Source organism: Trichosurus vulpecula, chromosome 4 (genome assembly GCF_011100635.1).
Source record: "Trichosurus vulpecula isolate mTriVul1 chromosome 4, mTriVul1.pri, whole genome shotgun sequence".
NCBI lineage: Eukaryota > Metazoa > Chordata > Mammalia > Diprotodontia > Phalangeridae > Trichosurus > Trichosurus vulpecula.
In genome coordinates, this window is record NC_050576.1 from 190,576,369 (window position 1) to 190,648,133 (window position 71,765).

The 71,765-nt window shown below is 46.1% G+C and overlaps 1 protein-coding gene across 5 annotated transcripts; it reads right to left on the bottom strand.

The window, feature by feature from the left end:
- Positions 1 to 20,445: 20,445 nt before the first annotated feature.
- MPP2 (membrane palmitoylated protein 2) lies at positions 20,446 to 59,038 on the bottom strand. Of its 5 annotated transcripts, XM_036756517.1 has the most exons (14): positions 58,934 to 58,949; positions 58,526 to 58,598; positions 55,386 to 55,449; positions 46,456 to 46,574; positions 39,493 to 39,645; positions 38,719 to 38,868; positions 36,501 to 36,728; positions 34,660 to 34,791; positions 34,288 to 34,393; positions 34,130 to 34,198; positions 33,675 to 33,836; positions 29,664 to 29,866; positions 28,373 to 28,501; positions 20,446 to 22,588 (listed from the first exon to the last, which is right to left on the bottom strand). In XM_036756517.1, the coding sequence occupies exons 3-14, from the start codon at positions 55,414 to 55,416 to the stop codon at positions 22,412 to 22,414; spliced, it is 1,659 nt and encodes a 552-aa protein (XP_036612412.1). In that variant the 5' UTR covers positions 55,417 to 55,449; positions 58,526 to 58,598; positions 58,934 to 58,949; the 3' UTR covers positions 20,446 to 22,411. The 5 variants fall into 5 exon arrangements, with proteins under 5 accessions (XP_036612412.1, XP_036612408.1, XP_036612409.1 ...); XM_036756513.1 differs by lacking the exon at positions 58,526 to 58,598 and having other exon boundaries at positions 58,934 to 59,038; XM_036756514.1 differs by lacking the exons at positions 58,526 to 58,598; positions 58,934 to 58,949 and adding an exon at positions 56,771 to 56,952 and having other exon boundaries at positions 46,474 to 46,574.
- Positions 59,039 to 71,765: the final 12,727 nt, after the last annotated feature.

Here is a 71,765-nt window from a genome sequence, read left to right on the forward strand (position 1 = left end):
TTAAACAGCGTTCTCACCTAGTCAAGGTACCAGAGCTTAATGAGGTAGTTTTGAGCCAAGTTTACATTAGACAAAGGGGCACCTAGGTGGTACAGTGGATAGAATGCTGGGTCCGGAGTCATGAAAGACCTGAGTTCAAATTTGACTTCAGACACGTACTAGCTGTGTGACCCTGGGCAAGTCATTTGACCCTGTTTGCCTCAGTTTCCTCATCTGTAAAAATGATCTGGAGAAGGAAATGGCAAACCACTATCTCTTCCCACAAAACACCAAATGGGGTCATAAAAAGTCAGACATGACTGAAATGACTTACCAACAAACAAGACATTAGACAAAACAAAAAACAGTCCCTGCCCTCAAAGAGTTTACGTTCTATTGAAGGAGGAGGAATATGTTATGTAAACAGGTGAGCATATGTGTGATAATTTGAGGAAAATAGAAAGAGTGCTAATGAGGTGAGCCCTAAAAGGAAGGGAAATAATCATAGCTAGAATTTATATACTATTATGTGCCAGGCACTATACTTACTAAGAGCTTTATGATTATGATCTAATCTGACCTCCCACCAACCCTGGGAGGTGGGTGCTATGATCATCCCCATTTTCCAGTCACTTAAACAAACAGAGGTTTAAGTGACTTGCCCAGGGTCACACAGTTAGTTAGTATCTGAGGCCAGATTTGAACCAGCTTTTGACCCTGGGTAAGTCACCTAAACCTCTGTTTGCCTCAGTTTCCTCATCTGTAAAATGGGGATAATAAGAGACAAATGAAACAATGTTTATAAAGTCTTTACATAGTACCTGGCACATAGAAAGTACTTAAGAAATACTTGTTTCCTTCCTGAACTGGGGTAGAAGTCATTGGAGTAGAGAAAGGGGGATAGATGTGAGCGATGTTGTAGAGTTAGAATTGACCAGAGCGGATGGGAAGGTAGGAGGATACTAGGCAGCGGGGAGGGTTTGAGGGAGAAAGAAGAGTTAAAGTTCTAAACATGGATGACTACATCTACATCTCATCTGTAAAATGGTAGGACTGGATTTCTAGCTCTAAATTCATGGTCTTTCTCCTCTGGCTTCCTTTCTAAAATCTAACCTCCCTCCCTGGTCTCAGTCTTGGAAATTATTAGGAAAAGAGTCAGCTTAATTGATAGCCTAGACCTGGCTTAATTGATACCCTAAAGAATGGGGAGGTTGCTCCTCTCTTGAAAGGCCTGTGCCTTTCTTTTCTCTGCAAGAGATATCAGGGCCTTCCAAGTTTCCATAGTTATCGATTGACTGCATCCATTGAAGTTATTCGTCAGTAAAAAGGTATTTAGTGAAAAATTCCCTTGGGTTGGTCCCCACCAGAACTGACTCCCAGGCTTTGGAGCTGACTGATGTTGGGGTTTGATGCCGGGCTGGAAAGAGGGTCACCCAGGGTCACACATTTGTATGTACATGCTGTGTGAATCGCTGTTTCTTACTTTGATTCATTCCTACATTAGGACGACTGTGTAGACACGTCTGCATTTAAAAAAAAAAAAAAACCTTCACAGATGCGTAGTGGTAACAGGAGTAAGAGTTTTCCCCAGGAAGGATGGAGGCTATGCGTTCTTCATCTGAGAGATAGGACAAAGCCACACCTCTCAGAAAGGGGGTGGGGCCAAGAGGTGAGTGACAGCCCACTCCCAGATTGCCAAAGACTGTGGGAGCTTGGTGGGTCCCCCCAGAGAATCATCAGCTATTGGGTGGTGTGAACAATAGGTGGGCCTGAGCGCTTGTGCTCTGGTTGTAACTGCTAAAAAAAATTCCATGTCTGCTACTTACTACAGCGGGTCACCGTGACCACACCTGCAATCTGCCTCCTAGCAACCATCAAGCAGCAAGATGTATTGACATGAATAACAGTAGCTGCCATTTGTAGAGCATGTCAAGCTCTATGGAGCACAACCACAGATTACGGCCATTTGATCCTCCCAACAGCTTTGTGGGAAGCACCACGAGTTTAGTTGTATTGTTTATTTATTTATTTCCTATACAGGCAAGAAAGCTGAGGCCCAGGGACTTGGAGAGAGGCCTAGCAAGTGTCAAAGGCAGGATGTGAATGTGGATCTCTCCTGACTTTGAGTCCAGGGCTCTTTCTATTAAAGCGTCTCCAAGCAACATATAGCAGGACTTAGCACAGCGCCTGACCTACAGTAAATGTTTAATAAATGCTTGTTGACTTTATCTGTAGGTATACTCTATGGAATAATGATAATAGCGAACATTTATATAGCACTTTGTAAATATTAATTTATCTTCACAGCATCCCTGGGAGGTAAGTGTTGCTGTTATCTCCATTTACAGATGGGGAAACTGAGGCCAATAGCGGCTAAGTGACACTTAGGCTAGTCAGTGTCTCAGGCTGAACTCACATCCTCCTAGCTCTAGGCCCAGTGCACTATCCACTGAACCACCTAGTCACCCCAAATACAAAGTGACTTCAGGATGAGCTGAGATTACTAGCAACTTGGGGAATCTGAAAAGGCATCTTGCCAGAGGTAGCACCTAAGCTGAGGACTGAAGGGATGTAGGGGCTCCCAAAAGCAAAGGGGCAGGGGAAGATCATTCTAGGGATGGCTGATAATCTGAGCAAAGGTATAGGCTTTGGAGATAGAATGTTGTGTGGGGGTAACATCATTCCACTTTGGTTGGAATATAGAGTAGGGGAGGAGGAGTAACGTCTATCTGGCCTGGAAAGATGAGCGGGCTTCAGACAGTAAAGAGCTCTGAACGCTAAATGGAAGAATTCTTATTTTGTCCTAAAGGCAATAGGGAGTTACTAGAGTTTCCTGGGCATGGAAGTGACATGCTTAGACACATACTTTAGGACTGTGTGTGGAGAATGGCGTGGAAAGGGAAGAAGCTAGATGCTGAGAACCAGTCAGGAGGCCTTTGCAATAGTTCTGATGAGAAGACTTGAACTAACTTGGTGGCTGTATAAGTGGAAAGAAAGGGACAATCGCAAGAGGTGTAAGGTGAGAATGAGGGCAGCTAGGGGGTGCGGTGGATGGAGTACCAGGCCTGGAGTCAGGAAAACTCATCTTCCCGAGTTCAAATCTGGCCTCAGACGCTTTCTAGTTGTATGACCCTGGGCAAGTCACTTTAACCCTGTTGGCCTCAGTTTCCTCATCTGTAAAATGAGTTGGATGGAGAAGGAAATGGCGAACCACTAGCTGTGTGACCCTGGGCAAGCCACTTAACCCTGTTGGCCTCAGTTTTTCCCTCTGTAAAATGAAGAAATGGCAAACCACTCCAGTATCTTTGCCAAGAAAACCCCAAATGGGGTCACAAAGAGTCAGACACGACTGAACAACAAAGTAGAGTTAGCAGAACTTGGCAATTGATTAGACGTGGAAGAAAGGGTTGTGAATAAAAGTAAAAGAGAAATCCAGGATGACTCCTAAGCCTGGCTACCTAAAAGGATTATGATACCTTCAACAGAAACAGAGAAATTAGAAGGAGGGACCCAAATCCCAGGATTGCTACTTAACCACCTTTGTTAAAATGGCTGCCTCACTTTACCTGCCTGTTTCCTCATTTGCAAAAGGAGAGAGTTGATCTCTGAGGTCCCCTGTAACCCTGACACCCTAAGATCTTGAAAGCCGAGAGCTTTTTTTTTTATGCCAGCTCTACTACTGGCTGTATGATCCGGGGCGCATCACTCAGTCTCATTTTCCTCCCCTGTAACAGAATGGGTTTGGACTTAATGATCTCTTAAGATTCCTTCCTGCTCTGACGTTGCGAATGATCTGATCCAAAAGTGGTATACTTATATTTACCCTTTAGGGGGCCAATGGAGAATTAAAGTTAGACCTTTGAGTAACTTCTAAACTGCCACTGACCATCAGCCACTGACCCCCACCTCTAGGCCCCAGGCCTCCTGGCCTTTCTCATCCCTGCTGCAGGGGTCTGCTTGTCTCCATCCCTAAGGAAGGGAAGAAATAAGTACTTATTGAAATGCTTAGTAAATGCTGTGTGCCTGGCACAGTACTAAGTGCTTTGTAGATACCATCTTATTTGATCTTCACCACAACCCTGGAAGGGAGATGCTATTATTACCCCGTTAACAGTTGAGGAAGCTGAAGCAAACAGAGGTTAAGTGACTTGCCCAGTCACATAGCTAGTAAGTGTCTGGATTTGAATTTAGGTCTTCCTGACTCCAGGTTCAGTACTCCATACACTAGGCTACCTGGCTGCCACCCGAAATATCTTAACTGTTTCAGCTGCTGCTGCTATATCTGGATAGCCTGATGGGATGGCATCTGTTCACTTTTTTCCTTCTAATCCTGGCCACTATGGCCTTAAGATGGTACTGGTGCATTTCTAGGATTTATTTGTAAGGGAAAAGAAAGATATACAGAATTAGAAAAAAATATACCAGGTTGAAATAATTAAATGTGTTTATAAAAAAAAAAAATCTACCCAGTCCCAGACTAACGGCACCTAAGCTTCCAACCTAATCTTCAACCAAAGTTCCAAAGGCCTGTCTTGGCCCATCCTTTCTCTTTAGGCTGGCTGTCTTGTCCCCTCAAAACCCCAGGTTAAAATTCTGGTTCTTCATTATGGATTTGCTCATCTGTGTCCTATGGATTAAGTTTATCAGTTCATTTTCCAATCCCAAACTCACTCTTCACCAACCTTGAATTCCCCAGTGACATTTTGTCAGATCTCTATGACCCCTGACTGCTAAGGTCTTGGCCTCTGCAACAGGCACACCTAAAGAACAGGGGAAGATTCAGAAGGCTGTTGGATCATAGATTTAGAGCTAGAAAGGACTTTAGAAATTATCCAGTCTAAGTCTTGTTCCCCCTCCCCCTTTTTTTTTTTTACAAATGGGCCCAAAGAGATTTCAAATAGCTCAAGATCATATAACATAATGTCACAGCCAGGATTTGAACTCAATTCCAGATTCAGTCCTCTTTCCTCTATGCTACCTTGTGAAGGACACAGTTAGTCAATAAACCCTTATTAAATGCCTACCACATACCAGGCACAGTGCTAAGTGCTGGGAATACAAAAGAGACAAAAGATAGTCCTTGCCCTCATGGAGCTTACAATCTAATGGGTGAAGCTGCTGGTTTGCTGGTAAAAGTTTAACAACTGGCTCTCCCAAATAAAGAAAACACCAAAAAGAAAACTCACAGGACACACTTTTAGGTTTAATCTACATTATTAATACTTTCTCCATTGCTCTCTGTTAGACAGATAATGCACAGGGGCCACTGGAGGTTTCAGACTCCAGCCTCTAACAGGTTCACTCTTTATCTGGTCAGACAAGAAATACAGCTTCAGAGGGGTTAATAATAGGCTTTATTCTAGTCTAGTTTTCTTTAACACAGTATTGCTGATGATGGAAGCACTACAAACTCCTACAGTATTCCCTAATCACCCTTCTCACAGGGGCCGGGGAGATAGGCACACCTTGTGCATTCAACCCTAAAGGGCTCCCCTAAATCCCCTCAAGCCTCAATAGGGGCTAGTTGAGGCAAACACAGATTTCCCCCCCTCCCAACCTTGATGGGGGCCGATCAAGGCACACAGTATCCCAGCTTATGCATTCAACTATAAAGGCTCCCCAACTCACTGACCAATGCCCACCTGTTTTTATAGGGCATCAGACAAAGAAGGCATATTGCCAGCAATAGCCTCACAAGTTTACATCACCTCATTCCTAATATCTCACTGCACAGTCACGGTGGATGTTTACAGTTTCAGCACACATGTTTATATTATTTATCCTTATATAATGCTGCGCAAGCGTGGCAGAGATGTTTTGAACCATAAGCCTGGGAACTCATATCTAATACCTGGGAAACAGAGATTGTTATGGCCACGGATCCTGGGAAACTGAGGTTGTTATGTCCATAGATCCTGGGAAACTGAACTCTAAGAAATAATAACAAAAATCTACTTTAGACACACTAAAATCCACCTTACTTACACTAACATTCTCCATCTAGACCAAGGGATTAGAAAACTCAGGAGTTTTGCCTCTTCTTAACCTTGCGGACCACACAAAAACTGGTGGTGGGCCACAGTTAATAATAAATCTTCATTTAATTTTTAATTATAGGACTTTAATTTATTAAAATTCATTACATTTAATTGGTGTTATTATTTATTAAATTAAATGAATCATGCTGATGAGTATTTGCTCATTTCTGAAGTGTAAACATCCACACTGAAAACTTAACAATCAGGCTCTCCCATCCAATCAGATAGGAGCTGCTTCAGAATCCTTTAGCTGACCTATGACCCAATAACATGATTGCCAAGACTCTTTGGTATCTGCTGAGCCTTAAGACTTCCAGCAGCTAATAGTTTAATCCCCTACATAAGATTTCTCCCAGGGATATGCACGATGCTGAGGGAAATTAACTCAGTCACTCAGGGAAAGCCACTCATTCTGTTCTGTCACAGAAAAGTCTCACCTGGTTCCCTGGACCTCCCACCAATAAACACAGTCAGCAAAGCAGTCTAAGGACCTGTTTAGGCCTTGTTGGGGGGTGGGGACAGCCCAGGGGGTGCTTAGTTCTCAAAGAGGACCTTGTCTTGATTTCATATGGTACTTACTGGCAGCCTCAAAGTGTAGAAGTCTGGTGCCCCCCCCCACTTTTTTTGAGGCAAATGGGGTTGAATGACTTGCCCAAGGTCACACATCTAGTCTGAGGCCAAATTTGAAGACTCCAGAACTAGTGCTCAATCCACTGTACCACCCAGCTGCCCCTGGCTGGTGCCCTCTTTAAGCTATTGGCAGCAGCTCCTGCTTCTCTTCCCCCAGAGAAGTCGAATAACATCCTTGATTATGTCAACAATGGTAACCACAAGCTATTTAACATCCTCTTACCCAACTAAGGGAAAAAGGAAATACAAACAAGTAGTATGGTCTGTATTTGTTGTTGGGATAGTGTGGCACAGTGGATAGAATGCTGAGCTTGTGTATTGCTAAGCAAAATGGCCTTTGTTTTCTTTGAGTAATCCTTACTAGGTGCTAAGCCCAGGCCCAAACCCCCATTAGGTGTGGAACCTATGTGGGTATGGATTGGTGACTGGGGTGGGGCCCAAGGTGGGGATGGCTAAGGGGAGGTGCTAACTCCAGAGCCATGCCTATTAGGTGTTAACCTAATCTATGTGGATGTGAACCTCCCAGGGTCCTAAGGGGAGGGGCCAACTCAAGAACCAATCACCAGAGCCTAAGCTCTGGTCATGCAGACGACACTTGATGACAATCCAAAATTCTATAAGAGGAGAGAAGACAGCTTGAAGATTGATTTTTTGTTGGAGCCAGAGACAGCTACAGCTGAAGCTGAAGATAAAGCTGAAGCAGGAGCTGCAACCCGACCCGCATGTGGACCGAGAAGTGCTGAGCAAGGACTTGAGGCCAGTGGGTAATCTCACCAGAGAGGGGAAGCATGAATATGATTTGGTTTAATGCCATCATGTTTTTCTGTGGCCTCCTGGCTACTCTTGTGAGGCGGACTTATTGGGCCTAGAAGCTCTTGACCAAGATATCAAAATGGGGACGCTGGTTCGTGGGTCTGCTACTTTGGAGCTTGAATAAATGCTTTGATTCTTCTGCCTTCTAAAAAAAAAATACAATATAATCTCAAAACATTCACCCTTTTCAGCACAGTCCTCCGGGGCCAGGCTTATCAGCTTAAGCCCTGGGAAGAAGGGATTATCTCCTGCTCTGGGCCCCTGGGAAACCATGCCCAGCACTTCCATCAGGACTTTGTTGCTCCTGAGGCTGCACAGAACCATAGCCACCCCAAGTACAAAGAGTAGTCCAAAAACAGGGAAACATTCAACCAACCCAGCACCCCAAAACGCCATACTTTCCTGTTAAAGGCAGATCCTGACCATGACTATGCCATTTGTTTTAACAATCTGGCTAGCAGCTTCTGTGGCGGTGTAAGATCCACCCGCAGTCAGCACCCGGAAAGCTGCCAACAGCACAGATTCTTTCGATCTGCTTAACTAAGGAAAGCAAGGTGAAGGGGTTGACAAGTTTACTTCAATCTAGCATACAGACAGCATTCACTTAGTTCAGGGGGAAAAGCCAGCACCCTGAACTTCAGAACAAAATACAAACAAATTACAAACATCAACAGACTGACCTTGTCTGATTCAAATCCCAATACATAGTTACCAGAGTTCAACAAAGTCTCAGCATCCGGGTTTACAAGCTGGAGGGCTCTCGAGATGGTGTTGATGAGAAGACTCAGGCAGCTGTAGCTAAGGAGCCCTCCATCTTGTAAATTTGTTTGTATTTTGTTCTGAAGTTCAGGATGCTGGTTTTTTCCCCTGAACTAAGTGAATGCTATCTGTATGCTGGATTAAAGTAAACTTGTCAACCCCTTCACCTTGCTTTCCTTAGTTAAGCAGATCAAAAGAACCTGTGCTGTTAGCAGCTTTCTGGGTGCTGGCTGTGGGTGGATCTTACACTCCCACAGAAGCTGCTAGCCGGGATTGTTAAAACAGCTTGGAGTCTAAAAAATAGATTCAAATCATCTGATACTTAGTAGCTGTGTGACCCTGTGTAAGTTACTTAGTTTCCATGTGGTTCTATGTTTCATTGTAACCTACCAGTGGACTTGGAGAGTTCCCCATGTAGATGAAATCCTTTGATTGGCCAATTCTTCTCAGAGCTTCCATTTGAAGGAGGAGGCACAGGTCAGCTGAGCCTTCATTCTTTTCCAAATTGCATTCCTGATTTTCCTGGATTTTCTCTCCAATCTCTTGGGTTTTCTCTTTTTCTCTTCATCTCTTCCACATCATGCCCCTGCACTCTTCAGCTTCCTTTTATTATAAGCTCCATGAGGGCAGGAAGTATCATTCTGCTTGTATTTGTATTCCTGCCCACCCACCCCCAACTTAGCACAGTGCCAGGACCATAAATAAACACTTAATCACTGCTATTTAACTGGATTTAGTTATTTGTCCTCAACACCTCAAAAATTATGAATAACTCATCACAATAGGCCACATTCCATCCCAGTGCTTATAATGGACAACCCCCAAACTCTCAGGGAATTTGAGAAATTAACAGTGAATAAGATTAATGGCCCAAATGGCACTATCACTATGGACAATAAGAATAGATCAAGTTAGGCATAAATTATAGAATTTAGAGCTAGAAGGGAACCATAAAGATCATTTTTGTCCAGGGATTCCTAACCTTTTTTTTTTTTGGCATGGACCCCTTGGCAGTCTGATGAAGCCTATGGACCTCTCCTCAGAATAATGTTTTTATATGCAGAAAATAAAATACATAGGATTACACAGGAAACCAATTATATTGAAACAGTCACTAGAATATTTTTTAAACAAACAAGCTCACAGACCCCAGGTTAAGAATATCTGATTTAGCCCAACTGCCTCATTTTTAGATAAGGAAGCTGAAGCCCAGAGGGTAAATGATTTGCCTGAAGTCACAGAGCTAGTTAAGTGGCAGAGCTGGTAATGCAACTACCAATTATCTGACTCCAAATGTAGTATTCTTTCACTTTGTTTTATCTGTCTGTTTTTCACTGCCTGGGTGAAGACCAGTGTCTATGCACTAGATGAAAACATTTGGTTCCACATTGGGTCCAATGGGCTTCATTTATCCTTGAAGATCTGGTCTGTAGGGGGCTTTCTTGGGAGCACGGAATAGCAAACATAATTGTCCCAAATGAGCCCCTCAAGCTTGGCAAATTGCTGGTGAGGCTGGGAACAAAAAGGTTCATTTCATTTTACAATGTGCAGTGGTTGGAGCATCCCTAGGACCATTTCATCTCAGAATCCTATTCAAATATTGCAAAATGTGTTACGCAAAGGTCAATATTAAATACAAATGAAAACCCTAAGGTTTCACCTCATACCCATCAAACTGGCACAGACAGAAGATGGATAATATTGATCATGTTGGAAGTGCTGTGGGAAAATGGGTAGAGTAATTCATGGTAGAGCTGTGAACTGGTTCAACCATTCTGGGAAACTATTTGGAATCAAAATAGGAAGATGACTCAATCGCTCATTCATCTCGCTGGGTAAGTCAGAGACAGAAAGAAAGGTCCCCGTACCAAAAATTTCATAGCAGTGCTTTTTATGTTAGCAATACAACTGGAAACAAAGTGAGTGACCATCATTTGAGGAATGGCTTAACAAAGTGTGGCATATGAATGTAATGGAATATTATTTTGCTATAAGAAACCATGACTATGCAGAATTCCAAGGAAACATAGCAAGAATTGTATGGACTGAGTGAGGAAAACAATATACACAAATGATTATATTCACGTTAACAAAAAGAACATTATATCCAAGAGAAACATCATATACTTGTAACAAACAATAGTGGCCACTGAGAAGAGATAATGATAACAGCTATCTTTCATGTTGCACTCCAAAGTATGAAAAGTGCTTGAAATACACTTTTTTTTTTACAAATTCACATATTTGATCTGCTATTACTCTTTTTAAATTAATTAATTAATTTTTAGTTTTCACCATTCACTTCCACAAGATTTTGAATTCCAAATTTTTCACCATCTCTCCCCTCCCCACCCCGATATTACCCTTTTGACCTTATGAGATAGGCATTTTATTATGACTATTTTACAAATAAGGAAACTGAGGCTGAGAAACTAAGTGACCTGTCCAGGATCACACAGCTAGTAATTATTTGAAGCAGGATTTGAACCCAGGCTACCCTGACTCTGAGTCCAGAAATTCTATCCACTGTACTACCTAGATGCCCTAGTAAATGTTCCATCCTTTAAGGTGGGGGGGGGCAGGTGCGAGGGGCTGGGTATAGAATGTTCATGGTCAAATATTGTCACTTTCTCAATTGTTTTTGCTTCTCTGTCTGTTTTTCATGGTTATGAATGTAACCAGGGGCTCGAGGCATATTTGCATAAGACCCCCACCCCTTTGGTGAATATTGATGCCCGGGTGCAGAGCACTAAGGAATCTATCTCCACCAAGGAGGAGGGTCTTATACAAATGAGCTTTGAGCCCCTGGTTACATAAGGGATGGATCACTGGATAGGTGGGGGTGGGAGTAAGGGCCCAGGAGGTGGAGGGGTAGAGGAAAACATCTGGAAATGACTCTTAATAGCTGAAAAGTTCCTGGGAGAGAGACAACAGAATCAGAATACTTTGCCCAAAATCAGAACCTGGTTCAATAAGATGGGAAGTTTTTGACTGAAGACCACCTGCGTAAAATGGTACAGGAGAAAGAGGCCTGGGCTAGGAGTTAGAAGACATAGGTTTGGATCCCAGTTCTCATACATCTTGGCCAGTGAGGTTGGAGAAAAGCCATTTAACCTCCCTAGGCTTCGTTTGTTGTCATTGTTCTGTCATTTCAATGGCCTACGGCTCTTTGTGTCCCTGTTTGGTGTTTTCTTGGCAAAGACACTGGAGCTCATTTGACAGATGTGGAAACTGAGGCAAATAGGATTATGTGACTTGTCAAAGATTGTGACTAGCAGTTTGCCATTTCCTTCTCTAGCTCATTTTACAGATAAGGAAACTTAGATAAAACAGGGTTAAGTGACTTGCTCAGGGTCATAAAACTAGTAAGTGTCTGAGGCCAGATTTGAACTCATGAAGATGAATCTTCCTAACTCCAAGCCTGGAACTCTATCCACTGTGCCACCTAGGTGCCCCCAAAAAGGTTAAGAACCCCTTTCAAAGGTTCCTGTTGACTCCATCCTTTTTGTTCTCTATGGCAAAGGCCAAATTAGGCTATTTATAATGTCCTTGGTGACATTACTTTATGGTATGTTTATATTATCTAGAACTGTCTGATTCTTGTATAATTGTTTTTTTTTTCCTTTAAAGATAAAGTGTCCAATACCCTAAGGAGTGACTTGGGTTGAAACACTGCTTTATTCCGTGATTATTTTCAAAGACAAAGAAGGATCTGTGATGTTGTCAATCAGTCAACAAGCATTTCTGAAGGCTTACTAAGTGCCAGGCACTGGGCTAAGCACTGGGGATGCAAATAAAAGCAGAGTCTCTGTCCTCTGGGAGCTTATATATATGCTTAAAAAGAAGCTGAAGAGGGTGGGGGAGAGGAGGATGAGACGGAGGTAGTCAACATGGAGGCCTTGGAGGGTGAGTTCTGAGTGCAGCCTGAAGAGGAATGAGACGTGGCTGGCGGGGGCACACTCCCTAAATGGAAGTTGTAATTTCATCCACATGAGGAAGTACAGTTTGCAATTAGTCTGCAGGCTCTTAGATAAATCTTGGGGAGTTAGTAGCCTGAGGCATGAAGAAATTAAGTGACTTGTCTGGAGTCACATAGCTGTTCCAAGCCCAGCGTTCCTTCTATTCACCATAACATGCTGCCTCTGTGTGATGTTAACAGCTCAGATTTATTTAAAGCTCTAAGGTTTAGGAAGCCCTTTACTTGCATTATTTCATTTGATCTTTACAAGATGAGGGAGGTAGGTGCTTTTATTATCATTCCTATTTCACAGATGGGGAGTCAGACTCAGAGAGATTAAGGTAACTTTCCCAGGGTCACAGTGCTTGAAGTAGAACTCAAACCCAAATCTTTATGATTTCAAGTCCAGTACTCTATGTCCTGGGTGGCTAAGTGTTGAAGTGGATAGAGTGCTGGGTCTGAAGTTAGGAACACTCACCTTCCTTAGTTCAAATCCGACTTCAGTCACTTACTAGCTGTGTGACCTTGGGCAAGTCACTGGACCCTGTCTACCTCAGTATCCTCATCTATAAGATGACCTGGAGAAGGAAATGGCAAACCTCTCCAGTATCTTTGCCAAGAAAATCCCAAATGGGGTTACAAAGAGTCAGACATAACTAAAATAACTGAAAACAACCTTTTTTATGTCAGACTCCTCTGGTTGTCTGGTGAAGCTTATGGACCTCTTCTCAGATTAATGCTTTTAAATGTGTAAAATCAAATATATAGGATTACAAAGTAAGTCAATCATGTTGAAATAAAAATGTAATTTTTTTTCTCATTTAAGTTCACAGAGCACTCCCACTGAAATCTAGGCACAGATCCCCAGGATCTACAGACCCCAAGTTAAGAGGCCTGGAGTTAAAGGATCATTAAAAGAAGCTGTGTACACCCAGAGGCTCACAGACCAGGCAAATAGAGGCCATTGATTCATACGCTTAGAGCTGGAAAGGCCATCTACTCCAATTCCCTCATTTTACAAATGAGGAAACTGAGTTCCAGAGAGGTGCTGTGAACTTGAATGGACTTACCCAAGGTCACTTAAATAGTAACTAGCAGAGATGACTGTCTAGTTCTAGCTCATCAGCCTGTTCACTCACCTAGTACCACCTGGCACCTCTAACCCTGGACCTCACTCCTGACCAGTCCCTTCTAGGACCTTCGGGTGAACCCTGCTTTTGCTGCTCCTTCTCTTTCAGAGCCTTGAATCTGGCCCTTCCAACATCCCCAGGCATCTGCCTAGTTCTTCATTATGGCTTGTCTCCAGGGTGATCCAGACTCGGAACTTTTCAAGAACTTTTCATCCATAGCTTTCCCACAGTTCCATCAACTCCCTAGACTGGGGAAGGACTCATCAGTATGTACCCCTAGCCTAGCCGGGGTGCCTCTCTAGAGTCTACGTCTCTCCTCTGAAACTCAGCATTCTTCAGGACTCATTGCCAAGACTTGTGGTCTATCACATGAATGTGGTGAAGGGTCTATAAGGCCCCATAAGAATGCTTTCCCCCAGGCCCCACATGTACAAAATATTTATAGCACCTCTTTTTGTGGTGGCCAAGAACTGGAAATTGGGGGGATGCCCATCAATTGGAGAATGGCTGAACAAGTTGTTATGTGAATGTAACAGAATACTATTGTTCCATAAGAAACGATGAGCAGGCAGACTTCAGAAAAACCTGGAAAGACTTATACATGAACTGATGCTGAGTGAAGTGAGCAGGACCAGGAGAACATTGAATACAGTAACAGCAATATTGTGCAATGACTGACTTTGATAGACTTATCTCTCGTTAGCAATGCAGGGATCTAAGACAACTCCAAAAGACTCACGATGGAAAATGCTATCCACATTCAGATATAAAGAACTATGGAGTCTAGGGGCAGCTAGGTGGTGCAGTGAGTAGAGCATTGGCCCTGGAGTCAGGAGGACCTGAGTTCAAATCTGGCCTCAGACACTTGATACCTTCACTAGCTGTGTGACCTTGGGCAAGTCACTTAACCCCAATTGCCCTGCCTTCCCCCCTCAAAAAAGAAAAAAGAAAAAAAGAACTATGGAGTCTAAATGCAAATCAAAGCATACTATTTGCTCTATTTTTTTGTTTATTTCACCCATTGGTTCTAATTCTTCTTTACAACATGACTAATGTGAAAATATGTTTAATATGAATGTATATGCATAGCCTATATCAGATTGCATGCTGTCTTGGGGAGCGGGGAGGGGAGGAAGGCGGAGAAATTTTGAACTCAAAATCTAATGGAAGTGAATGTTGAAAATTAAAAAGTAAAAAAAAAAAAAAAAAGAATGCTTTCACCCAAACTAATGGACAGATCCAAATCTACCCTTGCCTCACTGGAAAAGAGGCACAGGCCCACCCTGGTGACTGAGGGGCCCAACATCAGAAAAGGCAAGGATAGAGAAAAGTGAATGTTAGATCTCTGAGTTGTAAGCACAAGACCAGGACTGAGGCACACTTAGAGACATTGGTAAGTTACATGATCACATACTTTATCACACAGAGAATCATGCAAACTCATAGTTATATGCATTTGGACACATCATAGGATTCTAGATTTAAAGCTGGCTGGCACCTTAGATGCCATCTAGCCCAATGTGTTCATTTTGCAGACCAAAAAACTGAGACCTGGAAAGGCAAAATAACCTGCTCGCAGCCATAGTCACACAAACCAAACACACATACTTACATATGCAACCACACTCAGCCATACCCAGAGAAAAGTCCTCCAGGGTCCTGTAGTATTATGCAGACAGCCATAGCCAGTTTTTAGGCAGGAATCTGTAGGGGGTCGGTGGCGGAGGCGTGGGGGTGGGGGGTGCTGGGAGCAGGGAGGGAGTCAGGAATGAAAGTGTGGATGTGGGCTCCTCTCCAGACTAGGATGGGGAAGCAGAGAATGGAAATGTACTCATTGGGTCAGCGCTTTAATGTTTTAGAATTCTTGATTATTAACAATTCTAGCCTTTAGAATGAAATTTTAAATGAATTTAGAATGTTTCTGATTTTTTTTTTACTTTCCTATTCCAATTCAGTGTTTTTGTTGCTTAAAAATAACATAGCAGCATACTCATCTAAAGAGACACTGCTCACAAACCATCTGAAGGTTTGTCTAAGTCTTGTCTAAAGTTATCAGGCAAACGGTATTACGGGAAAAGTTCTAGATTTGCAGTCGGAGAACCAGTGGTCCAATCCCTGCTTTGCCACTTGAGGCAATCATCCTCATCTGTAAAATGGATGGTTGGAGTAGACGGTCTCCAAGGACCCTTTCAGCTCTGGCTCCTAGGATCTTAAGTGCACTGGGAAAGTAATAATGCCCTCCCAACCCATCCCCAACCTAGGGAAGATGAGAGTAGGAACAAAGATTATGCATGACCTGAGGCGAAAGGAGGCTAGGGTTGGGAACCAGTCAGAGCTGACTCACCTGTGACTTCAGGTAAGCAGCCAGCTTTCACCACCTCTAACCTGAGAAGAATTCTCTCACCTTCCACCCAAAGGGGGAGCAAGGGTGTGACGAGGTGACTGTTTAAGAGAGGGCACGATACTAAAATGGCCCATTTTGTGTCTTAGCTGCAGCAAGCCTTATGATGAACGCTGGAAGAGATCTTAGGGAACTTCTAGCTTAATTCTTTCATGTTACAGGGAGGGAAGACGAGGCACAGGGAGGGCTAGGATCACAGACTTGAGGAGACCGAAGGATAGTCACCTTCCCCACACCTCCACCCCCACCTTTTTGTTGTTCAATCATTTCAGTCATGTCCAACACTTTGTAACCCCATTTGAGGTTTTCTTGGAAGAGATACCAGAGTGGTTTGCCATTTCCTTCTCTATCTCATTTTATAGATGAGGAAACTGGGAGCAAAGGGTTAAGTGACTTGCCCAGGGTCACACAGCTAGGAAGTGTCTGAGGCTGGATTTGAACTCAGGAAGATAAGTCTTCCTGATTCCAGGCCTGGCACCCCCACCCCCTACAACACACACACACACACACACACACACACACACACACACACACACACGCACACAAAATCAGGGTCATAGGCTTATGGAATCATAGATCTAGGGCTACAAGGGACCTTAGAAGGCCATTGAATCCATCCCTCATTTTACAGATGAAGAAACTGAGTCACAGAGTTTTTTTGTGTTGTTTTTTTTTTTTAATGACTTGCTCATGACAAGAGAGCCAGTAAGTATCTGAGACAGGATCCAAGCTCAGCTCTCTAGCCACCATGCCACCCAGCTCCTTAAGTGACTTGTCTAACGTCACACAAGTTGGTGGTATGAGGGAAAATACTAAAGTGTTGTGGGAAGTGCTGTCCTTGGCTTTAGGAGCCTTGCATTTGAATCCCTACTAGCTTTGTGTCCACCGCCAAGTGTACCAGTTTCACCAAGCCTCACTTTACCCATCTCACAGAGGTGTTATGTGAATTATAGATAGAGAGTACTCCCTTCCCTGGACATCATCTAAGGCCATTATGCAGATGAGGAAACTGAGGTCCAGAGAAATGAAGAGATTTAGAGGCAGCTAGATGGTAAAGTGGATAGAATACACCTCGACTCACCCGTAAAATGGGGATAATAGTAACATCCACCTCCAGGGCAGCTTGGTGGCACACTGGACAGAGAGCCAGGCCTGGAGTCAGGAGGACTTGAGCATCAGACACTCGTTAGCTGTGTGACCCTGGGCAAGTCACTTAACCTCTGACAGCCTCAGTTTCCTCACCTGTAAAATGGGGATAATAACACCTGTCTCCAGGGTTGTAAGAAGGATTATGAGATAATATTTATAAAGTGCTTAGCACTGTGTCTGGCACATAGTAGGCATTCAATAAATGTTTGTTCCCTTCACTTCCCCATTTGCCCAAAGTCACATAGCTAGGAAGTAGCAGAACTGGGATTTTAATCTAACTTACCTGACTCCAGACTCTTTCCTCTACACCAAGATGCCACTCAAATTGCTTTAGGTGAGGGGTTGGACTGAATGGTTTCCAAGGTCCCTTCCAATACTAGACCTATTATCCTAAAATGTATACAAATATGAGTGGTTATCCCTGGATTCATCAGAGCACAGACTGCCTTCTCTAAAATTTTTATCTCCCTAATGCCTAACTCAGTGCTCTGCACACAGTAGGAGCTTAATACATGTGTGTGTTCCATTGTTTCAGTCATGTATGCCTCTTCGTGACCCAATTTGGGATTTCCTTGGCAAAGAAACTGGAGTGGTTTGACATTTCCTTCTCCAGCTTGTTTTACAGATGAGGAAACTGAGGCAGACAGGGTTAAGTGACCCTGTTTGGAGTTTCCTTGGCAAAGATACTAGAGTGATTTGCCATTTCCTTCTCCAGCTCATTTTACAGATGAGTAAACTCAGGCCAACAGAGTGAAGTGACTTACCCAGGGTCACATAGCTAGGAAGCATCTGAAGCTGGATTTGAACTCAGGTCTTCCTGACTCCAGCTGTGGTGTTCTATCCACTGAACCACCTAACTGCCCTTAACATATATTTGTTCAGCTCAATTCAATCAGCATTTATTAAGTCCCTTCTATGGGCCAAACACTGTGGTAGGCGCTGGGGATATAAAACAGTGCCTGCCCTCAAAGAGTTTGCCCTCTAGGGGTGAAACAACATGTTAACCAGAAAAGTAAATATTAAATATATTTGGAGGGAGAGGAGAGAGGGAGAATTAACAGGTGGAGGAATCAGGAAAGGCCTCTGGCATGAGCCTTGAGGGGAGCATTCCAAGCAAAGCAGGGACTAGCCCCCTGATCTTATCCTTCCCATGACACCCAGAATATTTTACCCCTAGTTTCTCCCAGCCCCTTTCTATCCCTGCAGTTGCTGAGAGAATTCTGAGTCTTCTGGGCTAAAAAAACAAGGAAAGTGACTCAGCTAAACCTACTCCCTAGCCAAATAGACACTAGCTGCATGACCCTGAACAAGTCACAACTTCTGTTTGCTTTAATTCACTGGAGAAGAAAATGACAAGCCTTTCCAGTATTTTTGCCAAGAAAACTGCCTGGACAGTATTGGCGTGCTATCATCCATGGGGTCACGAAGGGTAGGGCATAACTGAACAAGAGTTGCCGAGAGAAATCTGAATTGATGGGGCTAAAACAAGAAGAGTGAACGTGCTAACCAGATAGGAACTGGTTCTGGATTATCTGATCTCAACTGTCATCTTGGAGCATGTTTCCTTCTCTCCACCATTCTGGAAGGGGCTTCCCTTTGTCTTACCTGGTCTTGGACAAATCACAAAGAGGCCTCTGTCTGAAAATATAATCAAAGGAACAAAAGTAGAATGAAAGAGAGAAGGATAGATAGAGACTGGGAGACAGACAGAGACAGAAAGGTAGAGAGATAGAGAGATTGGGATCGGAGAGATGTTGGCTAGAGTTGAGGAATAAGGTAGAGGCTAGGAATGAGAATCTGGGAGTGGGGTGTGACTTCATCATTCTGAAAGTTCTTCAAATATCCTAGACATAACACACACACACACACACACACACACACAATCTACCCAACCTCCTCTTCCCCTTTTCCCAAGAAATGCTTGGTCCCCAGGAAAGGAATGGAGATAATAGGCATCCAGGCTGGTTGAATATTGATATGAGGGGGAAGGTGGTGAAGAGAAACTGGGGAACAGTGCCAGGGCACTCACTCCCTTTGGGCATCATGGTGGGAAGGGGAAAATGAATAGTGTCAAGTAAGCATGAAACCCTAATGTGTTGCATCAAGGCGCAAGGCACCACTTCGACCGCAGGGTGCTCTTTCCTTGAGTGAGTTATGTCCCTCTACATCATGAACAACTTCTTAGGAAGAGTATGAAATCTTCCCAGGATGCTTGTAAAGGAACCAGGCCCTCTGTTGTTGTTGAGTCATTTCAGTCAAGTCCAACTCTTATCTGGAGTTTTCTTGGCAAAGATACTGGAGTGGTTTGTCATTTCCTTCTCCAGCTCACTTTACAGATGAGGAAACTGAGGCAAACAGGGTCAAATGACTTGCCCAGGGTCACACAGCTAGTAAATGCCTGAGGTTGGATTTGAAGTCAAGAAGACTCCAGTCCCTGCACTCTATCCACTGTGCCACCTAGCTGCCCAGTCTCTCTAAACGGGCCCTATAAGAGGCAGCACTTGAAATAACTCACTATTCTCAGACTAATCTGTTTTCCATTATACCGGCGTCTAAAGATTATTTGCGTGTCTCCAGAGGGGTGTATGAGTGGTGACTGTGGGTATTATGTATGTCTGTGTGTGACTAAGGGCATTTGGGGGCTCGAGTGCCATCCATCATCAAAGCTCCCATTTATATAGTGCTATATTATACAGAGACTAAAGAAGGTGCCTTTTCCCATAGAGGGCCCAACAACTTCCCAGGGTCTCCCCAGGAAGAGGGTCTATCTTGTCAGGAACAGCATTCTCTTCTTAAAGGGGAATTCTATTTTTACCAGCTTGCCCACTGGACTACTCCCAAATTTCCCCAAACAGAATGGCAGATAATCCCACTGTTGGCACCAAGGCAGAAATAAAAACTGAAGATCCCCCAACTTCCAGATTGTCTAGACTACCCACGTCCCAGCTCTTCCCCTCCCACCAGCCCTTCCCTCCCCACCACCAAGTAGAGGGGTGTGGGAACGGGTAAAGATTCTGGCACTTGTACAGGTTACTCCTGTGGCATCTCTAAGAATGGGTCCTCAGGCTGGAAAGGATTTAGCCTCATGGGGGTTGGGGGACTGCTAGATTCCCTAGGCCCTTCTCCCCTCTCATGCTTAGAAAAGCATCTTGACTCTCAGTCCCGTGTAGATTGCTTGAGGGGTAAAAGGCAAGTATTGTAATAAGATCACAGAAAGCAGAGCTCAAAGGGACCTCGAAGTCCCCAGCTTGGAATTTCTGCTAGAGGCTGTTTGGGCCCCTCCTGGGGGGTGGGGGAGGGGTAAATTATCTCTTACAACTAGGACTAGTTCAACATTCGATAGGGAATCTCTTCTTCCCCTTCCCACTGGCTCCGCAGGCTAGACCAGAAGACAGCTGGGAATGATGGGAGAAAATTAGAGGGCAAAAAAAAAAAAAAAAAAGGAAAAATATAGACATAGTGTAAGCAGGTCTTTGCAAATGAGATGCGGAGAGGAAAACAGCTAGGAAAGCTGCCGGGGGCCCTCTACATTTCATTTGGTTATGTTATACACACAATATTTACATACTAATGAATTGATTTCTTCCATTTGTAATAAATAAGTCAGTTTATTCTCTCTTTACTCAATTCTCTTATATGTTTCTCCTCCCCCTCTCAGGAATATGCTGATGAACCACTGGCCCTCCCAGGGTCCTAAGCAAGTAGGGGCACTGAGAAGGGATGAGGGAGCACTAGTTTCCTGGGCCTCCTGGAAAGGGACATCCCGCCCTCCCCAATGCAGTGGGGGAGGGAGGGCACAGTGGTTCAGGGGCCAGCTTGGGTTGACATTGCAGCAAAAAAGATGAGGTTAAACACACAGAAGGACTAGGTAGGCCCTCGAGTTAGGGTAAGGATGTAGATTGGGATGAGGACTGAGGCCCCAAACACAGGGACACCTAGGAGAGGCTAGTTTGTTTTTTTTCTTCCCTTCGAGGTTTCCTATTGATTCCTGTGGGATGAAAGGGCTATCCTATGGGAAGGCAGGGGAATAGATGAAATGACCCTGGAAATTCTAAGACAGCATTCTCTTCTTAAAGGGGAATTCTATTTTACAAAGGTGACCTCTGTACTACTCGAAACTCCTAAATTAGGGGGTCATGGTATGCCCTCACATACTTGGAGAATGAGGCATGGAAATGGGGGTTGGGAGATAAAAATCTGACAATTTCTAAGACTCTGGGATGTGGGATTTCTCCCCAGTTTAAGGAGAGGAACCTTCACAATACGAAGGAGAAATAGGGACCATCCACTCCAATCCCACTACAGACTCTGAAAGTTCTCCTCTAAAGCAAAATAACCTAACCCTCCCTGAAAGAGAGGCCCACATATGTCTCACACACATATGATCAGTGTGACATAGACAAAAGAAGCTCCTTTTTTCATGCTTCACTCCCACCTGGCCTTCTCCATCCTACTCTGTCCAAGTCACCCAGGCCTCCTATCACCACCCTCCTAGTAGGACTCCCAAAGCCAGGCCCTGTCAGCTGGAAAAGGCAGGTGCCATCTTGATGAGATGGAAAGGAATATTGGGCCAAGATCATGAAGCTGACTGTCCCCTCTCGATTTTCCAAGTTCACGGAGATATTCGGCAGAAATGATATAGGAGGTCTAGCTTTCCCTTCTCAAGGCCAAGGTCTTCCTGCCCATCCCAATACCTCCCAGGTGAGGCTGGGGAAAAACAGTGCTGAGGGGTCTGGAAGATACTGTAGGGGAGTCTTCGGCAGTGAATTGCTGTATACTTGGGGAAGGGCAGGGGAGATAGGGAGAGAGGTTAAGCCCTGGGAATCTTTCCCAACACAGATTCCATTCTGTTCTCCAGGATTATCCAGAAAGAGGAAAGTGCCCATTTCCCACCATGAGTGTCCTGGCTTCATGTGCTTCATTCTTACCCAGGCTTTGGGGGTAGCACCAGGCAGAACTAGCTCCTAGGCAGGTCTGGACCAAATGGCCAGCTCATTTAGATGGTGACATAATAATTCTCCCATCTGTGGATCCCAGGATTAAGTGACTAGTCAGTAGGAAGGGCACTCGGGTAGGGGTAGATCTATGCTAGCCCTGAGGAGAAAAGGTGACTAAATAAAGTGGCGACAGGGGACCTTGGTGCTCACCCAAGTGTCAGCTTTTCTCATTTATGGACTGATGGGCACCTTGGGGGTTCCTCCCCTTCCCCCACCCTCCTAAGCACAGTTTGGTCCCATAGAGAAGGGTAGAGAGGGAACCAGGTAGGCTGATAGCTAACAGGCATGGGAAAGGTGGGCAGCACCTGGGCACCAAGGTGCCCCATGAACATACCTCACCCTAACAGTGTCTTCTGCAGAACTGATGCTAGCTTTCGTTGCCCACCTGGCATTTTATCCCAAGGAGTGGACACAGCTTCCCAAGGGAGCTGGGCTAAGGAACATGGGAATCTCTGCAGAAGATGCCCAAGGACACCTCCTGGCAGAGGATGAGGTCTGAGTGACTAAGGATTGTGGAATGGGGATGTGAATCCCTGTGCCAGAGGTGGGAGGCAGGGTTAGTATACCCAGCTGACAGGCACCCACTGGGGTTCTGTCCGAAGCTTCTCCATCGCAGTCTGAAGCTCCCGGAAGGTCCTCTCAAGGTTGTCATTCACCAGAGTGAGGTCAAAGTAGTGCCCGTACCCTCTCTGGATCCGGCTGCTCTCTTCAACCGTCCGCTTCAAGTCCGCCTCCTGCCCAGGCCCAGGGAATCCACTGAGTCAGGTGCTCCCTTCCCATTCACTCCCTCCCCTGAATGAGAACCTCCCTCCCCCGCACCCATCTTTGATGACCCATGAGAGATAGGTTTGATGATCCTGTCCCCTCTGGACCTTCCCTCTATGGTGCCAATCAAAGCGATCACTGACTCCCTGTGCTGAGGGGAGATGATCTCCAGGGCAGCAGCAGTCCTACCTAGGCCCACCAAGAAATCACCGTAAGCATCACAACTCATATAGCCCCAAGCACTTTCCATATGTGATCTCATTAGAGCCTCACAACACCCTCGTGGGGTAGGTGCCATCATCAGCCCTATTTTACAGATGAGCCAACTGAGGAGTCAGGCAAGTTAAGGGTTTTGGTCAAGATCACACAGCTAGCATGTGTGTGAGGTAGAATTCAAACCCAGGTCTCCCCGCTCCAAACCCAGAGCTCTTTCTGCCACATCAACCTATGCCAAGCAAACCCCAACTCATACCTTAACAGACTGACTCACTTTATCATGCCATCTAATTCCACAATTACTGTCCCAGGTATCACAGCAACCCCAAGAGCACCCACTTAGAACTGCCTAGGAAGTGTCCTCCCCAACCTGATAATGTTCCCAGTGGACACAAGACTTTGCAGCCAGCAGCAAAAGAGAATCTGAAGATTGGGGACAAAGCAGAAACTGACCAGCTAGACTGGGAGACTGGGCTGGGGTAGAATCAAGGGTGTAGGGGAGCTCCTTAGCTAGAGAAGGCTCCTCTCCCTAATCCTGTCTCCCTTCCCTCTCTCTCTCAATCACATCCGCCCTTGCCCTTCCTTTCCTCCCCTGCTCGCCCACAAATTGAACTTGGAGCTTTTTACTCACTCCTTTATTATTTCTCCTGGGTCAGCCTAGGAATGGAGAGAGCCAGGCCTTGGGAGAGGACCAGAGGGACCCCTGCAAGGCCTGTGATGAGGGCAAACAGGAAGACCTCCCTCTGAAGTCCCCCTTCCCATATTCTGAGCACTCCAGCCCTGTAGCACTGTCTATCTCCTGTACCTCTCCCCTCACCAGACCCCACGAAGCCCCCCATTACTCTTATGGACAACATCCAGTATCTGGGGAAGCCCAGCCTTGGATCCCAAAAGGGTCATGGAGGAACCTGAGAGATCAGCTAATCTAGCCCCCTCTTCTCTCTCTACACTCTCTCTGTTGATGACATCATCAGTTCCATGGTTTAAATTTCATCTCTTTGTAGAAGGTTCTCGAGAGAAAGGGAGCAAGAGCAAGCGAGAGAGAGAGAGAGAGAGAGAGAGAGAGAGAGAGAGAGAGAGAGAGTTTCCCTGGATAGATTGTAGATAGATAGATAGATAGATAGATAGAAAGACAGATAGATGATAGATAGATGTTAGATAGATGGATAGACAGATGTACGAATGGGTGGGTGGACAGATAGATAGATAGATAAAGATAGATGATAGACAGATAGATAAATGATAGGTAGAAAGATACATAGACTCATTCATTCGACAGACACAAACAGGCAGACAGACAGATAGATAGATAGATTCCCTGGAGAGATTGTAGATAGATAGATTCATTCATTCAATAGACAGACAGATTCATTCATTCCATAGAGACAGACAGACAGACAGACAGACAGACAGACAGATAGATAGATAGATAGATAGATAGATAGATTCTCTGGAGAGATTGTAGATAGATAGATAGATAGAGTCATTCATTCGACAGACAGACAGACATAGATAGATAGATAGATAGATAGATAGATGATAGATGTTAGATAGATGGACAGATTATGAATGGGTGGGTGGACAGATAGACAAACAGATAGATAGATAGATAGATAGATAGATGATAGGTAGAAAGATGTTAGATAGATAGATAGATAGATTCATTCATTCGACAGACAGATAGATAGATAGATAGATAGATAGACAGATAGGTGATAGATGTTAGATAGATGGACAGATTACGAATGGGTGGGTGGACAGATAGACAAACAGATAGATAAATAGATAGATACATAGATAGATGATAGGTAGAAAGATAGATGTTAGATAGATAGATAGATAGATGGATCCCCAGTCTTTCACTAGAGCTCCAGTCCCACATCTGCTCCTCCCTAGTGGCCATTTCAAAGTGGGTGTCACTTTAGCATCTCAAATCCAACATGTCCAGAACAGAGCTCATTATCTCTTTTCCCCTCCCCACCTGATCCACCCCTTGCCATTATCCTCAGACCTTCTCTCTACCTCACCCCACACACTGTCTCTTGTACTTCCCACATCTCTTGCCTCCATCTTCTCTCTCTGCTCACACGGCCCCCCTCCAAGTCCAGGCCCTCACTACCTCTCACATGAATTAGTGTAACGGCCTCCTAATTGTTCTCCCTGTCTCAAGTCTCCCCCTTCCAATCTGTCCTTCACTCAGCTACCAGAAGTACAGGTCTGACCATTTTCCTACTTGATAAGGTCCAGTGGCTCCCTATTTTTCCAAACAGAAACTCTCTGCGTGGCATTTAAGGCCCTTCACAACTGGGCTCCAATCCATTTTTTCCAAGCTGATTACACATTAGTCCTTTTCACACACTCTATGATCCTGCCAAACTGGCCTCCTTTCTATTTGTTGTTGTTCAGTCATTTTCAGTCATGTCTGACTCTTCATGGTTCCATTTGGGGTTTTCTTGGCAAAGATACTAGAGTGCTTTACCATTTCCTTCTCCAACTCATTTTACAGATGTGGAAACTGAAGCAAACGGGGCTAAGTGACTTGCCCAGCGTCACACAGCTAATAAGTGTCTGAGGGCAGATTTGAACTCATCAATCTTCCTGACTCCAGGCCCAGCGCTCTATCCATTCTGCCACCTAGCATTTCTAGAAGTCCCCAAAACAGGCTGACAGGGGCCAACACAGCTCTTTAGCTTAAAGGGCTTCTTTCTGCTCAGCAAGGTTTTCACTAATCTCTTTTTGACTCTCCGCTGCATTCTCTACAGGGCAGGTCCCAAACTTTTCCACTAACTATACATTTCCAGTCCCACTTAAATTCTTTGCCTCCTACACTCTCAGAAGACATCCTTGGTTCCTGATACTTTACAGAGATCCAGGGGTGGGGAACCTGCAGCCTTGAGGCTACATATGGCCTTCTAGATCCCTAAGTGCAGCCTTTTGACTGAATCCAAATTTGTTCTGTAAAATCTGGATTCAGTCAAGAGGCCTTAAGGATCTAGAAGGCCACATGTAGCCTGAAGGCCGCAGGTTCCCCACTCATCTTCTCTCCTCTCTGCTTCTCAGTATTTCTGTACCTTCACCCATTTCCTTCTCCTCTTCTCTCCCAGGGGAAGAAATGTCCCTTCTTGCCAATGCTAACCCTGCCACCTGTGCCCTCCAGCTTTGTTCTGCCCATCTCCTACTAGATCTAGATTCATTTATTAACTCCATCTCTTGCATCTTCAATCTCTCCCCGCCCCATACTGGTTTCTTCCCCTGGGCCTCCAAACATGCTCAGTTCTCCCTATCCGAAGAAAAAAAAAATCATTCTCATCCCTTGGATATATCTCAAAAGGCCCTTTCATTTTTTTTACCCCTATTTCACTGCTAAACTTATCAAGAAAATATCTCTACTCATTCCTTTCACTTCTTTCCCCACTTACAAACTCATTGCCCAGCCCCTCACTACCGATGTCTGTCCTCGCCAGTCTACCACACCAACAAACAAATCCAACAACCTTTTCTCCTTAACCTCTCTGCATTCGGAACTGATTTTGACCCTTCTTCTGCTGACTCTGGGTAAGGCACTTAACCTCGTCTGCTTCAGTTTCCTTAACTATAAAAGGGGAATAACGGCAACTACCTTCCAAGGTCGTTATGAGGATCCAATGAGAGTATTTGTGAAGGGCTTAGCACAGTGCCTGGAACATAGCAGATGCTTAACAAATGCTCGTGTCTGCCTTCCTTCGCCAATTCCTTCCTTCCCTTCTTCCTTCTTTCCCTCCCTCCTTTCCTTCCTTTTCTTCCCTCCCTCCTTCCTCTTTTCCTCCCTCCCTTTCATCCTTTCTTCCCTCCTTCCTCTTTTCCTTTCTTCTCTCTCTCTTTCCTTTCTTTCCTTTCTTCCTTTCCTTCCTTCCTTCCCTTCCTTCCCTCCCTCCTTCCTTTCCTTCCTTCTTTTCTTCCCTTCCTCCTTCCTCTTTCCCTCCCTCCTCCTTTCCTTTCTTTCTTCTCTCTCTCTTTCCTTTCCTTCCTTTCTTCCTTCCTTTCCTTCCTCCTTCCCTTTCTTCCTTCCTGTTCCTCTCCACTGTCTTTTGTCAGCTCTGCCCAGTTAGCCTACCAACACCAAAAATTTAACATATACAAAATGGAGTCCATCATCCATCCCACTTAACCCATTCCTCCCCCTGAATTCCCTAATGCTGGCAATGATACCACTGTCCTCCAAGTTATTCAGGCTTAGAATATGTGAGTAGCCTTTGGCCCCTTCTCTTTTGTCCTTCACGTTAAACCCATCACGAAGTCTTGTTAATTTTATCTCCTCAATATCAAATATGTCTCCCCCACCTCACTCCCAAAGTCATTACTCTAGTCCAGGCCTTCATCACACATCACCTTGACCCCTCTAATTGCCTCCTAATTGGGCTCCAACCCATCCTCCACCAGATGCCAAAGCAATCTTCCTAAGGCTCTGTTCTATCCTGTTACTCCCCTACATGAGAATTTTCAGTAACTGCCCATGCCTCTCTAATAAAGCTTAGACTCCTCAGCCTCACACTCAAGTCTGTGATCTAACCTCAACCTACCTTGGATTAGTATGCCTCTCCCTTCTATCTCCATCTGTCAAAAGCTTGACCATCCGTCAAGGACTCATTCAAATGCTACCTCCCCAGTGAAGACATTGCTGGTCTTCTACCAGGGGTGGGAAACCTGCAGCCTTGAGGCCTTCTAGGCCCTTGGAGGCAGCCTTTTGACTGAGTCCAAGTTTTACAGAACAAATCCTTTTATTAAGGGGATTTGTTCTGTGAAGTTTGGATTCAGTCAAATGGCCACATTTGAGGACCTAGAGGGCCACATGTGGCCTCGAAGCCACAGGTTCCCCACCCCTGCCCTAGATCATGAGGGGATCTCCCTCTTCTAGATTCTTACAATATTTTGCTCCTATTATCTCTTATCACAATGTCTTGTGTTATATTTGTTTATACATACATACGTGTGTACACACACACACACACACACACACACACACACACACACACGGTGTTCCTAAAGTCTGGACACATAGGCAATTGATGGCAATGTGGAGTTACTACATCAAGTTCATGAGAATCTTGCAAAGCGCATCAACCTTTGCATCACAAATGATGGAAATCATTGAAGATGTTATTTGTTAATATTCCAATTAAATAAAAATTTCCTTCATTTCATTTCTTGAAAATTTTGCCTCTGCGTCCAGACTTTAGGAACACCCCATATTATGTAATATGCTAGGAGGCAGGAATTGAGTTTAATTCACCGATTTATGCCCTCACTGGGCCATCAATGGAGCTGCTGTTTAATGAACATTTGATGGATGATTGAAAAGATGAACACCTGCCCATACTTCCTTGGGTACCTCTGACCTGCTGCCCAGCCTCCCCACTAGTCAATGTATCCCTATTTCCCACTGTGCCCCCAAGCACTTCCTGCACCCCTCCCAGGGCTATCTCATCCATCCCATCCTAGAACTTGTTTCTTCCCCACCCTGTACCCATCTTTCTGCTTCCCTTCTAGGCCCCCCTCACCGTGAGTTGCTTGGTGGCCACCCCACTCTCCAGGGCAGCCCGGTTCATGGCTCTCAGGGTCTCAAAGTCAGGGGCTTCGATGAAAACCACATATGGGACAAACTCAGCAGTTCTTAGCACCTTCACTGCCTGAGATGAGGGTGGGAAGTGTTCAGCATTATCTCCTTAATCTTTATTCCCTCTCCCCAAAATCATATCTCTTACCCCGGGGGGATCCCTGTAGCACCCTCCCACTTCAGGGTTCAGATGAAATATCAATTGGGAGATAGAATCTTCAGCTCCCTTAGTAAAGAAACAACAGGCAAGGGGTTCAAACCCAACGTTTCTAGGCATGGGCAGAGGGTGTTATGTAAGGTTACAGAAGGTCCCTGGAGCTTGGGGTATGGCCCATGGTCAAGCAAAGCATTAAAAGTATAAGAAGTTGGGGGCAGCTAGGTGGCACAGTGAGTAGAGGAGTGGCCCTGGAGTCAAGAGGATCTGAGTTCAAATCCAGCTTCAGACACTTGACACATTTACTAGCTGTGTGACCTTAGGCAAGACATTTAATCCCAATTGCCCTGACTTTCCAAAAAAAAAAAAAAAAGTATATGAAGTCAGGTGCAGCTAAGCGGCACAGTGGATATCACTGTGGATGGAGTCAAGAGGACCTGAGTTCAAATACAGCCTCAGACACTTACTAGCTGTGTGACCCTGGGCAAGTCACTTAACCCCAATTACCTCCAAAAAAAAAAGTATATGAAGTCAGAGTAGAGTTTGCTCCCAGGAAAGGGAAAGGGAGATATATCTCAGAGTATCCATTAGGAAAAGAAGGTAAGAGAGGAAGTCATGGGAAGGGTTTGACCTGGGGTTGGTAATAGAAGGGGGAAGGGTTCATAGATCATACACTGAACACAATCATACATAGAATTGCAGATTTAAAGACAGAAAAGACCTGAGAGGTTACCTAGTCCAATTTCCTCATTTTACGGATTAGGAAACTTATTCAGAGGTGCTAAGCGATTTACCTAAGGTCACAGAGGTAGGAATGTCGTCCTGCTGGAATTCGGACCCAGGGTCCCCAGGGAAGGCGGTGTTATGTAGGGTTAAAGAAAGTCCCCAGGGGATAAGGCATTAGCTGTGGTTGAGAAAAGGCTCTATGGTGGACAATATGGTGTTGTATAGTGCGGAGAGGGTCCTGAAGGATTGGGCTGCAGCCTGGGATTAGGAAGGGCCCATTTGTGAACGAGGAATGCGGCCAGCAGGCAGTCAGGGAGGTGGCCAGCCTAGGGTGGGGGGGCAGGCAGGGGCTTACCTGTGGATTGACGTCCAACACGCACACCTTGCCAGCACTGAGCACATTTCGGATAGAATCGATTCGAGTGCCGTACAGGTTCCCTTCATATTCCCCGTGCTCGAGGTAGCGGCCAGCGCGGATGTCAGCCTCCATCTCTGCCCGTGTCACGAAGCTATAGCCCTGGCCTTCCCGCTCAGAGTCCTTAGGCCGGCGAGATGTGTCTGGCAGGCAGGGAGAGTGAGAATACACATGTGAACACTGAGGCAGCTAGATGGGATAGTGCATAGGGTGCTGAGCTCGGAATCTGCAAGATCTGAGTTCAAATCCCACTTCAGACACTTACTAAAACTGTGTGACCTTAAACAAATCACTTAACCACTCTCAGCCTCAGTTTCTCCATCTGCAAAATGGGGACAGCCCAATCTGCACTGATAGTATGAACCCTCTATGGTCCCCATTCTCTAACTACAGATACTCAGGATGCCAGAGGAAGCAACACCTTATTGCTGTTTAGTTGTTTCTGACTTGATGACCCTATGTGACATTCTCTTGGCAAAGATACTGGAGTGGTTTGCCATTTCCTTCCCCAGCTTGTTTTACAGATGAGGAAACTGAGGCAAATGGGTTAAGTGACTTGTCCAGGGTCATACAACTTAGGCAGTGTCTGTGACCAGATCTGAACTCAAGCTTTCCTGAGTCCAGGGTGAACGTTCTATCCACTGCCCCTACCTAAGGAATACTTAGGCTGCCCCTAAATGCTGGTTAGATTGGATTGAACTGGGGCAGCTAGGTGGCTCAGTGGATGGAGCAGGAACTCAGCCCTGGAGTCAGGAAGATCTGAGTTCAAATGAGGTCTCAGACACTCACTAGCTATGTGACCCTGGGCAAGTCACTTAACCCTGATTATCTCAGGGGAAAAAAAAAAGGTTGGATTGAACCGAATCTATTAGACACCATGTCCACTTCAGTGTCCAATTCAATTCAATCAGCATTTCGCAGAATTAGAGCTGGAAGAGAACTTTAAGGCCATCGAATCCAACCCATTCACTCACAGATGAGGAGCCCAAAGCACAACGAGGTTAAATAACTTTCCTAGGGTCACACAACTAGCTAGCCCAATCAATAAATTCCCAGGTCCAATATGCCCTTCACTTGCATTAATAAAATATAGTGTCACAAATGAGGAAGGTCCTAGCTCCTCCACCCCAGCCAGACCCCATTTAGAATATTGTATTCAGCTCATTTTAGGAGGGACATTGTGTTCCAAAGAGAGCAATCTGGATGATGAGAAGACTGCTGGTTAAAGGAAGTAGAGGTGTTTAATTTGGACAAGGGGAGACCTAGGGAAGACATGAGAACTATCTTTAAATATCTGAAGAGACAGAACGTGGAAGAGCGAATAGACTTAGTCTGCTTGCCCTCAGAAGGGCCCAAGGGTAGAAGTTGTAAGGGGATATCAGGGAATAATATCAGGGAATATCAGGGAAAATATCAGGGAAAAAAAACTTCCTAAAGAGTAAAGCTGTCGCCCAAATGGAATGATTTCCCTGTCTTTGGAGGTATAGAAACACACGGAGGTTAGGGGATCTCTGAGGTCCGTTCTGACCAGAGACTATAGACACGTCTTGTCTCCTAAGCTAGACCGCTAGTTCCTTGAGGCAGCTTGGTAGCCCAATGGCTAGAGCACTTGACCTAGAGTCAGGAAAAACTGAGTTGAAATCTAGCCTCAGATACTTCTTAGCTACGTGACCTGGGCAAGTCAGTTAACTTCCATCTGCCTCAGTTTCCCTATTTATACAGTGGTAATAGCACGTACTTCGTAGGGTTGTTGTGGGGACAACCTGAGATGTTTTTAAAGCACTTTGCAAACCTTAAAGTGACATAGGAATTCAAGCTATCATTATTATTATTATTGAGGGCAGGGTAGGGGCTAAGAAGGTTACATCTCAATGTATCACTCAGGGGTGGGGAACTTGCAGCCTCAAGACCACATGTTCCCCACCCTTGATTACTGATCAATGGTAGGAGGCAATCCCCAACCTGATGGTGCAGTACCCTTTGTTCACCAGCAGAGGGTGTGCACTCACCAAACAATCAGGCGGAACAGCAAAAATGATAGCTGATGTTTCATAGCCTTCTAGAATTCAGAGCTAGAAAGAACCTTGAAGATCATGGACCCCAACTCTGCCATTTTACAGATGAGCCAACTGAGGGGGAAATGACACCTTTGGTCATGCAGATATCATGTAGCAAAGCGGGCATTCGATCCCAGATGTATCTGACTCTAGGTCTTCCTAGGATGCTGATGCCGATGATATTATTAATATTTAATAGATTCCATATAAATATATATTACATATGATGTGTAGATGTGCGATATATTATAGGTGACATATCACATATAAATAATATCTTGTTTGTACTGCATATAATTATTATGTGCGGCTAGGTGGCACAGTGCTTTCTGGAGTCAGGAAGACTCCTCTTCCTGAGTACAAATCTGGTTTCAGACACTTCCTAGTGGTGTGACCCTGGGCAAGTCACTTAATCCTGATTGCCTCAGTTTCCTCATCTGTAAAATGAGCTGGAGAAGGAAATGACTCCAGTATCTCAGCCAGAAAAACCCCAAATGGGGTCACAAAGAATCAGACACAACTGAAAAATGACACCAAAAATGTATATTGTATATAATTATAAATATATAAATAAATACATTTTATATATAAATATAATAAAAATTATAAATAAAAACTCAGTATGTTATAATCATTTTCTATATAATACATTATATATTATATATGTACATATAAATGTGTGCATTATATATTTACATAGTGCTTTAATGTTTTTTAAGCACCTTACCAATACTATCTGATTTTACCCTGGGAGGTAGGTGGGAAAATTGAGTAGCTTGCCCGAGGTCACCCAGCTAATAAATGTCTGAGGGCAGATTTAAAGTCAGTTTTTCCTGACTCCAGGCCCAGCCCCATCTACTGCACCACCTTGCTGCCCCTAACAGACAACCTCAGTTTCTACATACTAATCTACGTAACCATAAATCCACACTGATGTCTCCCCTCCTCCCCCTCAGCTGCTCCAGCTGCCTCTCTCTCCTCTCCTTTGTTCCTCTACATTTATTTTCCCTCCATGATTCCATTCTCTAAGTAGGGTTATTCAGGACCCTGGAGGGAGGTATACCTAGGCTGGCCTTCAATTCTCATTAAATTAGACCAATTTAGATCCCTGAAATACAATTTGTTTTTGTTTTTCTGTTTTATCTGACTCTTTGTTATCCCTTTTGGGATTTTCTTGGCAAAGATACTGGAGTGGTTTGCCATTTCCTTCTCTAGATCATTTTACATATGAGGAAACTGAGGCAAACAGTTTTACGTGACTTGCCCAGAGTCACACAGCTAGTAAGTGTCTGAGGCTGAATTTGAACTAATGAAAATGAGTCTTCCTGACTCTGAGGCCCAACACTCCATCCAGGGGTGGGGAACCTGTGGCCCTTTGACTGAATCAAAGGTCACAGAACAAATCCCCTCAATAAAAGGATTTGTTCTGTAAAACTTGGACTCAGTTAAAAAGCCGCACCCAAAGACCCACGTGTGGCCTCAAGGCCCCTGTCCCATCTACTGCACCACCTAGCTGCCCCTCTCAAACAGAGTGCCCACTCCAATTCAATAAATATTTCATAAGATCGGAGAATTAGAGTTAGAAGGAACTTTAGACAATCAAGGCCAACCCTTTCATTTTACAAGTGAAGAAACTGAAGCCCCAAAAGGTTAAGTGACTTGCCCAGGGTCACACAGCTAGGGTCCAAGGTGAGATTTGAACCTGTGTTCCTGACTTCAGGTCCAGACCACTACTCCACACCGCCTCTTCCCTTACCTTCTCTAGACAAGACACTGATCTAGGAGCTGAGGAAGAAACAAAGATAAACCAATGCCCCTGGGACTGATAACTGAGCCTAGTACTCAGTCTGGTGCCCTCTCTTGGGGTATAGCACCCACCCCAGGGTCAACTCACAGGGCACAGTGGTGCCATAGCGGTCTTGGTCCCACATGATGAGTTTGTTCTTCAGGCTACGACGCCCCACACCCTGTGCCCCAATCAGAACCAGGGTTTTCCGCCGGAAAGGGGGCATCCGAGCCACTTCCTCGTAGATCAGAAGTTCATGCCGATCGAACTCTGTGAGCACAGAGGCAAGTGCACCACCCGTCAGGGCAGCATGGGTATATCAGGGCAAAAGGAAGAGGTAGGCAAGGTCACAGAGGAACATTCAGGGAGATGGATGCAATGCCCATGGGTGGTATCTAGGGGCCCAGCAGTCATGTATCTGGCAGTAGGAAGTGCCCAGGAAGGATGCCTGAAGTTAGTGCCAGGGGAAAGTAAACACAGTATAACATTAAGGTATAGTTTCCATGCAGCACCAAGGGAGATAACAGTGAGGGTGGGCAGTGCCCAGGCATGAGGGTACCTACCCGCATTCTTGGTAGTGAGATACATCATTCTCTTCTTCTTCTTCCCTGAAATGCTGCCACACAGGGCACCTGGCAATGGAGACAGAAGGGATGGGTAAACGTAGAAGTGCTCTCATCACCCCCCAAAGCTGGCACGACATTACCCAAGAAGCGCTTACCTGAGGTTGGTGTCATCTCCAGGTCCCTCTTGACGAAGGCCTTCCGTTTCTCTTCCAGCAGCTGGCTGGGGATAAGCCCAGCACTGCCCCCCTCTACATGGCATGCCTGAAACACCCACCCAAGCCCACTGGGCTTAAGAACTTTGCTATCTCCCCTATTCCCCTTCACTTTCCCTCCCTCAGGGTATCAGTGGGGATGTTCATGCTTCCTCCTTTCCCACCAGCTCTAGCACCCCACTTGATGGACTGGATTAAGGTGGACCAGCAGAGGGCTGATGGGAGGGGAGAGGGTTGTGAGGCACCCCGGGGCAGAAGGCCTGGCTTCCATGGGGCAACAAGCCCTGACAGGGGCCGTGCCCTGAGGGCACTCACTTGCCACCAGTTAGCATCATCTTGGTTAACAATCTGGAGCAGGTCCCCAGCACAAAAGCGTAGGCCGGCCTCCTTGCAGGGGATCAGGCTGTCCCGGGCTGGCTCATAGTCAAAGTGGCATTTGACAAACACCTGGGGAGGGGCGGGGGTGGGAGGAAGAAGCACATATAAATCAAAGGCCATGCTAGACGTAGTGTCCATAAGGACACCCAGGAGGGGGATGGTAGGGTACCCAGGACCTGAGTAAGGTGCCATCCCCTGGCCTTTAAAGTCCCAGGGAGAAGGTAGTGGGGAGATGAGAGTACAAACAGCCAGCCACACTCATACACACTAGTCCTTGCCCCTTTATGGGGTGACGTCACTGTCTCTGCCGGTCCTGCCATTCACTGCCAGGCTCCTTTCACTGCCCAGAACAAAGGGCGGTAGATCAGTTCTGTCTTTGTCCCTCCCAGTTATGGGCAGGGTTATCATTCCTCCTGATCTCCCTTTAGATACTCTAGTGAGAGAAGGAGTGGGCGATGCCCACACCAAGACGGGTTGCTCCTTCTCCTCTCTCTCCTGCCCACTGGGCTCGGGTTGTGACAAAGCACTTTCTAGATGCTAACCCCACAGTCTGCTGGGAGACAGCCAGGCCTGGGGAGTTTCAATCTGATGGGAGGCTTCATACGCTTACTGCCAGAATGAGAAACATTCTACACAGGCTTATATGTATACATGCCACACACATAAACACACATGCACATGTACAAGGAAATACACGTATCTACAAATATACAAGGGGCAGCTAGGTGGCACAGCGGATAGAGTGCCTGGCCCAGAGTTAGGAAGACTCCTCTTCCTGAGTTCAAATCTGGCCTTAGATACTTACTAACTGTGTGTCCCTGGTCAAGTCACTTAACTCTGTCTGCCTCAGTTTCCTCATCTATAAAATGAGCCGGAGAGGGAAATGGCAAACCACTCCAGTATCTCTGCCAAGAAAACTCCAAAAGGCGTCATGAAGAGTGAAATGACCAAACAAGTGTGCCATGTGTGTATATAAGCGTGCATACATATATAAAGGGATGTACGCACACACAAAGGTACACACATATGTACAAGGATACACACATATATAAAAGGGTGCACATGTATAAGGACACATATATGTATAAGAATGCACATACACACAAGGGTACAACATACATACAAGGACACATGTGCACATGCCTTGCAAGGATGTATTGTGCATGTAGCTGCATATGTGAGTACCAAAATGTACGTTTGTGTTACAAAGATGCACACATCTGTATAAGGATGTTAACTGACATTTTATACCAGTTTAAGGTTGGCAAAGTGCTTTCCATGTGAAGTAGGTACTATTTGAATTACCTCCATTTTACATACGAGGTAATCAAGGCTCAGAGGATGGACTGTGGTCACATGACTGGGAAGCTCTGGACCAGAGGAGGGTTTGGAACCCAGGCCTCTCCTGACTCCAAATCCAGCATTCTTTCCTTTACATCACACTTGCCTCTGCATGTGCATGCATACCTACATATCTGCACAAGTATGAATGCATACTTGCTACATGCATCGGCTCCGTGCCATGATCCTCGTCTCCCCCTGTGTAGTGTGGGTCCATGCCACACAGACCCTTGTAGCCAGAATATTCAAGCATGTTTGCATACATAGGTCACAGCTCACCTCCAATACACACCCATATTGGGGGAGGGAAGAGGGTCCGCATGAAGCACCCCTCCGAACAGCCAACATTGCAGGGGACTATCAAGTGTAGAGGGAAAGATACCAGGGTCCAGGGAGGGAGAGAGGGGGTTGGGCACAGGTGCCAACAGGCTGCCCACCTGTCGAGGCAGGTGGGGCTCCTGGTAACTAGGCAAGATCTTGAGGATGACGCTACCACTGGCACTCCGGAGTAACTCCTGTAGCCCCCGGGGGTCACTGCCCACAGGCTGCCCGTTCACCTCCTTGATGACATCACCCACGTGCAGCAGGCCCTGCTGGGCCACCATGCCCCCGTGCAGGATTCGGGCAATCACCAGCTCTCCACCCTCCACTCGGAACGTCACGCCCTGGGCAAAGCAGGAAGAGGAGGTGGGTGGGTTAAGGGGCAGGCTTAGGTCTATACATCCTGATGCTTAAATGTCCTGGCCTTCTCTCCAGAACCTGTCACTCCCACCCCCAACCCCCACCTCCTGCTCAGCTCCCAGGAGCCTAGGTGTGGTGGGTTCCCCTTGTGGCTCAAACGTAAGCCCCAGGCTGTCAGCTCCCCCAGCAAGGCTTCTTCAAACAGCTCCTCCTCCTTCTCCTCCTCTTCTTAGCTCCTCTTCTTTCTCCTCCTCCTTTTCCTACTCTTCCTCCTCTTCCTTCTTCTCCTTTTCCTACTCTTCCTCCTCCTCCTTCTCTTCCTCCTCTTCTTCCTCTACCTCTTCTTCCTCTTCCTCCTCCTCCTCCTCTTCCCCTTCCTCCTCCTCTTCCCCCTCTTTCACCTCCTCCTCTTCCTCCTCCTCTTCCTCCTCCTCCTCTTTCACTTCTTCCTCCTCCTCTTCCTCCTCTTCCCCTTCTTCCTCCTCTTCCTCTTCCTCCTTTTCCCCCTCCTCCTCTTCCCCCTCCTCTTCCCCTCTCCTCCTTCCCCCCTCCTCCTCTTCCTCTTCCTCTTCCTCCTCCTCTTCTTCCCCTTCCTTCTCCTCTTCCCCCTCTTTCACCTCCTCCTCCTCCTCCTCTTCCTCTTCCTCTTCCCCTTCCTCCTCCTCCTCTTCCTCCTCCTCTTCTTCTCCTTCCTTCTCCTCTTCCCCCTCTTTCACCTCCTCCTCCTCTTCCTCCTCCTCCTCTTCCCCTTCCTTCTCCTCTTCCCCCTCTTTCACCTCCTCCTCCTCTTCCTCCTCCTCCTCTTCCCCTTCCTCCTCCTCCTCTTCCTCCTCCTCTTCTTCTCCTTCCTTCTCCTCTTCCCCCTCTTTCACCTCCTCCTCTTCCCCCTCTTTCACTTCCTCCTCCTCCTCTTCCTCCTCCTTCCCCTTCCTCCTCCTCTTCCTCCTCCTCCTCTTCCTCCTCCTCCTCCTTCCCCCTCCTCCTCTTCCCCTTCCTCCTCCTCTTCCTCCTCCTCTTCTTCCCCTTCCTTCTCCTCTTCCCCCTCTTTTACCTCCTCCTCTTCCTCCTCCTCCTCTTTCTCTTCCTCCTCCTCCTCTCCCTCCCTCCTCCTCCCCTCTCACCAGCCCCCTGAGCCAGAAGCCAAGGTTGAGAACACCACCACTGCCCCCTTCCCTTATTCTTTCCTCCTGCTGATTAGCCTGGATGAAGCAATCAAGGAGGTAGCACTAACAGGGAGAAGGGGAAGATACTGATTATCATTAATAGTAATAATGCCAATAAATCACGGCACTTATGAAGTCCTTCAAGGTCTGTAAGCATTTGAAATGATCTCATTTGCTCCTCAAAGCTCAGCTCAGACTGGGCCACCTCCTAAATGAGGCCCTTGGAATCCCCAAAGCTGCTGGGTAGCCCCCACTCCCAAAGTCACCCTACACATAATTATTTTATATCTACTTCTACGCACCCCTTCTCTCTCCCACTAAAGAATGTAAACTCCTTGAAGGAAGGGGATGTTTTACTCTCATCTATGTTGAGTGTATCCCCAGTGCCTGGCACATAGTAGGTGCTTAATCAATGTTCATTGAGTGATTGATCTTTACAACAAGTACCATAAGTGTTACTGTCTCCACTTTACAGAGGGAGAAACTGAGGCTCAGAAAGGTGTAGTATCTTGTTCATAGCCCCACAACTGGGCATTGTCAGAGGTAGGATTGGAAGCCAGGTCCAGTCTTCTTTCTGTTATACCATACCAGTCTCTTCCTGCCTCTCTCTACTTGCTGGCCAAGGGCCCTGGGGGACACGTGTGTTCCCAGGTGCTGGAATTTCTGCATTTTCTCCCTTGGTGCTATGGTTAGACGCTCCTCACTGGTGACCCACCCTGGGCATGGCATGGGCATGCCCTCCCCAGTACCCATTGCTCTCCCTGATGGCCCTTCACCACCTTTCCTTTACCTCCTACCCCAGCTCCCTCACCAGGTGCTCTCCTGCGGTCTTTCGGATGCCCACCATTCGCACCGCATCTGGAGGGACAGGCTGGTTGTTGAACATGGGGTCCAGGCCAGGGCTGGGAGGTGGCGTCTCATAGCTCTTTGATGCCACGGAGTCATGAGTCTCCAGGAGGGACTAGAGAAAGAGGGCAGTCAAGAAACAGCAGTGCCCATCTTTCCCCTGCCCCGGGGGCCTTCCCATCAGTCCCCAGTTGCTCCCTCACTACCATCCTCCCCATACCTCTCTCCCAGGTCTCCCTCATTTGAGTTATACCCTCCTCTCCCAACCTTCTCTCCTCCATCCAATTCCTTTCCATTAGAATCCTGCCAGATCCCCCTGGGGACCTGCTGGACCACGACCAGACCACCTCCATCTGAGCTGATTCCATCACCAAATCTCTACCCAAACACCAAAGCCTATCAAACTTCCCTTCTCAGGTCACCTGTCCTTCCCATCTGGAGACTCCCTTCACTCAACCAGACCCAACCACTTTCTCAGCCGAATCCCTCAGCCAGGGCTCTATTCCCTGCCCTCAGCACCAACGTCCCACAAGCTTCTATGCCAAGTGCAACTAGAGCACTATGCCAAAATTCTTTGGCACAGAAAGTGATCTGCCCCTAAAAAAAAAAGATGGTAATCTAGGCTTTCATCTGTGTAAGGGGTTCAAGGCATGGAAAAACCTTGAGATTCCTCCTAAAACTCTTCTAGAAAGTCCCTTTGCCCACTGCCACAATGCTGTTCTGGCCTGGGGTCCCCCACCTGGAAGTGTGGTTCCTGGAGAATATGGGCAAGTTCAGCGGCTGTGCTACTCTGCTCCGCCAGCTCGGCCAGGTCCCGAAGGATCTCCTGAACCAGCTCCAGGTTATTGTCCCGAACAGCCTCCAGTTTGGTCTCTTCCAGGCGTTCATGGGCCTGTGTAAGGGCAAGCAAAGTAGGACCTTTTGTTGTCTTTTGTTTTGGAGTGCTTCTCAGCGCTAAGACAATCAAGTGCCTTTGATTGAGTCTTGCCTTTGTTTGTAGGAAGTCCCACACCCTTTTGCTAATCAGGTCACAAGAGGGTGAAGCCCTCAAGAGGTGTTAAGCACTCTGATCCTGAAAAAGGGTATATATACTCTGAGGTTAGCATTTAGCTGGGCTTACTCACTGAAAGAATGTTGTGTGATTTGGCCAGACAAGACTCTGGGTAGCCGTTCAGGAGCCCCCAGCTTGAACACCCAGATGTTGGTGCTTCTCTCTCTGGTAATTGTGTAGGTATTGCTATGGTCTGACAGATAGAAGCCTGTCTGTTGATTTGTGTTATTTTGCTCTGTTTATATAATTTCTCCTTGTAATTTCTGTTTGTGTTTGCTCTGAAGTTCAGGGTGCTGACTTTTTCCCCTGAACTAAGTGAATGATATATGTATGTTTAATTAAAGTAAGATTGTTAACCTCTTAAAGTTGCTTTCCTTAGAAAAGCTGATCAAAGAACCTATGCTAGCAGCCCTTCTGTGTGCTGGTATTATCAGCCTTGCACAGCCACAGTAGCAGCAAGCAGCACTGTTGTTACAGCGTGGTGAGAGGGAGAAGGAGAGGAAGAGCCTGGGTTATCCTTCATCCCTACTCCACCAGAGGCCCCTCATGAAATTAAAGGCCCTTACAGGGATTGCCTCCTTGGCATGTCTCTCTTGGCAAGTAGAACACCCCCACCAGCCACCTAGCACCAATTATTAGTCCCGTTGGCAGAGCCCAGCTACCCCCACGCACACACTTAAATGTTCATATACCCACACTCAGTCACCTACACAAACTCACATGTGCACACTCACCCCTTTCCTCTCACCCTAGAAATTTTTTTTCTTAGCTGACACTCAAATCAAGACAAGGAGAATCTAGGGGTTCATTCAATTCCAAACTAGTTCTGGGTCTATGGGTTGCTCTCATGGATCTTTGGCCATCCATGTAGAAGTCTTAAAATTTTATAAACCATGCCCCTCTCCCTTCCCCATTCCAGGCTCCTCAGCTGATTATTCTGAATTTACTGGGAGAAATCATGTAATATGCTCATCTAAGCCTAATTTCTGCCAGACTGCTTTCCATTTTCCAGTGTTTTTTTTTTTTTAATCAGTTAGGGTCTTCTTACCTTAGTACTCTGCATTTTCAGGTTTATCAAATGCTCAATTATTTCTGATTCTCCCTTGTCTGTTCTGGTTCATTATACAGTAGAAATCACAGCTGCCATTTATATGGGGCTCTATGATCTGTAAACTCTGCACATCTGTGAGCCAAAGCTGAGGTTCACAACGACCCTTTGAAGGAGGTACTATGCGTATTTTTATCTCCATTTTACAGATGAGGAAATGGAGGCTCAGAAGGATAAGTGATTTGCGTATGCTCACCTGGATAGAAAGCACCAGATTCCCCCAAACAGCGTCAGATTCCCAGCTGCCACCACAGCTGCCAGTACCAGTATATCACACTACCTCTCAAATAAACACCTACTGAACAAGCCCAGGAGACTGGGGAGAAATCCAATAGCATCTGCAACCCTGGAACAAGCAGGCTTTAGGAGGGGGTCCAGCTGATCAGTGTAGGACTCCATTATCTAGCCCAATACTCTTATTTCATCTAACCTAGGGGCAGCTAGGTGGTGCAGTGGCTGGGGCACTGGGCCTGGAGCAGAGAAGAGTAGAATTCAAATCTGGCCTCAGCTACTTACTAGCTGTGTGACCCTGGGAAAGTCACTTAGCTTGACCGCCTAGTTTCTTCAACTGTTATTTTTGTTTTTCAGTCTTGGTCCAAAGCTTTGTGACCCCATCTGGGATTTTCTTGGCAAAGAGACGGGAGTGTTTTGCCATTTCTTTCTCCACTCATTTTACAGATGAGGAAAACCGAGGCAAACAGGGTGAAGTAACTTGCCCAGGGTCACCCAGCTAGTGGTTTGTCATTTCCTTCTCCAGCTCATTTTACAGAGGAGGAAACTGAGGCAAGCTGGGCTAAGGGACTTACCCAGGGTCACCCAGCTAGGAAGTATGACAAAAACTCTTGCTGTAACAAAGCATCTGTCAGAATTCCTCTACAGTACAGAGCAGTATGGCTGGAAGGACTGCCCAGAAGGCAAGTCTGGAAACCTTACTAAATGGTTTCTTTTCCTTTCCTTGTTTTTTTTTTTAGGGCTATTTTTGCTCCCTGATACCCCAGCAGCTCTGGATCTGTGAGGAATCGTAGTGTGATTTTTTAAGCATCAGGAAGATTCAGAAAGCCTGGATTCTGGTCCTGACCTGACTCATTAGCATTAGCATGCGACCAAAGTGGATTAAGTCACTCCCTCTAACCTCAGTTTTCATGTCTGTAAATGGAGATCTCTATCACAGTGGGTACCCACTGTCTACCTTTCCAAGTGCTCAAACCTGTATAATCATCAGAGAACGGTTAGGGAATGGACCTATGATCTTATTGGTATAGAGAACCCCAGGTGATTGATTCCCTCTCCCAATACAGGTGGCCACCTTCTCTGTAACTTGTAGCCTGAGAGTTACCCAGAATAGCTGGGTGAAAGAGGAGACAGAGACCTGGCCTCAGAAACAGGAAGACCCAACTTTCTTTTTTTTTTTTTTGGAGGGGGAAGGCAAGGCAATTGGGTTAAGCAACTTGCCCAAGGTCACACGGGTAGTAAGTAAGTATGTCAAGTGTCTGAGACTGGATTTGAACTCGGGTCCTCCTGACTCCAGGACCGGTGCTTTATTCACTGTGCCACCTAGTTGCCCCTAAGACCTGATTTTCAATCCCACAACAGATACTTACTAACTATATGACCCTGGGCAAGTCACTTAACTTATCTGGGCCTCAGTTCCTATTTGTAAAATGGAGGTGCATTTACCTCATAGGGTTCTGTATCAAATGAGAGAAATTATAGAGGGAGCAGCTAGTGGCATGGTGGATAGAGCACCAGCCCTGGAGTCAGAAGGGCCTGAGTTCAAAACTGGCCTCAGACACTTGACACTCACTAGCTGTGTGACCCTAGGCAAGTCACCTAACTCCAATTGCCTCAAAAAAAAAAAATAATAGACAAAGGACTGTGCAGACCTTAAAGGGCAGTACTATGGTTATTATTAGAGCCCTAAGAGGTTACCTGACCTGACCAGTGAAAGAGGTGGGACAGGTCTGCCTGGTTCTGAGGCCGGGTCCTCTATGCACTATGTGACTATTCGCTAGAGAGAATGAATGAGGAAATGGATGAAGACAAAGACGGTAGGCTCATAGAAGGGTAGGAGAGCCATTATACACATAGGTGATGGCCTCAGGATCCAAAAATGCACTGACAGGCTAGAGCATTGGGATGAATCTAATAAGATGAAATTTGATAGGAATCACGGTAAGTCTAACACTCGAGCAGTGTGAGCAGTGCAGTGGACAGAGAGGCAGGCCTGGAGTCAAGATTCTTCTTCCTGACTTCGAATCTAGCCTCACAAGCTTACTAGCTGTGTGACCCTGGGCAAGTCACTTACCCTGTTTGCCTCTTTTTCCTCATCTGTAAAATAGCTGGAGAAGGAATTGGCAGACCACTCTAGTATCTCCACCAAGAAAACTCCAGATGGGGTCATGAAGAGTCCAGACACGACTGAAACAACTGACAAACAGCAAACGAACACTTGGGTCCAAAATATCAACCTCAATGTACAGGAGGGAGAAGGCATGGATAGGCAAGACGCTCTGAAAAAGATCCAGGGGATTAGCGGACACAAGTTCCGCCAGAGTCATCAGTATGATGTGGTGACGAAAAGAGCTAAGTCGGCCATGGGCCCATTGAGGAGCAGAGCTTCTAGGGATGGGGATCCCTCTATACACTGCCCTAGTCAGACTACATATGGAATAGTGTGTCCAGTTCAACATGCCATATTTTAAGAAGGAAATTCATGAGCTGGAGAGTAGGAGGAGGTTAGTCCACGTTACATGAGGATCATCTGAAGAAACTGGGAATATTTAGCCAGAAAAAAGAAGCTCCAGAAGGGATATGGTGACTGGTCAAGCATTTGAAGGGGATAGAATCAAGGGGATAGAAATGCTTTATTTGTTCCCAGGAGCCATCGGTAAAGTTAATAAAAGGGCCAATTTTAGGCTTGATGTCAGAAAAACCTTCTAACAATTAGAGGCGTCCATCCAAAAATGCAATGGGTTCTCAGAGAGGCGGTATTATTGTTCAGTCATTTCAGTCACGTCCAACTCTTTGTGACCCATTTGGGGTTTTCTTGGAGAAGATACTGGAGTGATTGCCACTTCCTTCTCCATCTCATTTTACAGAGGAGGAAACTGAGGCAAACAGGGTTAAGTGGCTTACCCAGGTCACACAGCTGGTAAGTGTCTGAGGCCGGATTTGAACTTAGGAAGATGAGTCCTTTCTAACTCTGGGCCCTCAGAAGCTATTTAATTCAACCCCTTCATTTTACAGATAAGGAAACTGAGCAAGGGAGATTATGTGATTTGCCCAAGGTCGCACAGGTAGTAAGAGGGGGAAACATACTCCCTTCAAATAGAATCTATATTCCCAGGGCCATAATTAATTTTTTACCTTTTTTAAAAAAATTGTTTTATTCATTTTAAACTTAAATACATGAGAAAAGAAAAAAAGAATGTTCCATCTACACAGCTGAACATAAGAGAAATAGTAATAAATAATAAATAAGTATATAAAATAATAATGAATAAACAGTAAATTTTCATTTCTCAAAAACCCATGTAATAAATCCCACACCTTGTTTTCAAAGCAACCCAGCTTTCCCTATGCTCCCTTCTAGGTTTTCTTTTTTTCTCTGATGTATACTTGTAATTCATTTTTTAGAAGTGAAAGCATCTTCCAAGGGCACATAGCATTTATAGCACATAGCTAGGTTTACAACACACTTTGCAAATATTATCTCGTTTATCCTCTCAACAACCTTGGGAGGGAAGGTAATGTTTTCATCCCTGTTTTACAGAGGAGGAAACTGAGGCAAACAGGGTTAAGTGACTTGCCCAGGGTCACACAGCTAAGTAAGTATCTGAGGCTGGATTTGAACTCAGGTCTTCCTGATTCTAGGCCCAGTGCTGGTCTCTTCTGGGCTACCCAGCTAACCCAGAGTACAGAATTGTGACACCAGGTATCACTCCCATGGGTACATCCACTCCATACCGAGGCTGCAGATTTCCAGGTCACTTTTCAATTAGGCACTAATTAATTTCATGACTAGGTTTTGGCTCAAAATGCCCTGCCTGAGCCTGACTATATTAAAGTCCATATGCTCCAAATGGTATAGGGTAATTAAATGCAACAGGAACAGAGAGTTGCTCTCCCTGGTCAATCTCAACTTTTCCAAGCTCAGACAAATCTCCAACGGTTATCCATTTCCAGACCAGGCCCACTGCCAAGATCCAAGGCAGATGCCATCAGATTCCTCTCACCCAGCAACCCACATTTGCGGAGCCCCTGGCCTGGAGACTCTCCCCTCACCCCCCACCCACCTACCGTCTTTTCTTTTTACCCTGTATCTCTGGCAACCATGCCCAAAGCTTCCCGGCGTGTAATTCTAACCAGCAGGTATTCACGAATAATTCTGGGAATCAATGTCACTTACTGTTTGGCACAGATGCACATGAACCTTTTAAGAAGCTCTCCCTGTACCAGCTGCTTCAGAAATCAGAGCAAAAGCCATTCCAGGTGGGGCAGGTTCATTCACAAGTTGCTTCAATTACATAGGTATAGGAAATAAATTCTGGCACACTACCATTTCCACACTTGGGAACTTGGTCTAACTCTGCTTTGTTTCTCAATTTTGCTCTCTCTGCTTTTTATAAGGCTTCCCCTGAGCTGACCTCGTATCAGCTTTTTCTTCCTGAAGGTCTGTAGGCTTTTGGCCAAATACACTGACGTTCTAACCTGTAGACCACAGACGCTTGCACACTTATCCATTCATATACAACTATCTGGCACATGACAGCCCAAGAGTCTCTGGTTTGCCACCTCACTGCAGCTAAAGAGGTCTGGTCCCCTTCCAGGGATTGCGACCCATCAAGGAGTCTCTGAGCAGGCAGTAGGGGATGGACTCCCTACTATCAGATCCCAGCACCAGCTGAACAGCCGTGCCACCCTAGCTGATACCAGCTGTGCCTAGATAGAAACTCTATAGAGAGACATTTGAAGCTCTCAGTAGAGACACCATTTGGGTCCAAAGACAGCAGGGGTGAGGAGTGGGGGGGCATTGGGGTGGACTCTGGAGGTTTCAAACATAGACACACAAATTTATACAAGTCACAGAAACACATATAGACAGACACAAGCACACCCAGCTACATATTAAGAAGGGTTATTACACAAAATGATGATGGTTATTATTATCGTTATTATACTGATCTGTCCTAAGCTGGGTCTAGGGGAGGTGCATTCCCACCTACAATCACCCAACTTCATATCTCAAGAATGGGCAGCTGGGTGGTACAATGGATAGATCACCAGCTCTGGAGTCAGGAGGACTTGAGTTCAAATGTGACCACAGACACTAACTGTGTTACCCTGGGCTGCCTGCCCTCAACACACACACATCATCTCAAGCTCTCCCTCTGTGTCCAGATTTTGACATAGAGAGCTTCCCAAGGCCACAGGGTAGCACACCCAAAAGCTAGTCTCCTATGACAAGGACTGAGTTCTCCACCCCAAACCCCCACCTACCCTGTGTACCACACCCCCATAGCCACCTCCCTGTGGCACTGTACCTTCGCCAAGGATCTTACTATTGGACTTTCCATGATGCCTCGAAGGAAGATCAGGTCTAACTCAGCAGCGCCCGTGGCATTGGGAAAGGTCCCCAGGTTGTCTAGGACTTGCTGCATGGCTGTGGGAAGATGGAGAGAGGAGAACAGAAGAAAGGTAGGTGGCAAATCCAGGGGGGCAGAAGGGGCAACTGGGTCAGAATGCATGCTAACATTTTTCTGGGGCAGAAGGGGCAGGAGGGGATGCCCACATCTCCAGCCCTCTTCCAGGAGAGTGGGCATAGGCAACCAAGGCATCCTCAGAGCTTACCACCATGCCTGGCACATGGTATGTGTATAATATGCTTAGTGACTAGCTGTCCACCAATCCCAGGTGGGGAGACTTGGTCCCAGGGGGCAGAAATGGCATCAACGAATAGCTGCCTAAGACATCCCTATGGGTAGGAGCTTACCCCTGCTACCCAGGGGGCACGATGATGCCTGACACAGGCACCTAGTCCCTAAAGGTGTCTTCCTGGTCTCAGGGATGAGGGGTAGTGGGGAAAACTGGATGTTTCCTGGGCTCCCTCTCCCCACCCCCACCTCTCTGAGCGATGCCAAGTATAGCAGATGAGAGACTGCTAACACAGTGAGGTGTGTGTGTGTGTGTGTGTGTGTGGTGTGTGTGTGTGTGTGTGCTGGGTGTGTCTGAATGGAGGTAGAAGGGAGTAGTGTCAGATTCCAGGATCTATTCTCTGCCTACAGAGTCAGGTGACTCCAGGAACTAAGGCAGAGTTGGCAGGCATCTCTGCCAGGGTTCCACTAAGTAAAGGTCAATTGGATCTTAACCTACCCACCATCTCCCCCTCCCCCTGTCTATTCCCAGCTAGACTCCAGTGGGGGAAGAACTAAGGCAGCCCATGCTCAACAGGGATATGTCCTGATGCTGAGGAAGCGCTCATATGGGGAACAGCAGGACCTGAATAATCTACATCCTCTGTGTACATAATGGTCACACAGTAACTCACACAATACTTTTAGGTTTACAATGCAGTTTCCTCACAGCAGATCTGTGAGGATTTGAATGCGAATTCCCATTTTACAGATGACAATACTGAGTCTCAGAACCAATGTGACTCGATTCCAATTCCATTTTCCCTCTCACCGTCCCCCAAACCTCCCAGATACCAACAGCAACAACATGTGTGACCACTCTGAACCCCAGGCACTTGCAGGGAACCGGCATGTCCAGACACGTTGAAGCCCACGCTTGTATGTGGCTCTAAGCTCTTGTGGACAGAGGCCAGAAAGCAGACTAAGCGGTGTGGGTACTGGAAAATATACTTGTCTAGGTGCTGGGAGGTACCCTTCCAAGCCTCAGCCAATGCCTAGCCATGACTAGGGACATGAGGATATGCATGAGAACAACTGGAATACCAGAGTTGTGCCAGTCAGTGCCCGCTGTGGTCCCTGAGGTATGAGCTGAGTGTATACAGGCTGGGCATAGGAAAGAAGTAAGGTTCAGAATGAGGGAGGGGGAGGAAATTTGGGTGTACCCAGCTGGGAGCAGAGATGGACAGGGGGTATCATTACCCAGCCCCACCATGCCACCCACACCAGCATCTGCATCAGCACCCAAGGAGACAGCCCCTGGCACCCCTGCCTGCTCCTGTCACTGCTCCCCTCCTTTAGGGAGGGACTGTGGGGAATAAGGCACAGAGTGGGTGGGTGACTTGATCAGAATGGCAGCAATGGGCCTCCCCTCCCGCACTTTCCTCTTTTCCCCTTTCTTCTCCTCCCTGCCTTATTTTCCCTAGGAATGCCTTCCTTATCCAGCCCCTTTCCCTAATCTTTTAGGGTTTCTGGACCTGATGCACCTCCAGTCTCCCCACCCATCTCCAGGTCTTCTTTCTCATTCTGTGTATTCACAGTCACCACCATGCCACATCCCAGGACAGATGCCAGAGGGAAGCCAGACAGGACCTGGGTTTGAGCCTTATCTCTGCCACTTACTAGCTACGGGGCATCAGGTCACTCCCTTCCCTAGGCCTAAGTATGCCCCTCTGTATAAGGAAGAGGTTGGGCTAGGCTCCTCTCAACTCTGAAATACTATGAAATACTCTTCAGAGCTAGGGAAGGAGCAGGTGTGAACTGCCTCCCCACTCACTCTGCCAGTGCCTCCTGGGCGGAGCAGCCCAGGGCTCCCCTCTATGCCCCCATTCCCTCTTAATACACCACTCCTCAGGAGTAGGCCCTTGTCCCTGGCTTAACAGCCTTCCTTTCCGGCTGCCTGTGTGAATCTGCCCAATCCCCGGTACACAAGAGTGGAGTGGTCACATCTTTTCAAGAGAGCAAAGGTAGGTGTATTCAGCCCACGATGAAGCTTTACAATGGCATAGGCTGGTTTTCCATTTTGTCTTTTATCTTTAGTTCCTAGCACAACATCCTGCACATAGTAGGCTCTTAAATGCTTGTTGGGTTGGATTAGATTGGATGGAGGGTCACAGACAGAATTGCTGATAGAGAATTACCCCTCTGACTCCCCTCTTTAAACAAGTCCCCATGCCCTTTGCTCAGACACACAGAACAGATGCCACCTTCACCAACCTCTACAGACCAGGGAGAAAGGGATCCTCCTCCTCTGACCCAGGAAGACTGGGCAGGAGAAGAGTGCCCTCTGCCCCCACCCCCCTCTTGGCTGCTCTGGTGGCCACAGCTGGCAACACTACCCTCCAGCCCCATCCCACCTCTTCCTCCCCTACCTTCCTCCGAGCTCTGCTTCCTCCGAAGAGCCCAGGGATATGGCCCCTCCAAGGAGGCTCCGCTGCCTGGGCTGCCCGCCATAGCTGCCCGGCCCCCTCCTATTCCCTGCCCCCCCAGCCTTGAATGCTGCAGTAGCTTCTGCTGTCTGCCACCCAACCAGCCTGAAGGTACTAAGCCTGGGGAAGGAGGGACCCCAGGAGCCCCTCCAAGGGGCTAGCCAATGGTAGGGCTCTGCTGCCTCCGAGCTTTCCTGATTGGCAGAAGCTGGGGTGAGGAAGGGGGGAGATGTGAAATCTCTTCTTCTAAGGGGTGGCCCCTCCCCCGTTTAGATCCGTGAGGAGGTTGGGGAAAACAGTCATGGTTCCACCTCCCCAGGACTGGCACAGTGCCCAGAGGACCACCCTCTCCCCACCCCACCTCTCCACAAACCTGACACAAGACCTAGTCATGGAGAGGGAGGGGGACCTTCGTCGTCAATTTCTCCTTCCTCTTCCCTTCCCTTGAAACATCCCACACCCCAAATCCCCAAATCCCCTTATCTCCAAGGGTCCCCCACCACAACTCCAGAAGCGTCTGTTCTATTGCCCTCTTCAATCCAGGATCCCTTCCAAGCTCACCTCCTCCCAATTCCCTGATCTTCTCTGCTCTTAACCCAGCCAAGAAGATGGCCCAGGAATGACCCCCGGCTCTTGCCAAGGACTGATGGGTACTGAGTCTGGCACAAAGATGGGCTTAATTGAGCTCCGCCTCTGACTCTCCCTTCCTGACCAACAAAACCAACAAGCTCAGTCCTCACTCTTCCTCCTCTTTCCTGGGAGATGGGCAAGGGGCTCCCTGTCTGACAATGATTGGCATTTTGGAATAGAAGAAGAGGAAAGGGTGAATTTTTCTCTTTCACCATACAGAAGGGCCATGAGGTGAAGGAAGGATGAAGGAGCTCTTGCCACTTCCTTGCTCTTTCTCTCATTGTATGCCCGAGGTGCCTGGGGAGGGCGGTCACCAGGGTGCTGCTGCTGTTCCCGGAGGAGTGGCAGTGGGTCGAACAGCACCCCTGGTTGCCATGGCAGCAGGCAGGATTATACATTAGGACATTAACCTAGGGATGTGAAACAGATTTAAAGGGACAGCACTGCCTGGAAACAGTCCCGCAGACCCCCAAGTTTCCCTCCCCCTCCCCTCTTCCTTTCACCATAACCTTGAGAGAAGGGAAGGAGACTAGGTGGATGAATCCAGAGCAGCAGGGGTGTATACCAAGAACAAACCCACCCCAAGGCACTCCCACATCCACTCTTGCCCATCAGAAGGGAAAAAGCAAAATCATGCCCCCAAGTTCTTTGGGATCAAATGAGAGAGAAAGGAAGGGACCAGAGAAAGTACCTCTGGGGTATGTCAGGCTATGATGGAGGGGGGAGTAGGGCAGAGCACGGGCTTCGCTCACTTTAACTCTTCGAAAGCTGCTGTCTGCCAGAAGGCCAGCTGTCTTTAAATAAGACAAAAGAAGTAGTGGAGCCCACTCACATATTTTTCTAGACAATCCAACAGATCAGAGAGGGTAGGGTGGGAGAGAGTTAAATAAAGAAGCATCCCTCCCCCAATAGATAGGAGTATTGTATCCCAACTCCATTGCCCGTCCCCCAAGTAATCTCTATAAGCCTGCAGTGAAAAATATACTGGGGCAGCTAGGTGGCAGAGCGGATAGAGCCAGCCTAGAGTCAGGAGGACCTAAGTTCAAAGCTAGCTTCAAACACTTACTAGCTGTGTGACCCTGAGCAAGTCACTTCACCCTGTTGGCCTCGGTTTCCTCATCTGTCAAATGAGCTGGAGAAGGAAATGGCAAACCACTCTAGTATCTTTGCTAAGAAAACCCCAAACAGGGTCATGAGGAGTCAGACACAACTGAAATGACTGATCTACAACAACAATAATAAAGGTCCCTTCTTGCTCTAAATCCTATGATCCAAATGGGTAGGGCAGACTGTTGAGAGTGGAGTGGAAAGTAGTTTTGGAGTCATGAGATTTGAGTTCCAATTTTAGCACTATTACTCCCTGTCTGACCCTGGGCAAGCCTATTGACCACTCTGGGCTTCAGTTTACTCTTCTGCACAATGAGGGGTTTGGACTAGATGACCAGTCCCAGATCTGTGATCCTGGGATCCCACCACCACCATGGCAGCACTGGTCTAGGATTTGAGGTAAAGAATGGACCCACTCCCCACCCCGCCCCGGCAGCACTAGCTTCAAGGTAGGGACCCAGAGAGAAGAGTTCATACTTTCTCCTCTTTATCCCTAATCTAGGACCAACAGACACAGCTGGAAGCCCCTGCTCCTAAGACCTGTGCCCCAGGGAACCCTGAAGAAGTCCCTTATGGGAGGTATTTGGGGAATTGACAGTTTCCCACCAACCCCTTCTCCTGGCTCTACAGTCTGCTCCTCCCCAGCTCTGCCATACCCCTACTGGACAGTACTGGTCCTCAGTCTGCCTCAGCTTCACTGGGAAGAGTGGCATGTCCACAACCCACCCTGGCTATGACACCCCATCCCCACCCTCTTCTCCCCATGCCATTAATGGATTTACTGGATGGCCTGGGATTACTGTCCCTAATCATCAGCTCAGGCGGATGGGTTTAATTAGCCCATAAGCAGCTTAGAGAAGGGCCCTCAAAGGCACCAAGAGGGAAGCAAAGGGGGAAAGGCACAGAACTGAGAGGCACCCAATCGAGTGGGGCAAAGTGATCCCTGAGGCACAGGACACAGATCTATACTGCTGCATTCAGTGGCAGAGAGCCAGCACCAACCCCAGTACGGCACAGGGAAGAGGGGAGGCCCAAGACCTGTGTCCAACAAGAGAAAAAAAAATATATGTGTGTGTGTGTGTGTACATATATATACGTATATACACATGTGTACATATATGTGTGTGTGTGTGTGTGTATATATACATAGTATACATATACATATATACATAGTATATGTGTATATATATATATATATATACACATATACTAGCTGTGTGACCCTAGGCAAGTCACTTAACCCTGTTCGCCTCAGTTTCCTCATCTGTAAAATGAGCTGGAGAAGGAAATGGCAAACCACTAGCTGTGATTATATATATAAGGCTGGGAATCAAAAGAGTCGGAACTTAAAGCCGAATGAGGCAGCTAGGTGGTCCAGTGGAGAGAGCACTAGACTTGATAGTCAACAAGACCCAAGTTCAAATTCTGCCACAGATACTTCCTAGCTATGTGACCCTGGTTAAAGTCACTTAGCTTTTCTCAGCCTCAGTTTCTCTATCTGCTAATAGCACCTCTCACAGATGTTAAGAGGATCAAATGAGATGATGTACATTAAGCACTTTGTGAACCTTAAAGTGTTAGCTATTATTATGTATGTATATGGCTGAGTGGGCAGAATCACAGTCACACACTTCAACCTCACTCAGGCCTGTTAGTAATGAGGTGGGAGAGAGGGAGGGAATTTCCCCCTTTCTTACACCAAGCCCAGGGTAACCTTTGGCAGCAGGGATTGACAAAGCTATTGGGTGGGTGAGTGAGAGAGAAGTGATTAGGTGAACACCTGACTGGTGCCACTGAGGCATATGGATCCTCCTACAAGGCCAGGAAGGTAGCAGGTCTTGTACTTATTTGAGCAGTAGTATATACACCTGAGCAACTCACTTCCCTGCTCAGTCCTTCCTAGCCTCCAAATCCTCTAGCCCGGCATTCAGGTCTACAGCAGGGACCCAAAGCACCTGTCCAACCTCATCTCCTCTACAGGAAGCCACGCTAGACAGTCTCTCTGCTGTCTGCCAAATACATCTTGTGCTTTTCCACCTCGGAGCTTTGCTCATAGCCTTCCCTCTAGAATGCCCTCTCTGCCACAGTCCCCCAAACAAAAGCCCACGCCTCCGACGATGAGCTCCTTAGGAGCCGGGATTGGTTTTTGCCTTTCTTTGTAGCCCCGGCTCTTAGCACAGTGCCTTGCACATAGTAGGTGCTTAATAAATAGTAATTGACTAACTACCTAGATTTCAAGGCCCAGCCCAAACCTCCCTCCTCCCTAATGCTTTTCTTGACCACTTCAGTGAGGGTCTCTCTCTCTTTCCTCTCTCCCTCTCCCTATCACTCATAGGGCATTTTCTCCCTCTCTCCCTCTCTCTCCCTCTCTCTCTCTCTCTCTCTCTCTCCCTCTCTCTCTCTTTCTCTCTCTTTCTCTTCCTCTCTCTCTCTGTCTCTCCCTCTCTCTTCCTCTTTCTCTCCCTCTCTCTTCCTCTCTCTCCCCCCCTCTCCCTCCCTCTCTCTCTCTCTCTCTCTCTCCCTCCCTCTCTCTCTGTCCCTCTCTCTCCCCCCCCTCTCCCTCTCTCTCTCTCTCTTTCTCCCTCTCTCTCTTCCTCTCTCTCTCCCTCTCTCTCCCCCCCTCTCCCTCCCTCCCTCTCTCTCTCTCTCTCTCTCTCTTTCTCTCTCTCTCTCTCTCTCTCCCTCTCACTCATAGGGCATTTACCACACAGACCTTGTATTATAGTTATCTGTGAAACTATTTTATCTCCCCAGCTAGATTAGAAACTCCTTGAAGGGAAGACTGTGTTTTACCACATTAAAATAGCAATCTCCCCTCCCCCTCTCTCACCCTCTATCTATCCTACATACTAATGCCAGAGGATTCTTTCTAAAGGGCAGCTAGGTGGTGCAGTGAATAGAGTGCCAGGCCTAGAGTCAGGAGAACCTGGGTTCAAATTTGGCCTCAGACACATACTAGCTATATGACCTTAGGCAAGTCACTTAACTCTGCTTGCCTCAGTTCCTCATCTACAAAATGAGCTAGAGAAGGAAATGGCAAACTACTCTAGTATCTTTGCTAAGAAAACTCCAAATGAGGTCAGACATGACTAAACAACAACTTCTTTCTAAAACCTGGATCCCAACACTCCCTTGTTCAAAAGCTTTCAGCAGTTCCTTATTGTTCACAGATAAAGTCCACACTCTTAGTCTGGCATTCAAGGATCTCCAACATTTGATTCTAGTCTTCCTTTTTAGCTTAATCTCACAGTCTTCAAAAGTCTCAAAGTCAAGAACTTTACACTCCAGTCAAATGAGACTATTCACTGTTCCCAGAGCATGGGCCATGCCAGGAATGGGGAACCTGCAGCCTGGAGGCCACGAGTGGCCCTCTAGGTCCTCGAGTGTGGCCTGAATCCATCAAAGGGCCACACTCGAGGACCTAGAAGGACACATGTGGCCTCGAGGTCACAAGTTCCCCAGCCCTGGACAATGCTTTCCTTCCTCCATGGGTTTGTTTGTGTTCCTTGGTCCCTCTCTCCAGCCTGTCCACCATCTTTGGAAATCCCATTCATCCTGAGGTCCAAATGCTATCACTTTCAGGCAGCCTTCCCTAATCCTCCCAGCTGGAAGTAATCTCCCTCTTCTCATGGATCTCCCATGCCTTTTTGTATCTCTCTGCAGTACTTGTCATATTTCATCCTGTATCATAGTTATCTTTATATACACCTTATCTCCCTTCTAGCCTGAAAGTGGTCCAGAGGCAGGGGGCCTGTCTGTCCTGCTCAGTGTCTTTCATACGATAAATGCTTGTTTGTTGAATGTACTGAATTGATGCATCTTTGTATACCTTACGATATAGAGCAATGGAATAAATGTGGAGATCTGAATTTGCCCTTTCCCCAAGGGAAGAAAGGTCATTGGCCTAAATCCCCCTAACACATCACCTGGGCAGCTAGGTGACCCAGTGGATAGAGCGCCAGGTCTGGAGTCAGGAAGACCAGAGTTCAAATCTGAAATCAGATACTTACTAGTTGTGTGACTGTAGGCACTTAACCCTGTTTGCCTCAGTTTCCTCACCTGTAAAATGAGCTGGAGAAGGAAATGGCAACCACTCCAGTATGTTTGCCAAATAAAACCTCAAATGGGGTCACAAAGAGTCAGACATGACTGATATAACTGAACAATAACAACAACATGGGATGTGCCAGGCTGGCTCTGGAGAGACTGTCACCTTTCCTTGGTGCCACTTCTCATAGGCACCTACATTCTGCCCAAGTGGTTGCCTGGCTACCACTAGTCTCCAAATTCTGGACACTGATAGGTGGGGGACCTCTCCAAACCCTCTGCACCCACTGTTAATGCCCTCCATAGTCTCAAAAGGGGAGTCCTAACTGAAGGGACACCCTACCCCCTTACCAGACTCAGAATTGGTAGCAGCAACTGGCATGATGAGGATAGCTGTGGTTGTCAGGCGGCTCTCCTGTGGAGAGAGAAGAGATCATGAGAAAATGAGGGGGTTGGAGTAAAAGGGAGGAAAGGGAGGGAAAAGGCATTGCCATATTGAGCTTCTGATAGGTCCAGTGGTACCCAGGATGTCCGCTACCCATCAGTCCTCTATCTTGATACCCTGGCCCAGGACCCCCAAGAGCAGCCATGATGCAATAAGAGACAGAGCAGAGATGTGCTAGCAGTAGGAAGCAGGATGCCCTGCCCCATAGAAGAATCCCATACCCTGTCTGTCTGTGGGGAAAAGGTGGGAATGTGGTGGGAAAGGGTATGAAGGGAGCCCGAAGGTGAGCTAAGACTGCAAGTCATCATGATGATACGGTGCGAAGAAAACAGTTCTGGATTTGGCATCGGAGAACCTAGATTTAAGTCTTGCATCTGCTATTTACTACCTGTGTGACCTTGAACAAATCTCTGAGCCTCAGTTTTCTCATCTGTAAAACAAAGGGGTTGGACCAGATGACCCCTAATGTCCTTTCTGGCTCTAAATCCAGTTAAGATAAATTTTCTCTGTGGCCCTTGAAAGGGCATCTGGGAGCAAACCTACCCACCTCCCACTGTCACAAAAGTCAACTTTTCTATCAGGGAGTCATCTTTGTCTACTCCCTTTCCAAGGCCCTTTCCAAGATCTCAAAGTCCTCTATAAACTTTAACAAAAATAGAGTGATGCCAAGTGAAGAGTCAAAGCAGGTAGAGTCAGAGTCATCTATGAAGCCTGAAGTTACCACATTCCCTTTGATGCCCTCTCTGGCTGATGCCCACAGTCCAGGGCCTGTGCTCACTCTGTGCCGGAGGATTTTTTAAAAATTCAAGACTTGGGACAGGGGTAGAGAAGGGGAGAATTTAGGCATCCCCACCTCCCCTAGGGCAGAAGAGAATGGGAATAGTATACCCACTGATCATTCTCCCTTCCCCCATCAAAGCTCTAAGGGAGGGGCTGGGCTGCCAGATAAAACTCTAATTCCCAGTTGTCATAGCAACAGGAGCCTGTGGCTCATATGGCAAGGGTGAGGGAATGGGGGGGGGTGGCCCGCAGGAGAGAGAGAAGCTCAGGAGCCTGTTAGCAATGCCCACTGTGAGGCATGATGCCCAGTGTGTTCTGTGTCCTGGAGAGGAGAGGAGATATGCCTGAATTTTAATGCTCCCCCCAAAAAAAATCTTTTCAGAGACTTATCTGGTCACTCCAGCTTCTACTCTCCCCCACCCCCCCCAAAAGAGTGGGCCTCTCTGGGCCTGAGTTGGTCCTATCCTCAGCTGGGTACCTCAAGAAAATCGGGAGGAGGGTGAAAACCCACCTTTTTAGCCCCTCTCTGCTCCCAGGAGTCCAAGAACAGGGTTGGAGAGGAGGATGAGGGAAAAAAGGGCTCTCAAGCCAATACTCAGCCTGGGATGGATCTGGTCAGACCTCGTTTCAGCAGGCAGACTGCCAGACAGTGTCCCCCTTTGCAGTACAGTGGAGATAACCCTTGTTTCCTGGTTCTACTTTCCCACTGGAATTTTCTTCACCTCCCCAATGCCTGCCAGTTGGTGGTGCCTGATTAGAGATGGGACAGCCCAGTACAAAGGTAACTCAAGATAACTCTCTCCCCAAAAGGGATGTGTGCTAAGGGTGTGCAGAGGCTGAGAAGAGAGCCTTCTAGCCCATGCCCCTGCATCAACTGACCTATCCCCATGAAGTCCTGGATCTGTTCTGGTGGAAAAAGCTGTTTCCCACGATTTCAATTTCCCTTTCATTCTCTTCCTTCCCGCCCCCCTATCCCCCCAGCTCAGTCCCAGCCCTCCCAAGGGAGTGGAGTGAGGGCTGTGGTGAAGCAGAAACCTCAGTGCCAGTTCAGCCAGCCAACCTGATCCAATGCCAAAGTCTTGGGTCTCTAACACAGCTGGGGAAATGCTTTCCACTGTTCTAGAGGAAGTCAGGCACAGGTGCCCTCTTCCACCTTCTCCCCAATCTATAGCCACACCCCTGAGCATCAACAACCCCCTCCTACCACCACCACCACCAATGCTTCAGGCATTGGAAATTAACAGGTTTGGGAATTCTAAAGCCCCAGGAAAGATGAGATGGGATGGGGTCTCAGAAGTCTCAACCACATATGATTCCCTGAGAATTCCCTGCAAAGGGGAGAGACCAGCATTACCCTGAACCCCCCTCCACCCCCACTTCCGCCATCTTCCCAGGCCCCTATATAGTCGGTAAATGACTCAGTTGCCTTATCTGTAAAAACGGAGGTGTGGAGTAATAACTCATTCTTTTAAATCCTCTGATTGCTACTCTCTGAATGAGAGGAGGGAAGGTGGGAGGGGAGAGGGTTACTCAGAGAAAAGAATAGCCTTACTATACCCGCCCGCCCTTCCATGGATAACCGAGATAAAAGAGAAGCTGAACTGACCGAGGTCACATGGGCTGAGGGCTTGGCTACCACAGTCAAAAGGACAGACTGGCCGCCAGGTTCCCCCCGTCCCAGTTCCCGCCCCCTCTCCTTCCCATTCCTACTGCTCCCCCCACCAAACACTCCCGGCACTAGGACCTAGGAAGGGGTGCGAGTGTTGTGCAGGATAAAAAGAAACAGCATCTTGAGTGCCTGAGGGAGAAGAACCGATGAGGTCACAGTATAGTCCTCCCCCGCCTCAGTTACTGAATCCCTTCAGCATCCCCCAGTCCTGGGTCCCTCTCACCTCCTGGTCAACCCATTCCAGGTAACTGAGAATAGCCTCCCCATCTCCCAGCTCCACTCACAATAGAGATCAATCAATCCCCCAACCCCGAAGGCACCCAAGGCAAACCTGCCCCTTACTGGAGGACACAAGGTACCAAGGGGACCCAAGAAGGTCTCTATCCTTTGCCTTCCATCCTCCATCAAACTCTGCTGTCCTCCAAACCTGGGAGATGGGGTGGATGCGGGGGGGGGGGGCGGGGTAGACGGGGTAAGGCGACCCTTATGTAACGTAATGTTCTGACAGTCCTGATTGGCATAGCACTTATGGGGTACCCAGGGCCCCAGATACCACTCAGATGTTAGATCCTCAATACCCGTGCCTCTTGACGTCACCTTGGAGCCCTTCACATGGTGGGTAGGGGAGGTCTCCTGGTGCCACCCCCTACGTCCCCATCCCTCTGGAGTCCTAAGCAAGGAGGATCAACAGGAAGACGGCCAGACTGAGGGAGGAGGGCTCACATGGGATATCAGCTCTCTCCTTATATTTTCCCTCCCCCTCAGGGAGCCCCGGGAAAAGGGTCTGGGGTAGAAGATTCCTCTGGGAGGGGCCAGATGGATGACGGGTGGTGGGCTGTCGGTGTGGGGAGGGGGTGGCACAGGCAGGAGGCCAGCGACCCCTTCACTAAAGTCTCATCTTGTGCATCTCAAGGATGCACTAGGACAGAGGAGAGGACAGAGGCCCAGAGACCATGTACAAGGGCCCAGGGCTAAGGAAAGGGTAGAGGGGAAGAGGACACCTACCTGCGCCCCGGGGAGTCCTTTGCTCCCGGCAGCTCCGTCTCAGCCTCGGTTCTCCGCGGCTCTTCGAGCTTGTCAATCTCTCCTCGCTCTTAAAGCGGCAATGCCTCCTAGGAGAAGAGAGGGGGCGCGCGTCGGGCTGGGGTGGGGGCCTTCAGCTGGAATGATGGGCGGAGGGACAGAATCTAGGAACCCGAGTGGTGAGGCTAGGCGGGGCATGGCCAGTGACTGCCTTCCCAGCTTTGAGAAAGGAGCTGAAAGGGGAGGAGGGGAAGGAGGCGGGTTGAGCCCCGAAACCTTCCCTTGGTATTTAGGGAATCTCTTAAAGGGGCGATGAAGAAGGACTTCGCACTATCTCATCATACCCACCCTCCTACCAGGCTTCGGGGAGGGGGCGGGTACTTAAGGGCTACCGAAGAAGTTAAATGGCTACCTCACCTTTTTTCTCCCTACCTCAATTTTCCCTTCCCTCCCAAGGAGTGTGTGAGGATTTGGGACACACACACACACACACACACACACACACACACACACACACACACAGAATCTAGAAAGGACCCTACAAAGCCATTGAATCCAACCCCCTCTGTTTTACAGTGAAGAAACTGAAGCACAAAGTAGTTTAGCAACTTGCCCAGGAGCTATTGAAACAAAATTTGAAAGCCGGTCTTCAGAGAGTGGAAGTTCTGTCCTAGCAGAACCCTGAGAGCTGGGGTTGCCAGGGTCCCATACTTTAAAAGTAGGAAGAGTTGGCCTTCAAAGAGGGACTAGAACCAGGAGCAGGAAGGCTAAGGATAGATCCTTTCTTCAGGCAGGCAATAGGAAAGGGTAGTGTGTAGGGCAAATAGCCCTGAGCTTGGAGTCCCAGGACCTGGGTTCGAATTCTAGCTCTGTAATTTTACTACCTAGGTGTCTTTGGGCAAATCGCTTCCTTTTCTGGGCCTCAGTCTCCTAAACTGTCACCTGGGAGAGACTGGATGACCTCTAGCTTAAGTTCCTCCCAAATCTCCAGCTGTAGGGCCATTGCCTCCCTCCACACCCCGCCTCCGGGCACTTAACAAAGGGTTTAACAGCCTCGCGCCCCGCCCCGGGCCCTATGCTAAGTCACTGGACGCGGGCTGGGTCTTAGGGCGCATCCGGAGTGGGCAGTTTGGAAGCTTGGGCTGAGGGTTCGATTCCAGCCTCCAGCCTCTGTCACTTAGGCTCTTGGGAATTTCAGGCCAAATGGCATTACCTCTCCGGATATGTCTCGTTGCCTTGCTAATCAATGGATTTTTTTTATATATATTTTTAACCTCCTTCCTTACTCTCAGAGCTGTGGGGCAGAAATGAACTCTTATTTGGAAGTGTGCTCGGAGATCCCCAAGAAGGCTTTGACTGCCGAGCCTGGGGCGTAAGAATCCGATGATCCCAGGAGATCATAGAATCATAGCTTTAGCTCTGAAAAAGACCTAACTGCTACCTCTCGTTTTACAAATGACGAAACCGAGGTCTATAGATATGAAGAGGCTTGCCCAAGGTGACATAGGTGGTGTTGGAGGTGGGACCCAAAACCCAGGTCCTGGGACACTTCAGCCGATTCGCTTGCCATCGCTTCCCATTCCACAGGGATTCTAAGGTGGCTGCCTTGTCGCAGTGTCAGCCTAGGGATTTGGGATGGAAATGAATATTCCCTTATCCCAGGCTTACAGGACAGAGGGTGGTGTCTAACCTAGGGTCACAATTCTAAAAAAACAAAAATTAAAATACCATTTAATGATCTTTTTTTTTACATTGCTTAGGTTTCCCCCTGCATTCCTTCCCCTTCCCTCTCCCAAAGGAACATCCATTGTTATAAACTATTTGAAAAAAGAAAAAGAGGAAGAAGGGCGTAGGGGAAGGCAAAGCTAATCAATACACAGAAACAACCTAACCTTATATACAATGTTAATCAGTCAATGAACATTTATTAAATGCCTGCTGTGTGCTAGGTCCTGTGAGAAACGCTAGACACTGTCAAAAATGTGAAGAATGAAGAGGTTCTGGAAGTCTCAGAATCTCAGGAAAATCTGTTTTAAGGAACCAGTCTTTGAGGGAAAAAGTGAAACATTAAAAAAAAACCACAAGAAAATGTGTTTAATATGATTGTTTGTATCCTATATCGGATTGCATGTCATCTTGGGGAGAGAGGAGGGGAGAATATTTAAAATCCAAAATCTGACAAAAATGAATGTTGAAAACCAAAAGTTAATTAAAAAAAAAAACAAATATTAATAGAATTTTGGCTGCACTGTCTATAACTGCCTGCATTCTACACTGGCCTCTATCTTCTCCTTAGGGAATTCTTATTGACCCTCAGCTTTTGGATGCATAGGCATGGGTCTCACCCAGGGAAGGACAAAAGTGAGAGAATTCCATAGATGGGACTGCAGGCCCAGGAAGAAAGAAGAAGACTGACACCTTCCCCTGGCTCAGAGGGCCATTAGATTCAAGGAGGTTGAGTTGATTGATGCTGGATATTCAACTTCCCAACCTAGCTAAGGAGCTGCTCTCTTCTGGGCCCACTCTGGGACGTGGGCAGAGAGATGTGTCTGAGATTTGTCTCATGAACTCTTTCCTCTCTGAGATGTTAAGTTTGCCAGTCTCCTGCTGGAGGATGTATGATGGAAAGTTGTGAAGCTGGAGGTACAGGGGACCTGAGTTCAAATCTCAACTGTGGTACTTCCTACCTATGTGATATTGGGCAAGACCCTTAACATCTCTAGGTTTCAGTTTCCTCGTCTGTAAAGTGTGGGGGTTGAAACAGATGACTTTTAAAATGCCTTCCCACTTTAGAGCTATAATCTTAGGGGCTATCTACCTGTATTCTGACCCAGAGAGGGCCCCTCAATTTATTGTCCACCTATCCCAGCTGCCTGTGCCTGGTCCTTTTTTCCTGGCTAAAGGCCTTCTAGCTTTTTATGTCTAGTGGGGAGAGCACAGGAAATAGGCTTAGCATCCCTCCCTCCTGGCCTAGGGTCCAGTAAATCAGTCCCACCACAACCTGCAAGCCCGGTCCTTTCTTCCTCAAAGGATGAGATGAGATAGGGGCAGAAGAAGGGGGATGTAGAAATCTCGTCTGAGAGATTGATGTTATCATTCAGTCATTTTCAGTTGTACCCAACTCTCCATGACCCCATTTGGGGTTTTCTTGGCAAAATACTGGAGTAGTTTTCTGTTTCTTTCTCCAGTTCATTTTACAGGTCAGGAAACTGAGGCCAAAGAGTTAAGTGACTTGCCCAGAGTCACACAGCTACTAAATGTCTGAGGCCAGATTTGAACTCAGAAAGATGAGTCTTCCTGACTCTAGGCCTTTTATTTCTATAGGCTGACCCAGTCGAGTTATCTGATTGTTCTCTTTAATGTATGGGAGGAATAGAGAATTTTAAGATGAAATCCTTGCCCCAATCGACTTAAAAATTCATTGACAGTCAGAGCTGAAGCTCTGGGCCAAAAGAGGAAGGAAACAGGCCAACAGACAGGGTCATAACCAGGGCACCGTAATGGGTGTCCCAAAGATACTCAACTTCATTCTTTCAGAAGCACAGAAACAACTAAGCTTAAAACCTAGAGTTTGGGGATTGGGTTTTTCTGAGCTTTGGTTTTTGCTGATGGAACTTTTGCTGGCTCTACCCAAAACAGATTGGTAACATCTTGGTCACTTTCAATATACTAAGACCTGGGGTACTAAGGGTTTAAATGATTTGGTCACGGGGCCAAGAGTAATGTGTCAGGAGAGTTCTGCCTTACTCCATGGCCAGCTCTCTCTCCACTCACCTCTCTCAGAATCTAATTAGCGCTAATAATAATAGCATGATACTTTGTTAGTATGCAAAGCACTCGTGTATATATATATAATATACACATATGTACATATACACATATATGTACATGCATATATACACATATATACATCTATTCATAGATGTATATATGTATGTTTATACATATTTAGTCATGTACAACAGCTCTGGGAGGTAACTCCATTTTAGAGAAGAGGGAGCTGAGTCAGAGGGAAGTTAAGTGACTTGCCCAGGGTCACACCACCAGACTATGTCTGAGGCAGGATTCAAACTCTGGTCTAAGCAAAAATAGTTAGTTAAAATAGGAAGCTACTGTACAAAATGACTCATATGAAAATGTTTTACATAATTGCACATGTATAACGTGTCTAATTGCTTGCTGTCTCAGGGAGCGGGAGGGAGGGATAGAATTTGGAACTCAAAACTTTAAAATAAAAATGTTTAAAAACTGGAAAAAAATAAAGTAGGAAGGTACTAGATATTGCTAACTTCCTTCTCCTGGCAGCTATTTCCTGCCTCCCCCCCTCCAAAAAAACCCCTTCCAATCAATCTTGTTATATTTCAGGGATCTCTGCTCATGAAAGCCAGTATCCCAGGATCTCTGTCATCTCCCACTCAAACCTAACTGAATTCATCTTTAAAAGTTGATTTCAGGGTACTACACTATGTTGCTTGCCTGGGTCATCTTTTATGAAAGTTTACTCTGGGCACAAAAAATGCTAGTTATGGCTTTGCCCACAGAGAAGTGAGTTATATAGCAAGTTAGTGGCGGAACCAAGCTTAAGCTTCTTTCTCCTGACTCTTAGCTCAGGACCCATTTCTCTGAAGCAATCTAATTGTTAAGATCTGAGTAGGAATTGTTTCATTCTTTTTTTCTTGTACCCCAGTCCCTAGAACCATGTCTGGTATATAATAGGAACTTGTTAAATATTTATTGGTTAATTGATAAGATATTTATCTATGAAATAACCACAACTATGGGATATTTGAGATAATCCAAAATAATATAATTCAGTAAGAATTTTTAAGCATCAGCTATGTGCTTAGGTGCACTGTGCTAGGCCTTGGAAATACAAATACCAAAAATAAAACATGCCTTCTCTTAAAATGTTTACATTTCACTAAGGTAAACAAAACATAAAAAGATATGAAAATATAAGGTGTATGAAAAGTAATTGGTTTTTTGGTTGGGGGAAGGAGGAAGGGTTTGGATCAAGAAAGAATAGGTAACACATGCTAAGCCTTAAAGGGAGCCAGGGTGAGGAGAGAAAGCAGGCCAGGCACAGGAAGAACAGCAGCTCGGTGGTGAAGTAGATAGAGTGCTGGGCCTGTAGTTAGGAAGACCTGAGTTCGAATCTAGCCTCAGATACCTGCTAGTTGCATAAATCTGGGCAAGTCACTTAACCTCTGTTGTCTACCTCAGTTTCTTCAACTGAAAAATGGGGATAACAATAGCATCTACCTTCCAGGATTGTTGTGCGTTTGGAATGTGATACGATCTGTAAAACACTTAGCAGAATGCCTGGCACATAGTAGGTGTTTAATAAATGCTTGAGGAAAACTTGATTTTAAATCTGCTCATAGATACTTAGCTCTGTGACCCTGGGCAAGTCACTTAACCTCTGTCTGCCTCAGTTTTTTATCTGTAAAATGGGTGAAATAATACCAGGGTTGTTGTAAGGATAAAAATGATATAATATTTTTAAAGCGTTTAACATAGTGTCTGACACACAGTAGGCACTCCATAAATGCTTATTCCCTTATTCCCTCCTCTCACAATGCTACATAAATGCTAGCTATCATTACTTGCACTCTCTCTGTGGACAAGGTTGGGAAGGAGCCCACAAGTTCCAATGATACCCATCAGGGGCCGCCAACCTTTACTCTGCTAGAGGGAGGGAGCAGAAGGAAGAATCAGGAGTCCAAACCTACAGCCTCTTTTCAAGCTGCTGTCAAATCCCCCATCACCCTGCTACCAAGAATAAGGACTCCGTAGCCAGTCTCTGGAGGGAGATCCCAGATCAGAACTTACTTGGAGGAAGGTAAGGAATTCGTAATGGAAATTTAGAGGTGGAAGTCAGTCAACAAACATTTATTAGGCACTTATCATGTTCCAGGTACTGTGCCAAGTACTAGGGATACAAAGAAAAGCAAAAACATGTTCCCTGTTCACCTTCTACTAAGACAAAGGACCTTATAGGTTCTTGTTATGGTAACTAAGGTGGGACTTTTTTTTTTTTTTTACTGTTTTCTCTTTTGGAATGCTAAGGCCATCAAGTACCTTTGATTAACTCTTGCCTTTGTTTCAAATGGGAGTCTTTGATTGAATCAAGAGTCTTTGACCTGCTTAAGAAACAAGCCCCCCCAAGCCCCATGCCCAACACCTTTTTGCTAAGTAGGCTCTGAGCCCTCAGGGACCTGAACAGGGTATAAGAGCTCTGAGGTTGGTGTTTTGCCTTTGGGGATACGCTCATTAAAAGAGTGTTGGTGACAAAACTCTGGGTAAACCGTTGAAGCAGCACCCCCTCTTTGAAAAACCCTGGTGCTTCTCTGGTAACTATGTATTGTGATTTGGTTAGACAGAAATGTTGATCTGTTTATGTTTTCTCTGCAATTTCTGTTTGTATCTGCTCTGAAGTTCAGGGTGCTGGCTTTTCCCCCTGAGCTAAGTGAATGGTATATGTATGTTTGATTAAAGTAAAATTGTTTTAACCCCTTGAAGTTGCTTTCCTTAGAAAAGCAGATCAAAGAACTTGTGCTAGCAGCCCTCCTGTGTGCTTTTGTTATTGGTCTTACATTCCCACAGTAGCTGCTAGCAACATAGTTGTTACAGTTCTCTGCTCCTATCCTCCCATTTTACAGATAAGGAACCTGAAGTACCTGAAGTACCTACCTTGATATTTACCCTTAGTCAGAAAGGAGGAAGGGACTTGCCCAAAGTCACACAGATAAGGAGTAGCAGAGCCTAGATTTAAACTTAGGACCTCTGACTCCAAATTCACCACACTATTGCACTTAAATACCACACATTCCTCTCAAATTACTCACCCCACCTTCTCCAGCCTGAGCAACCAGGTACCCTAGCCTCAGCCTTAAAACTTAAACTAACCCCAAGTCTATTATTCAAAACACTGCTCTGTTACTTGATGATATATGGTGGGGACAGGGTTAGGAGTTGGTGGTTAAAAATAAGGGAATGGATTATATGTAAAATTGTGGGAAGGGGATTCCACTCTGCTCTTAGGAAGGGAATACCTTCTCCCCAACCCAACACTGACCTTGTCTTCTTCCACCTCCTATTCTCAGCTTCCCTTTAAGGAACACCACCCACTCACCCCCACCTCCTTTTACTCCCCCCCATTTCTCTGGTTTATTCTTGATTCACTGGACAGGGCAGTACTAAATGGGCCTATGGGGACTTGTGGGGAAGGAGAAGTGTCTGGATTGCAATAGGAATCAGATCAGATTTAAATGGAAAGAGGTTTTCAACAGATGGAGCAATGGACCAGAGAGTGCTTAATGTGAGTGGGTGGTAGGCTAGGCTAGGGACAGAATTAGCCCAGTGTACCTCTAGTAATCTGAGGAAGGCAAGTGTGATGTAAAGGGAAAAGTGTTGGATTTAGGGTAAAAAGATCTGCATTTGAGACCTGACTTTAACCATGTGATCTTGAGTAAATAATTTCTCTTCCATGGTTGTGATTTTCCTCATCTATATGTAACAAAGGTTGAATTGGCTTATGGGGGCATCCCAGGGAGAGTGTATCATTGTTTTCCTGGAATTTTATGCTGTTGTTCAGTTGTATCCAACTCTTCATGACCCCATGTAACAGCAACCACGCTGGCATACTCAGGATGACTGCTAGTGCAGGTTCTTAGATCTGCTTTACTAAGGAAAGCAACTTAAAAGGGGTCGATGATCTTTTTAATTATGTAGAAAAAATACAAAGAGAAATAAAGACAAACAGACAGGGTTCTACTGCCTGAATCAAAGTTTTACATCCACCACTGAATCAAGAGAGCCTTTACCTCTGGGGAGTCAGAGAGCTCTGAGCATATGGCCACTCAGAGTCTCAACCAGGGAATCACAACATCTTTCTCATAAGCAACCCCCCAAAGCAAAAACTCACCTCTCAAAATATATACTCCTTAGGATCAGAACCTAATTAGAAATTAGCAAAAGGCATGTAAGCCCTTAATGGGCTCCACATGAGGCCCATTGATGGGCAAGAAAGATCTTATTCTTCATTAACCTTACACCCCATTTGGGGTTTCCCTGGCAAAGATACTGGAGTGGTTTGTCATTTCCTTCTCCAGCTCATTTTACAGATGAGGAAATCAAGGATAACAGGATTAAGTGACTGGCCCAGGGTCACATAGCTGGTAAGTGTCTGAGGCCAGATCTGAACTCAGGTCCTCCTGACCCCGGGTCTGGGGCTCTATCTACTTCACCACCTAGCTGCCCCACTGGGATCTTAAGGGGATTCCAGAGACCCGGTGACTCAGCAAGTCAAGCCAACAACCATTAAGTACTTTCTAAATGCCAGGTATTGTGCTAAGATACAAGCAAAAAGGAAGGCAGTCCTGCCTTCAAGGAGCCTACATTCTAATGGGGGAAAATTGTTTGTTGTTTGTTCTTCATTCTCAAAGAGGACCTGAACATCAGGGAGGTGATGCCATGAAATGCAAGTGAATTGGATTTAAGTGAGGGAGGGCTGTGCAAAGTCACCAGCCTCAAAAGAGAACTTATAAAAGGAAGCTGAAAAACAGGGAGTTATGAGAAAAGAAAGTGAAGGCCCATGGCTGAAGTAGAGAAAGTCCAGAGACTATGGAGTGGAGCCTGGAGAAGAAAGAAGGCATGACTGTCCTGGGAACTTTTCTTAAAATGGAGGTTCTGGGATGGGTCAATCAGAGAAAGGGATTTCCGGGATGGTGTGCATGTTTAGTGTGAGAAGCCCAGGGGTGGAGCAAAGTGCACCTCTATGCAATGATGGGAAAAGACTGGAGAGTCAGGACTGCAGCCTGAAGAGCTATGACAGCAGGAAGGAGGCTCACCCCAACCCTACCAACTCCCCCACCACCACCCCACCAAGGCATTAAGTAACTGAGACTTCCAGGAAGAGTAAGGGATGGACTGGCCCTTCCTCAACCCAGCAACATAGAGATCACTCTCCCAAGGCAGCTAGAGTAGGGAGATTCCCTTAGGCAACCTTATGCCTAAGACTCTGGCTGCTTTTTGTGTGTTTCCTTTCTTAAATAGGTGACTAAGGGTAAATATCAAGGTAGGTAGGTCTAGGCTTAGAAGTGTCTTGTGAGTCTGAGAGGTCTGGAAGTATTGGGTCCATTGAGTAGAGCAGACTAGAAGCAAAAGGAGTTTCTATATGAGAGAAGATGAAACAAACCAAGTGGAAATTGAGGTACACAGTGCAGAATTGAGGTGAAATGTAAAATGCCTAATCAACCATCCTGCAAACATCACTTATGTTGTGATGAAATGTAAAGTATCAGCCTCCCAGCAGACTATAACACTAGTTATAAATTAAGGAATCCTGTTTACATCATTCTGTCAATCCATAATATCAGTTTTTTATGTTTAACATTTCTTTTGTGTGTAGGAATAAATTACCTGCCTCGTACCTCATTCATATTATACACTGAATTTTTATTCTCCCCACTCCCCAAACGCACAGTCATTGGAGAGACCTCAACGTGGGCCAAAAACCTAAGCTTTAAATAATTTGACCAGATAGGGGATATAGCAAGCCAGAGAGCATGAGAAAAAGGAGCCTGGTCTCTCTCTTATTGGAGATAAGTATCTCCAAGGACTAAAGCTGATCTGGACTACAATGAGGAGAAAATGGGTGCAGGATCCCAGCCCTTTGGACCCAGAATCAGTTCCTCAATGTTAGCTATAAAATATATTTCATCATGCTCATGTCACCTATGTCACAAGATTGATATGGGGACCATATGAAACCACAGGCATGGAATAAATTATGTTCTAGGTCTATGGATAGTAATAATAGCATCAATATAGCATCAGCTATGTCCCTGGCACTATGTTAAACACCTTATAAATATTATCTCATTTGCTCTTCACAACAACCCTTTGAGGTAGGTCCTGTTACCCCCATTTTACAGATGAGGAAACTGAGGCAAATAGAGGTTTGGTTGTTTTTTTTTAAGTGACTTGCCCAGGGTCAGACAGCTAGAAAGTATCTAAGGCCAGATTTGAACTTTTTTATGTCTTCTTGACTCCAGGCCCAGCACTCTATCCACTGTACCACCTAGCTACTGGTGGATAGCTGCTGGATAGAGAACCAGTAAATGACCAAGTAAGGAATAAAGTAACACAGAAGAAGGGGGGTAGGGGAAAGGACAGTTTTGGTTACCTAAAATTTAAAAATTTCTTCACAAACAAAACAAATTGAGCAGAAATTAGTAGGAAAGCAGGTAATTGGGGAAAAAAAAATCTTTGCAGCAAGTTTCTCTAAGATTTTAATTTCCAAGACATTTAAGGAACTAAGGCAAATTTTATGAGAACCATTATTTAATTAATAGTGGTGAAGGGATATGTATGAATAGACACGTTTCTAAGGAAGAAATTAAAGTGATCAATAGCCATATTTTTAAAAGGTCCAAAATCACTAGTAATTAGAGAAATGCAAATTGAAGCAATTCTGAAATCCCAGCTCACACCCATCAGACTGGCAAAGCTGACAAAAAAGGAAAATGACAAACACTGGGCAGGCTTTATTGTTGGTAGAGCTGTGAATTGGTCCAGTCATTCTGGAAAAGTAATTTTTATCTATGCCTGAAAAGTTACTATTCATATGTGCTATTTACACATAACAATACTGCTACAGTGACTAGATCCCAAAAAAGATCAAGGAAAGTGGAAAAAGAGCCCAAATGTACAAAAATATTTATAGCAGATCTTTTTGTGGTGGCAAAGAATTAGAAACTAAGCGGATGCCCATGAATAGGGGAAGGGATGACTTTCAAAAAAACAAGGAAGACTTCATATGAACTGATGCTGGGCGAAGTGAGCAGAACCAGGAGAACAATTTATATTACCAACAACCTTATAAAGATAAACAACTTCGAAAGACTTAAGAACTCTGAGCAACTCAATGACCAATAAGATTCCAAAGGATGCATGATGAAATAGATGAACTATGCTACCTACCTCCTGACAGAGATAAATAATATATAAACTAATATATAAATTACACATTATATAAATTACAAATTATATAAAACTAATATATAAACTAATAATAATATCTGGCATTTACATATCATACTAAGGTTTTCTAAGAGCTTTACAAATATTATATTTGATCCTCACAACAACCCTGGGAGACAGGAGCTATTAGTATCCCCATTTTACAGATAAGGAAACTGAGGCAAACAGAAGTAGCTTAAATTAGAAGCAGCTAGCTAAGGCCTATATCCCACAGACATCCCCCAAAAAAGGAAAAGGACCTATTTGTACAAAAATATTTATAGTAGCTCTTTTTGTGGCAGCTAAGAATTGGAAATCAAAGGGATGCCCATCAATTGGGGAATGGCTGAACAAGCTATGGTATAGGATTGTAATGGAAGACTATTGTGGTATAAGAAATGACAAGCAGGATGATTTCAGAAAAACCTGGAAAGACTTATATGAACTGATGAAAAGTGAAGTGAGCAGAACCAAGAGGACATTGTACACAGTGATAGCCATATTGTATGATGATCAGCTATGAATGACTTAGCTATTCTCAGCAATCCAATGATCTAAGACAATCCCAAAGGACTAATGATGAAGCATACTATCCACCTCCAGAGAAAGAACTGACATTGTTTGACTACAGAGTGAAGCATACTATTTTTCACTTTCTTTCTTTCATTTTTTAAATTTCATTTGAGCCTTCTTGTACAAAATGACTAATATGGAAATTTTTACGTAATTGCACATCTATAACCTATATCTAATTGCTTACCATCTCAGGGAGGGGGGACAGGAGGGAGGGAGAGGATAGAATTCAGAACTGAAAACTTTAAATAATTTTTTTTTTAAAAGAAGCTAGCTAGGTGGTACAGTGGATAGAGCACTGGGCCTAGAATCAGGAAGACTGGAGTTCAAATCTGGCTTCTGATACTTACTAGTTGTTTGTCCCTGGGCAAGTCACTTAACCTCTGTCTGCTTCAGTTTCCCTAATTATAAAATGGGAATAATAATAACACATTTTCTAGCGTTATTGTGAGGAACAAGGGAGATATTTGTAAAAAATTTAGCATAGTGCCTTGGACACAAAGTAGGAGCTTAATAAATACTCATTTCCTTCCTTCTTTAAGTGACTTGCCAAGGGTCACATACCTAGTATGTTTCTGAGGCAGGATTTGAACTCATATCTTCCTAATTCTTGGTCCAGCGTGACATCTGCTGCACCACCTAGCTACCAGAGAGGGGATGGACTCAGATGGACTCAGACTCACTATATGAGACATATAGTGCAGAAGGAGATATATTTTTTTTTGCATATGACCAATGCTGGATTTTTTTCACTTGACTCAGCATTTGTTATAAGGATTTTGTTTAAGTTATAGTATATGAATGTAATAGAATACTATTGTGCTATAAGAAATGATGAGCAGACAGATTTCATAAAAATCTGGGGAGTCTTACATGAACTGATGCTGAGTGAAGTGAGCAGAACCGAGACAACATTGTATACAGTAACAGCAACATTGCTCAATGATCACCTTTGATAGACTTAGCTCTTTTCAGCAATACAATGATCTAAGACAATTCCAAACGACTTGTGGTGGAAAATGTTTTCTATATCCAGAAAAAGAACTGTGAAGACTGAATGCAGATTGAAGCAGACTATTTTCTCTCTCTCTTTTTTTAATTTCTCAGAGGTTTTCCCTTTTGTTCTGATTCTTCTTTTAAAACATGACTAATGTGGAAATATGTTTAATATGATTGTACATGTACAGCCTATCAGATCACATGCCATCTTGGGGAA

What these genes read in the sequence shown, in the direction of transcription:
- MPP2 (XM_036756513.1), bottom strand. Translation starts at nt 55,416, where the DNA reads ATGCCAGTTGCTGCTACCAATTCTGAGTCTG. An exon ending in TAGTAAGATCCTTGGCGAAG is followed by an intron (nt 39,646 to 46,455) that starts GTACAGTGCCAC and finishes GCCCTTACACAG; the next exon opens with GCCCATGAACGCCTGGAAGA. An exon ending in TGTTGGACGTCAATCCACAG is followed by an intron (nt 28,502 to 29,663) that starts GTAAGCCCCTGC and finishes CCCTCATCTCAG; the next exon opens with GCAGTGAAGGTGCTAAGAAC.